Source organism: Astyanax mexicanus, unplaced genomic scaffold (assembly GCF_023375975.1).
Source record: "Astyanax mexicanus isolate ESR-SI-001 unplaced genomic scaffold, AstMex3_surface scaffold_43, whole genome shotgun sequence".
NCBI lineage: Eukaryota > Metazoa > Chordata > Actinopteri > Characiformes > Acestrorhamphidae > Astyanax > Astyanax mexicanus.
This window is the reverse complement of record NW_026040053.1, coordinates 585,407-646,354: the sequence shown is the minus strand read 5'-3', so window position 1 is coordinate 646,354 and position 60,948 is coordinate 585,407. Positions and strand designations below refer to the sequence as shown.

Here is a 60,948-nt window from a genome sequence, read left to right as displayed (position 1 = left end):
CACACACACCTCTAAACTGGTGGGATGGTGTAAAGAGAAACGATCATTTCCTGCAGGATTACAGCCCCAAATTAATGACAGCGATTCAGCATTTTTAAATGGGCCACTTAATAAAGAGCCGCTATAATTAAATTTCCAGCCCCGTGACCTTCAGATCACTACTGATATAATAAATGATACCATCTGATCATCAGCGTACACCACTACTACCACCATCAACACACACACACACACACACATATACAGTGTCAAGGTCATGAAAACCACACACACTTCAACCAGTCGTTAAACATCACCTCAACACGATCACATGACCAAACAATAAACACAAATGAAGAGGTCACTTCAGTTTCTGAATCAGTTTCTCTGATTTTGCTATTTATAGGTTTATGTTTGAGTAAAATGAACATTGTTGTTTTATTCTATAAACTACAGACAACATTTCTCCCAAATTACAAATAAAAATATTCTCATTTAGAGCATTTATTTACAGAAAATGAGAAATGACTGAAATAACAAAAAAGATGCAGAGCTTTCAGACCTCAAATAATGCAAAGAAAACAAGTTCATATTTATAAAGTTTTAAGAGTTCAGAAATAATCAATATTTGGTGGAATAACCCTGGTGGTTTTTAATCAGTTTTTTATGCATCTTGGCATCATGTTCTCCTCCACCAGTCTTACACACTGTATTATAATAATGCTGAATTAATTGTACAACATTTGGAAAAAAAATAGTTTGATTACATTTTAATGAGAATTAAGCATAATTTTATAAATCTGTAGGAAAATCTCTTAACATTTTTATATAATTTGTGTAGAGTAAAGTGTAGAGAATTTATCTGGAGGGATCTGTGGGTAAAATCCGTTTTTTTCTTGATTTAATCTGATGAGTAATTCTGTAATAATATTAGAGTTGGTGTCTCTCTCTGCGCTGCTGAACTCAAACGCAGGGTAGATTAAACGTCGTGTACGAGGAGCGGAGCGATCAGTTCTCCGGGTTAAATAACGCTAATGAAACTGTTCACTGATCAGCTCAGTCTGATCCTGCAGGAAGAGACTTTAATCTGCGTCCTGTAACACGCTTTACAGTACTCACATTACTCACTTATTCACTTACTCAGGGTTTAATGTAGAATCTGTTCTGGATTGTTGAATTTAGTTTGGAATGATGAACTCAGAGAATAAACCCTGAACTGGAGCTCCGTTCAGTTTACTGAGAGACGCTACAGGAAACACTGGTGTAGATACTCTCACACACTCTTCAGAAGTATCTCTATTCATTACTCTGTTGGTAGAAGTATAGATACTAGTGTTTAATAAAATAAAATACTTTCACATACTTTAATCTTTAAGTAGTTTTGAAACCTGTACTTTTTAAAACACGTTTACTTAAAGTATAAAAGTAATGTAAGCAGAAAAAATAAAGAAATTAACAACAAAAGACTCCAATAGTGCACTACCACAGCCCCCCCCAAAAGGATATTGCAGAAATCTTTTATTTAGAATACGTGCCAATATCTGCACCCCCGCCAGAAAAAGCACCCTCTCTCGAGAGCACGTTTCTAATTATGCTGCTCGTAATAAATAAGGAAAAATAAACGTAACTTGTAGCCTCTCCCGAGAGAGGGTGCTTTTCCTGGCGGGGGTGCAGATTTAAACACTATTCAGCAACCCTGCCAGGAAAAGCCCCCCCTCTCTCAGGAGAGGCTGCAGGTGACGTTTCTTGTTCCTTATTTCTTAGAACAGTTGGGTTTTTCCATTTATTAAGTAATGTTAAAGGCAACAAGACATGGATGTGTGCTCTCTTGAGAGAGGGTGCTTTTCCTGGCGGGGTGCTGAATTCAGCACAACACCAGCTTTAAAAGCGAGATCAGTGACGAGAACAATGAACCACAACAATAAATCACAAAATACTGCAATAAAATCAACTTCTGAGTAATTAATGTCTTGTTCTGAGGGTTTGGGTAAATAACGTTTATATTAACTGCTGCCAAAAACACTATCAGTGTCATATCTCCAGTGTTAATCCATTAAAAGATAATAATTTACAGTAATATGTACTCACTGTGTGTGTGTATAGTGTGTGTGAGTGTGTATAGTGTGTGTGAGTGTTTATAGTGTGTGTGTGTGTGTGTAGTGTGTGTATAGTGTGTGTGAGTATAGTGTGTGTGAGTGTGTATAGTGTGTTGTATTGTGCGTGCGTGCGTGTGTGTGTATAGTGTGTGTATAGTGTGTGTGTGTGTATAGTGTGTGTGTGTATAGTGTGTGTGTGTGTAGTGTGTGTGTGTGTAGTGTGTGTGTAGTGTGTGTGTGTAGTGTGTGTGTGTAGTGTGTGTGTGTAGTGTGTGTGTGTAGTGTGTGTGTGTGTGTTAGATTTATGGTGGGCAGGATGGTAAATGATTGGTTTACAGGACAGTAAACAGGACTCTCCTCTGTTTAACTGAAATGCCAATACTGCATCGACCAAACACCAACACCCCCATTCATCACACACACACACACACACACACACACACACACTACACACTCACACTATACACACTACACACACACACACACACTATACACACTACACACACTATCCACACACACACTATACACACACACACTATACACACACACACTATACACACACACACACACACACACTATACACACACACACACTATACACACACACACACTATACACACTACACACACTATACACACACACACACACACTATACACACACACACTATACACACACACACACACACACTATACACACACACACACACACACTATACACACACACACACACACACACACTATACACACACACACACACACTACACACACACACACTATACACACACACACTATACACACACACACTATACACACACACACACACACACTATACACACTACACACACTATCCACACACACACACACACACACACACACACACACTATACACACTACACTATACACACACACACTATACACACTACACACCCACTATACACACTACACACACACACACACACACACTATACACACACACACACACTATATACACACATAATACACACACACAATCTATACACACACTATATACACAAAGTATACACACACACTATACACACACACTCCTGCAGTTTGGACCTGCTACCCTTGTAACAACAAAGCATCATTAACAGCATTAAAAGTATGTTAAAATTAGGTAAAGAATACTAAAAGTACACTTTCTCTTTAAACAAATTAATGAAAATACACATTAAATATACTCAAAGTGCAATATAGTGAAGTTTATTTCCCCTTTAGCTTTAGCAGGTGCACAATATGTGCATCAATACACAAAGCAGTACATTTGCAATATATTTCAAGTGTATTAAAATAAACTAAAATAAAATAAATGCTGATAGGCCGGTCACAAAAACTATTTTTGAGTGTACGATATATTGTCCCAAAATTTATTGTGATAATCAGTTGTTGTTATTATTATTGTTATTATTATTATTATTGTTATTATTATTATTGTCATAAAATTTTATACTTTTATTCTGCTGAAATAACGATTTAAAATGAATGTACAATTACACAATTTAACAAAGCATAGAGTAGGGAACTTTTACCTTATTTCTTTTTGAAAGAATATTGCAACATTCAAATTTAAATACTACAATTATGAAACATCATAATAGTAATAATATAAAAAAAAAAACGCTGCGTTTTTAAACAAAGCTGATATTCTGGCCAAGGTCACCAAACGTTTCTCCATATATTGTACGATTTGTCATTTATATAATTTTTATGACAGGCAGGCCTAAATATTGTAAAAATAAAATCAAGTAGAATAAATATTGCATTTTAAAACTAAGCTGATGTACAGATTCAACATTAATGGACTCTCCTCGATGAGTAAAATTATTGAGGGTGTTTATTTATTGTATGATAAGTTGATAATGTAATTCTGGACCTGATTTACTCCCCGACCAAAATTCTACATGTTTTAAGTTTATGTGCAGGAGAAGTTGTTAATGTGGTGAGGAGCTACCCAATCAGCTTAGTTTACTGTATTTAAAATTCACGTGTTCGTACATGCGTGCGTGAGGGCGTCCGTGCGTGTGGGTACCTTTTTGTTGTGTAGTGAAAACTTGTAAATAAAGTTTTTTTTTTTTTTTTTTTTTTGAAATAAATGAATAAATAAAGAAATATCCCGTAGTTTAATTCCAGCCCTCCTTACAGGCTTTACTGAACTGTATCTGTCCAGGTAAATAGAGTGGGCACATCATCCTTCTTCAACCTTCACATTCCAACCAGTGTCTTAATGAAACTCTTTTATAAAGTGCTCTGAACTCACTTTAGTCTCTAGTTAATTAAGCAATAGAACACGAGAGGGAGTGTGTTATCACGAATAACATTATTCGTGATAACACACGACCTCGAGTGTTCTATTGCTTTTATACAACAGTTTCTTTTTACAGAATGAATAAAGAAAATAAATTAAAGAACTTTAAGTAATTCAGTTTGAATATGCTTTAATATGGACTGAGCCTTCCGCCAAAAAGTAGTTCCAACACAACTGTAACAGAACTGAAACTTAACTACAAAACGGTGTATGGTTCATACAGACTAACACCACAAACAATAGCTTGAAATCTAAATTGGGAATAAGTGAAGATGGTAACGTTAGGAGGGTGAAATAACGCTAATACTCTCCTCTCCTGCTCCGTGGAGTCGTCTTCAGGTGAAAGCTGCGCATTTTTGAGCATTTCTGCTTGTTTTGCTGGGTGGTGTTGGTTTTAGCTAGCTGGCTGGACTGTGGTTAGGTTAGCGTAGCTTGCTTTAGCTCAGCATTAGCTTAGCCTAGCATAGCCTGGCTGGTTAGCGTTCTGGCTGTCAGACAGCATTAGCCGAGCGATTTTCTTTCCCTTTTTTCCACGAAAGACGAGCCAGCGCTGCGGGTGAGCGTGCCGCGGCTGAGCGCTAGCCTGTGCTAAGCTAACACTGCTGCGGGTGTTCTGTGTGTATAAATACGCCGTTACTCGGCAACGCATCGGCGGAGTGATACAGGTTTAGTGTGAGAAGGCAGTGATGTTATCACAAATATCATCACGGCTAGAACACTTCTCAACCAATCAGATTGTGAGGTCGGAATTCACTGTTGTATAATCTGTAATAGCAAATCATAAGTTAATGTTAGCACTACTGTTAAATGTTAAATACAGTCCAGTGTAAGTGTACACACCAGGCTCCCTATGGTAGTATATTAACTAGCGTTAGCTAGCTAGCTAAGCTAAGCAGGCTAATCTACAGAGCTACAGCTTGACTAACATTAACGTTAAACCAAGAAAATACCCAGTTTAAGATTAATCAGGTCATAGGTGGAGAACGTAGTTAGCTAGCTAGCTAGTTTAGTTAGCTAGCTGTATCTCTGTTAACGTTTATGTGGTTAAATTGGCTGGCTGGGTAGTATTAACATGGCTAGCCTTAGCTTAGCTTTAGCTAACACAGTATCATACCTCTTAAACTGAAATAATGATCTCTATTGATTTAGTGAATTTGTTCACAGAGAAGTTCCAGATCTTTGGAGAAACTATGGAAGGTTTGACCTTTAGAATATGTCTTTCTTTTTGGAAAAAGTGTAATTTGAGAACGTAGCATTGCTACTAGTAAGCAGTGGTCTAAAGCTACTTCCGTACCCCACAGCCTCGCTCTGGTGCACGATAGTGATGTAGGTGAATAAAGCCTATAGTGATAGGCCTACTGATAGAAGATGGAAATTAATCTCTTGTACAGTAAAATACAGCAGAACTGGTAGCAGTTTACAATTGGATGGAAGACTATGGGGGACCAAACTGACAAAAGTAAAAATAAATAAATACATAAAAAAAGTAAGTAAAACACTCAAGTAAAAGTAGTATGGTGATTTAAAAAAAAGTTATCAATCATTATAATTCATATAAAAATAAATAACTTAATCATTTGTTATTTGAGTTTCTTTATTAACATTGTTTAATTTTTCTTTTGATTAATTTGTTAATTCATTTAGATAACTATTTATTTCTGTATTCATTTACTGCCCAAAATCTGATACCGAACTTCATCCCCCGATATTTCAGCTCCTAAACTCTTCTACTCAGATCAGCTCCTCTCTCTCTCTCTGAGCTCCATTACTAAACCTGCACCTGAAAAACACGCCTCCTCATTAGCATATAAGGACAAGGAAAAACAGAAATAAATAAATCGGGAAATAAATGAATGCAGATATAAGAAGTTATGTAAATAAATGAGTCAAAGAAAAATTAAATTAAATTAATTAATTAAATTAATTAATTAAATCTTAATAAAGAAACCCATAAATAACAAATTATTAAAATATTTATTTGTATGTATATGTATTTATTTTTATGTTAATTATAGTTATTCTTTACCGTTTGAATTACCATACTACTTTTAGTAAGTGATTTACTTACGTTTTTATTTATTTATTTATTTTATTTTTGGTCCTCCATAGATAACAACTCAAAACATACAATGAAAACAACCTGAGTTCTTTGGTTGGCCTCCAACATCTTAAGACCTCTCTACACACACACACACACACAGACACACACACACACACACACAGCAGTGTGATGAGCTTAACCACCCTGGAGCTGGACAGTGTGAGGGTGAAAAATGGCAGTGATTATTAAGAGAAGGTTACTTTTAAACATGATTCCCCGGCAATGAAAGAGCCGAGCAGCTGCTAAATCACTGTCAGAGAAACTAATGATCAGATATCATACGACACGCAGCACGCCGCCAAGATAGAGTGAAGCGTCACTCCGCCTTAATCAGCCTCCATCTCCTCCCCACCACGTCTCTATCCTCCCCAGAGCCCGGCTCTCCACGCAGACCCTTCACTCCCGCTGTACGGCTGTCGCTCAGGCTGATGAGCGTTCACTATGATGGTGATTAATGCGGCTCGCGGCGCTGTGTGTGCTTATACCGCCTTTTGTTTCCAAACTGTTCCATTAACGCTCTGCTGAGTAATGTAGCGTTAGCACTGTTTACTGAACCAGAGAAACAATATTTACCAGCCATCTCCAGAACCGAGCTACCACCCTACAGACCTGCACATCCACCCACCATCAGTCCTCACTACAACTCCCATAATTCACCTACACCCACTATTATTATTAGCCCTCACTCCCAACTCCCATAATTCACCTGCACCCACTGTTATCAGCCCTCACTACAGCTCCCATAATTCACCTGCACATCCACCCACTATCAGCCCTTACTACAACTCCCATAATTCACCTGCACCAACTATTATCAGACCTTACTACAACTCCCATAATTCACCTGCACCAACTATTATCAGACCTCACTACAACTCCCATAATTCACCTGCACCCACTATTATCAGCCCTCACTACAACTCCCATAATTCACCTGCACCCACTATTATCAGCCCTCACTACAACTCCCATAATTCACCTGCACCCACTATCAACCCTCACTACAACTCCCATAATTCACCTGCACCCACTATCAGCCCTCACTCCAACTCCCATAATTCACCTGCACCCACTATCAACCCTCACTACAACTCCCATAATTCACCTGCACCCACTATTATCAGCCCTCACTACAACTCCCATAATTCACCTGCACCCACTATCAACCCTCACTACAACTCCCATAATTCACCTGCACCCACTATCAGCCCTCACTCCAACTCCCATAATTCACCTGCACCCAATATTATTATTATTATTAGCCCTCACTACAACTCCCATAATTCACCTGCACCCACTATCATCAGCCCTCACTCCAACTCCCATAATTCACCTTTCCCCCCCCCCTTTATCAGCCCTCACTCCAGCTCCCATAATTCACCTGCACCCACTATTATCAGACCTCACTACAACTCCCATAATTCACCTGCACATCCACCCACTATCAGCCCTTACTACAACTCCCATAATTCACCTGCACCCACTATTATCAGACCTCACTCCAACTCCCATAATTCACCTGCACCCACTATCATCAGCCCTCACTCCAACTCCCATAATTCACCTTTCCCCCCCCCCTTTATCAGCCCTCACTCCAGCTCCCATAATTCACCTGCACCCACTATTATCAGACCTCACTACAACTCCCATAATTCACCTGCACATCCACCCACTATCAGCCCTTACTACAACTCCCATAATTCACCTGCACCCACTATTATCAGACCTCACTACAACTCCCATAATTCACCTGCACCCACTATTATCAGCCCTCACTACAACTCCCATAATTCACCTGCACCCACTATTATCAGCCCTCACTACAACTCCCATAATTCACCTGCACCCACTGATGAACTTATCCTGTACATTAGAGGAAACTCTTACTCTTCCTTTCCTGGAGCGGTCCTGGTGAGTGCCAGTTTCATCATTATAATATTTCTGATGGTGTTTGCAGGGACTGCGCTTGACTATACTTTCAAAGTTCTTGAAAATCATCTTTTCGGATTGATTGATCTTAATTCTTTCTTTATTTAGTTGAGTAGTTGTTTCTTCTCATCTGGATTCGAACATTACTCAAATATTCACTATTCACTGTATACCTGTAACTCTACCTCTTCACTACTTTACTTTAACTGATGCTCTCAAACACTTTATTAAGAGACAAGAAATTCAAGTAATTAACTCTTGATGAGATCAGCACAGCTGTTAACTGAAAGCCTGAATTCCAGGAGACTCTACCTCATAAAACTGACTGAGAAAATCCAGCAGAGATGTTCAAAACTGATCAGCTAAACAAGAGGAGATAGTATTTAGTTTTTCAGAGTTCAGGTTGTGTTTAGCTGATGAAGGTGTTTGAGCTGGTGTTTGGTGAGTGAATGATGTGAGTAACAGACAGTGTATTAATCTAATTAATAAAAGTCCTGCTCTGTCCAACATCTCTAATACTTTAACCTAACCACATCATAAATCCTCACCGCTAATACAGGTATGTGTGTATAGTGTGTGTGTATAGTGTGTGTGTATAGTGTGTGTATATAGTGTGTGTGTATATAGTGTGTGTGTATATAGTGTGTGTGTATATAGTGTGTGTGTATAGTGTGTGTGTATAGTGTGTGTGTATAGTGTGTGTGTATAGTGTGTGTGTATAGTGTGTGTGTGTAGTGTGTGTGTGTGTAGTGTGGGTGTAGTGTGGGTGTAGTGTGGGGTGTGTGTGGTGTGTGTGGTGTGTGTGGGGTGTGTGTGGGGTGTGTGTGTGGGGTGTGTGTGTGGGGTGTGTGTGTGGGGTGTGTGTGTGGGGTGTGTGTGGGGTGTGTGTGGGGTGTGTGTGGGGTGTGTGGTGGGGTGTGTGGTGGGGTGTGTGGTGGGGTGTGTGGTGGGGTGTGTGGTGGGGTGTGGGGTGGGGTGTGGGGTGTGTGTGGTGTGTGTAGTGTGTGGGGTGTGTGTGGGGTGTGTGTGGGGTGTGTGGGGTGTGTGGGGTGTGTGTGGTGTGTGGGGTGTGTGGGGTGTGTGTGGGGTGTGTGTGGGGTGTGTGTGGGGTGTGTGGGGTGTGTGGGGTGTGTGGGGTGTGTGGGGTGTGTGTAGTGTGTGGGGTGTGTGTAGTGTGTGGGGTGTGTGTAGTGTGTGGGGTGTGTGTAGTGTGTGTGTGGGGTGTGTGTAGTGTGTGTGGGGTGTGTGTGGGGTGTGTGGTGTGTGTGGTGTGTGTAGTGTGTGTGGGGTGTGTGTGGTGTGTGTAGTGTGTGTGGGGTGTGTGTGGTGTGTGTAGTGTGTGTGGGGTGTGTGTAGTGTGTGTGGGGTGTGTGTGTGGGGTGTGTGTGTAGTGTGTGGGGTGTGTAGTGTGTGTGGGGTGTGTGTGGGGTGTGTGTGGTGTGTGTGTGGTGTGTGTGTAGTGTGTGTGGTGTGTGTAGTGTGTGTGGGGTGTGGTGTGAGTGTCGGTTCCTCCTCACTGCTTTTAGATGTATTTCACACTTCTACTCAGAGCTGGGTGATTTCATCGATTTTATCGATTAATTAATTTGAACTTTCAGTTAAGGACAATGGATTTTTATGAAAATTGTTTTTCCTCTGAGTTTTATTTTCCCATTTTCCAACTGTGTACCAGGTTCTGTCTGCACTACAGTTTATTTTTTTTTGCATATTCAGTGGAAAAGATTCTCATTTTTATGTAACACTGGCACTTTATTCAAAAGCTTTGTTTCAAGCCCAACGGGGAAACGTATTTACTTTATAGCACATTTCAATTGTACATGTTCTCCAAAAAGGGCACAATTTATTTATTTATTTTATTTTAGTTTTTTTTTGTTTTTTTATTTTAGTTTGAGAATTAATTGTGTCAGTAGCTAAACTACTGGAGAAAGCACTTGCACTTCCCCAAAGTTTGGCTGAGGTTCTCAAACTATAAAAAGCTGTTTTTTTGTATAATAAATCAATTCAGTATCTCCAGCAGTTGTAAAATGTACAAAATACAGCTCTAGAAAAAAATAAGAGAGCACTTAAAAATTAGGATTTTTCTTTGATTTTACCAAATTAAAAACCTCTGGAATATAATCAAGAGGAAGATGGATGATCACAAACCATCAAACCACCAAACTGAACTGCTTGAATTTTTACACCAGGAGTAAAGCAGCATAAAGTTATCCAAAAGCAGTGTGTAAGACTGGTGGAGAAGAACATGATGCCAAGATGCATGAAATAAACTGTGATTAAAAACCAGGGTTATTCCACCAAATATTGATTATTTCTGAACTCTTAAAACTTTATGAATATGAACTTGTTTTCTTTGCATTATTTGAGGTCTGAAAGTTCTGCATCTTTTTTGTTATTTCAGTCATTTCTCATTTTCTGTAAATAAATGCTCTAAATGAGAATATTTTTATTTGGAATTTGGGAGAAATGTCTGTAGTTTATAGAATAAAAAAAATGTTCATTTTACTCAAACATAAACCTATAAATAGGTCAGAGAATCAGAGAAACTGATTCAGAAACTGGAGTGATTTCTTTATTTTATACAGAGCTGTTTATGAATAAATGAATGTTGTATTACAGGATGTGGGTTTATATTTACAGAGTTAAATAATAAATATGTAAGAGTGAGCGGATCCTCTTCGTAGCTCCGCCCAGTTCATTTACTGGGAGTGGAAGATCTCATTAGCATATCACAGGGCAGAGACTCTCCTCCTAATTAGCATAGCTTTTAATCTTTAATAGTGTTACTGTAACAGACAGTGCATTAATACAGTCAGCAGATGCTCCGCCCATCATTAATCTCTCTGAATAATTAGCAGTTAAATATTCAGGTTATCTCAGGGGGAGGGAGGAGCTTGTAAACTGATGCAGTTTAATTCAGCAGGGTTATAACTGTCATGATAACATTGTTTATGGACGATATCATCGATATATCAATATTATTGTAATTTTAAAACAATTTACATTCCAATAACAAAATGCTAATAGTATAGCATAACAAAGCAATTATACTCTTTTAAATACAACAGCATTTTAAATAATCATAGTTTGGAAACTTTTATATATTTTTTTCACCTAATGCAGACTTCCACACTGTTTGTATGGAGTCACAGTTATTGAAGCATGACTGCATAAAATACTGTTCACTGTTATATATGTGAACAAACATAGAAATAAACACAATAGGCGATATGATGATTATTAAATATTATTAAGGTAGTGTCCATTTATTGTACAATAAATCCATAATGTTGCCTAATTACAACAGAAGGAATACCTGAGGGTACCCAAACTTCTGACTGCATTCTTCTTTATTTTTATGTAGCTGAAAATTTTATTTAATATTTTAAACAGAATTTTTGTAATTTTTGTTTTGTAGATTTTGGTAAATGGGTAATGGGGTTTTCCCTTTCTGAGCTGTTCCCACTGGTGAGGAAGTGAAGTGGATTAATTCAGATTTGGATCTGGTTTTAATAGATCGTGGTTTAGCAGAGCAGTGATTTAGAGTTTAGATCTGTGGGTGCTGTCAGATCAGTGGTGGAAGTTTTGGGGCAGTTTGATATAAAACTGTAATTTTATTGATTAATGATGTGTTTATTAAACAGCTCTGGTTGAGTGATTGAGTACCTGAGCTGAATTAGTCTGAGAAAAAAACGATCCAACAGGAAACGCAATAATTACACTGCACACACTAAGAAAAGGAAGTACAGATTTGTACCTAAAAGGGTAGAAAGCTTGTCTCTGGGGCTGTACCTTTTATTGAGGTACAAAAAAGTACCTTTCAGTGAAAGTCCTTTTTTGTACCCATGGTTTTTGTGCCAGTAAAGATTATACACTTTTTCATCAACTAATTATGGCTCAAAAACTTGATGATCCAAAATTGTCTGGCTTTCAAATAAAAATGTGCAAATAATATAGATATTGTTTATTAGTTCAGTGATACAGAATACTGAATGTACCCTTTGGCTGGTTAAATGGTACAAATCTGTACTTATTGCTGTTAGAAATGACTTTGTACTTCAGAGGGAACAAATCTGACCCTGTAAAGACCAATATTGTACCTTTGAGGGTACAATTATGAAGAGTGTACCTCTGAGTACAAAAAAGTACTCATATCGTACCTCTGTTTTTTAGAGTGCAGGATCCGCCGGCCGCGTCCCAATAACCCACCCTGCGCACTACTGAGTTTACTTCCTCCCTTAAACACTTACCTTTCACACAGGGGCCTCTTCCTCACCTCCCTCATTCTCCTCACCTCCTTCTCTTCTTCCTCACCCCTTTCTCCTCACCTCCTTCTCTTCTTTCTCACCTTCTCCTCTTTCTCACCTTTTTCTGTTCTTCCTTACCTATTCTTTCTCCTCTTCTCCTTTTCCTCACCTCTATCTCTTCTTCCTCTTCATCCTCACCTCTTTCTTTTTCTCCTCACATCCTTCTCTCATCACCACCTCCTCTTCTTCTCCAACTTTTCTCCTCTTTTCACCTCTTCTCCGTTTACTCTGCTCTTCTTCACCTACACTTTTTCATCTCCTCTTCCCTCTCCTTACCTCTTCATCTTCCTTATATTTTCCTCACCGTACTTCTCTTCCTCCTCACCTTCTTTCTTCTTACCTCTGTCTCCTCTTCTTTACTTCTTCCTCCTCTAAATCCTTACCTTCTCTTCTTTCTCCTTACCTCTTCGTCTACCTCATATTTTCCTCACCGTTCTTCTCTTCCTCTTCACCTCTTTCTCTTTATCCTCTTCACATTCTTCTCCTCTTCCTCACCTCTTCCTCCTCTACTTCCTTACCTCCTCTTCCTCCTCACATCCTCCTCTTTCTAGCCTCCTTCTCTTTTTGTTCCTTTCCTCCTCTTTCACCTCTTCTCCTTTTACTTACCTGCTCCTTTTCTTCTTCTTTCACTGCTCCTTTTTATCTCCTCCTCTTCATTCTCATTACCTCTTCATCTTCCTCAGCTTTCCTCACCATCCTCCTCTTCTCTTCCTCTCTGTAAGAACTCCTCCTGTTCTGCATATTTACTCAGTAATGATGTGATTCGCCCTCTAGAGAACTCCGCCTCTCTGGGGCTAATTAGAGATCATCTGTTTAATTGGCGTTAAATTGATTTAAATGATTCACTTTGGGTAATTGGTGGGCAGGTGTTGTGTAAACAGGCGTGCTGAGAAGATACAGGGCAATTATACCAAATACATACACCTGAATATTATTATTAATAATAATAATAATAATAATAATAATAATAATAATATATTATTATTATTATTATTATTATTATTATTATTATTATTATTATTATTATTATTATCATTATTAAAATATTGCCATATATTTTATATACAGTGTTATGTATATGAGAGGAGATATATTTTGTGTGTGTGTGTGTGTGTGTGTGTGTGTGTGTGTGTGTGTGTGTGTGTGTGTGTGTGTGTGTGTGTGTGTGTGTGTGTGTGTGTGTGTGTGTGTGTGTGTGTGTGTGTGTGTGTGTGTGTGTGTGTGTGTGTGTGTGTGTGTGTGTATGGTATGGTGTGTGTATGGTGTGTGTGTGTGTGTATGGTATGGTGTGTGTATGGTGTGTGTGTGTGTGTGTGTGTGTGTGTGTGTGTGTGTGTGTGTGTGTGTGTGTGTGTGTGTGTGTGTGTGTGTGTGTGTGTGTGTGTGTGTGTGTGTGTGTGTGTGTGTGTGTGTGTGTGTGTGTGTGTGTGTGTGTGTGTGTGTGTGCTGATTTGTATTCAGTGGGTTTAATCAGAGTGAATCTGATCAGAACCTGAAGAGCAGAAACACAGTCCTGCATTCAACACGCTTATCATCACACACACACACACACACTACACATACACTATACAAACACACACACACACAATATTACATTTTATCTATATAGTGATTTTCTCAAGGACGCTTTACATACAAAGATAAGACTCAAAGTAAAGGTAAAGTTATAACAACAATAATAAGGGATACAGTTTTTAAATTGAACATAAAAATAAGAATATAGGTGGTTTTACCAATGACTGTAAAAAAAAAAAATCAAATCATAAATATAGTTTTTACAAGTTTCTGAATTACAATGTCAGTTAAAAGCAGATCTGAAGGTGGGTTTTTTTTTCTAGACAAATGTGAACTGTGTCGATAGGAATAAATGTACTAATCAAAACTCATTTAATTAATTAATATAATAAATTATAGGGTTATCAGGGCAAAACCCTTAAGAACAAACAGTGTGTGTAGAGTGTGTGTGTGTTTACGGGTCTCTGTCATCCATCAGACTGAAGATGCTTCATAATCCACCTCCCGCTCACTCCATCACACACACTCCATCCATCACACACACACACACACCTGCTCCCACTCACACCTGCAACCTGCATCAGATACGGGTCACCCACAGCATACACACACACACACACAAACACACACACACACACACACATTTCCCCAGTCTCTCTCTCTGTGGAGTTCAGTAGCATTTGCGCTCGTTTTATTGGTGTTTGAGTAGCAGTGGAGTTGAGTGTCTCTGGGCTGAGTTGCGGAGGGCTGAGTTGCGGAGGGCTGAGTTGCGGAGGGCTGAGTTGCGGAGGGCTGAGTTGCGGAGGGCTGAGTTGCGGAGGGCTGAGTTGCGGAGGGCTGAGTTGCGGAGGGCTGAGTTGCGGAGGGCTGAGTTGCGGAGGGCTGAGTTGCGGAGGGCTGAGTTGCGGAGGGCTGAGTTGCGGAGGGCTGAGTTGCGTGCCTCTTGGCTGAGTGTCTCTGGGCTGGGTTGGTTGCGGAGGGCTGGGTGCCTCTGGGTGAGCTGAGTAACAAAAGAATGGGTAGGACAATTGGCCAGAAAAATTAAGATAAAATGGGGAAAATTTTGAAATAATTGAAAATAGTTGAGGCTCAGAAACTAGAAGTTTGAGTAGTTTTGTTTTGGGATCAGATGTCCTAACTTTACAACTACAAACACACACAATAGAATATATGCATTAATAGGTGCTGTTAGAGATATGTATAATAGTAAGCTGAGAATGTGTATCTATAACGGCTCCATAATTCATAACTGCAGGTATTCCGACCCGTTCTGATATCATTTACACTTATATACTGTATTTACAGCCTCTGCTCAAATGTCATTTTTCTGTCAGCAGAGGGCATCAGTAAATGTCTGTTTAAAAACGCCTCAATATTCATTTTTGTTTTATTCTTGCGTTCTTGTTAAACTTTAACTTTGATGTGTGAGCATAACATTTATTTAACATTCTGTATACTACTTTTACTTTTTTGTGATTATGCTTAAAAACTATTTAACTAAATAAAAACAAATAAAGTAGTGTAACAACAAAAATCTACCACAAAAATATAAAATGTAGCTTGTTTAGAGTAAACAAACAAACTGCAAACAAACAATTAAAAATACATACAGTAAAGAGAAAACGAATACGAATACAAACTGCAGTGTCGCTATTATATACACTATATACAGTTTTACCGATATTATTGCGTGTTCTTAAGGCAGGTTCGCTCATAACATGATCCAGATTACTGACAATATCACTTGTGGAATTTTTTTTTCTTCTGTAGAAGAACTAAAATAAAATTGTGTACTCCAGTAGAGTTTATGTTAAAGAAGAAACGGAGAAATATCGCGACACAAAAAATAAATAATGAAAATGTACGTTCTGGTCTTAAAAACGTAGAATTTTTAGCCTTTTTTTTAAAATCCAGAAATCAGTTTATTAGTGCGGGTCAATTAATTAAAGCACAAATATTAATTAGCTACTTATCGATTGCCGTTCTTAAAATGTAAAATGGAAATTTTAAGTAAAGTTTATAATAAAGTCTTAATTCTTCGCTAAATTCTATTTAAACGTGCAGTATAGGCCCAGCTCGGTGGTTCTCCAATGTTTTAAAGCATTACCACCAACAGTCAAACTATGAAAACCTCGAACTACTACCTTAAAATTAAATATGCATGCGAACTATTTGTCCAAAGGATATGGACAAAACTGCCGTGTGTAATAACGCTGTTGAAAATCCCGATGTCAGTGTTAAAAACAATTAATTCATGTTAAACATTCTAATAGAAATGCAGTTAAATTACTTTTTTTTTAATTCGTGATATTTGGAGAAAATTCTGCTTTTCTTCGACAGATAAAACCAGTTAAATGTTTAGAACCTAGAGATTTAGAAATCCCCTGGTGCCCACGTGCATTTTCCTGTAATTGTATAATCTTTGATGCATTAAAGCTTGTATTTGATGGTGCTTCACCAACCACTGTTTAAGAACCACCGCATTAGAAGAATACAGATATTCCGGAGATAAAAGCAGCAGCTCCGCGCGCGCGGCGGAATTGAACCCCACTCCTCTGCTCCCCCGAGGAGTTTATACATCAGTTTAACAGCGCAGAGTTTATACACCACACCCCCAGACCACAATGCTTCTTTCAAAACAGCCTACACGGAAACGCCCATTTGTACCGCCCACTTCAAACGGAACCGCCTTCGTTTAACCCTTTAAATCAAAGTGTAGTAATGTGTAGTTTTTTTAATGCATACAGTATTGAAGGTTTTTTTTTAATCCTGTGCACAATTATAGTAAGTGTGATAAAAATGTGCGTAAATAAATACATTAATAAATAAAAAACATAATATATTAGGATATGTGCTAATTGATTAATACATTACAAATTGGTCTTCTGTGTTTTGGCGTTCTGTGTTTTAGATATTCTAAATGTTTTCTTATATTGGCCACTCAGTATAAACTGATGCATATTTTACTGTGCATATTTTGCATTAAAGTACAACCTTTGATGAAGATTATTAGCGAAGAAGTTGTAAAAAATAAACGAAGTAAACAAAACTTTACATTTTAATCCGTTTAATTAAGGAACTGTGTATAGTAGCACAGTATTATCTCTTTATCTTTGCATTGCATTTTATTTGAATTTGTTGTTTGGAAAATAAAAAAAAGTCTTTCTTTTGTTAACTGATGAGTAGAAGAACAACAATCAATCACACCCGTTTAATATGTTCGGACTTTAAAGGGTTAAACGGGCGGTCACGTGAGCCCACGTGGACGGGGGTGAGATAGTGTGGGAGATGGTGGTTGGGGGTGTGACTTTAGTGCTGTCAATGTAACTCCAGCCCGCAGCTTCATCACACATGGATATACAAGCTCTTCACCACAGAACCGAACCTGATCCACTCCCGGTTCTGTAGAATTTGCAGATAACTCAACTACCCTCAGCTCCTCTGAACTTATCTGAGCTTCTGTGGGTTTTAATGAGGTGGGCGGCGGATCAGTGCTTTTGAAAGTTTTGAGCTCCACATGGTGAGTGAATCTTCTTCTGAGTGATTATCAGACCGGAACAGTAGCAGCTCGCGCGCGCAGGTCTATAGGAGTGATTTGTGTTGAGTTTAGAGCAACTGGACTTTTGAGTTTTGAGAAGATTGCAAGAAGATTGCAAGAAGATTGACTGGAAATAAACCAAAAACTAAAACTAAAAAAGATGAAAATGAAGATGCTAAAAGCTTCACAAGCTTGAAATCAGAACAAAAACGCAATCTAAACCCAACCAGAGGATGAAGACCCACTGAGCGCTTTAGGGACCTGCGCTCCATAAAAGCTGGAACTACAACAACTTCCAAACTCCCGCAAAAGTTTGGAGATGCCTCGCCCGGGCAGAAACACGTACAGCGAGCAGAAGCCGCCATACTCCTACATCTCGCTCACCGCCATGGCCATCCAGAGCTGCCCGGAGAAGATGCTGCCGCTCAGTGACATCTACAAGTTCATCATGGAGCGCTTCCCGTACTACCGCGAGAACACGCAGCGCTGGCAGAACTCCCTGCGCCACAACCTCTCCTTCAACGACTGCTTCATCAAGATCCCGCGGCGGCCCGACCAGCCCGGGAAGGGCAGCTTCTGGGCGCTGCACCCGCGCTGCGGGGACATGTTCGAGAACGGGAGCTTCCTGCGGCGCCGCAAGCGCTTCAAGGTGGCGCCCGCCGCGGACCCGCTGATACGGAGCAAGGCTGCGGCGGAGGCGGCGCACTACCTGCAGCAACAACAGCGGCAACAACAGCAACAGGAGGCCAAGCTGAGATTAAGCGCGTTGGCCGCTACCGCCGCCGCAGCCGCTGCAGCCGCCGCAGCCGCCACCACGCACCTGCCGACCCCCATCGGCGGATACCACCACCACCACTTCACCACCTCCCCTCCCCATCATCCTTCTCTTCATCATCCTCCTCCTACTACTACTCTTCTTCATCCCCCCGCTGTGTTTAAACATCCTTTCGCCATCGAGAACATCATCGCCCGGGAGTTCAAAGCGCCCGGAGGAGGGTTGCCCTTCCCGCCCGCGCAGCACGCGACCCCGGCCTACCCTCTGCACGCATGGCCGCACGTGTACGGAAGCAGTGCCGGTACCGGCGACGGAGGCGGTATGGATATTACCGCTGCTGAGTGCCCGACTTACGGAGGAGGGGTTCCTATTAGAGCAGTGCCCGCCGTTCCCGCTGTGCCCGTGCCCATCAAACCCGCCCATCTCCCGGCGTTCCTGTCGGTCTCGAGCGCCGCGCTGAGCCCCGTCGGACTTCAGGGCACTGGAGGCGCGAGCGGAGCTTCTCCCCAACAGAGCGCGGCGGCGGCAGCACTGCGGTCTGTCGCTGTTCACTGATTCACTGAGAGACCCAGAACTTTCTTTCCAGAACTGAGAACTGAACAATCCGAACCGAACCGTTTTAAACCTGAAGCCACAAACCTAAAAAAACCAACTGTTTTCTTTTTTCAACTCAAATAGACACTGTTTAATAAGAATAATTAGAATTAGTGTAATAATTCAAAGCGTATACTTGAGTTGAATAAACCAAATCCAGCTTTTTTCCCGGTTTAAGGAACTAAACAACATATTTTACAGTGTTGGACCCTCTGATATGGGATTCTACAACTTTGTAACACGTGCACAAAAAAAATCCAGTTTAATTTACTTACAGTATATGTGCTGTAAAAAATATATAAATAAAATATTTAGAAACATGAACTGGCAACTGAACTGAACTTTAGCTCAAACTGATGGGTAGTTTAAATCACTTTTCATTTAAAGTAATTATTTATTTAAGTTGATTGCAGACCACTTTTTGACAGTATATTCAGAAACATTTTGTGTATTTTCTGGATCTGATTTTTTTTTTTTTTATATAAATCAAGCTTCCAGAATTCCAGCGTTTGTGTAAATTCAGTAAATCCAGTTTCCAGCCCAGATCGTCTGAAATAGCACACTTTTAAAATATCCAATGTGTAAATAATTTGTATTAAAGTTTGTCAGGCCTTGTTGATACAGTTGTGATCAAATTTATTCAACCCCCAATGCTGTGAAGGGTTTTATGGAATTCAGTGCACATTTGTAATTGTGTTCATAATGAAATCTTACAAGGACTTGTTAAAGAACTAAATGCAACTAAGATAGCATCACTTGTTTTTGTCATAAAGTATTAAATGGCCTTTTTGTGATTTCTTCATTGACACAATTATTCAACCCCTTTACGACTACCACTCCTAAGAACAGAGGTTCATTCCAGTGTTTTCAATCAGGTATTGAAAACACCTGTGGATGTCAACGAGCAGCAATCAAGCATGATAAGCACCAATTAGGCAGATTTAAAAGGACTGTGATACTCAGCTCCTTCTAGACATCTACTGGTGTGTTTACAAGCATGGTGAAGGCAAGAGAATGGTCCCAGAAGACAAGAGAAGAGGTTATTGCTCTTCACAAGAATGGCAATGGATATAAAAAGATTGCGAAGTTGTTAAATATTCCAAGAGACACTATCGGAAGTATCATTCGCAAGTTCAAGTTAAAGGGCACAGTGGAAACGTTACCTGGTCGTGGCAGAAAGAAGATCCTGACCGCGACTGCTGTGCGCTACCTGAAGCGTAATGTGGAGAAAAATCCCCGCATGACTGCTAAGGAACTGAAAAAAGACCTGTCAGATGTGGGCACTGAAGTTTCAGCTCAGACAATAAGGTGCGCACTGCATAACGAAGACCTCCATGCCAGAACTCCCAGGCGCACCCCCTTGCTGACTCCAAAGAACAAGAAAAGTCGACTGCAGTATGCCAAAAGTCATGTGGACAAGCCACAAAGGTTTTGGGACAGTGTACTGTGGTCAGATGAAACTAAATTAGAACTGTTTGGGACAATGGACCAGCGCTATGTTTGGAGGAGGAAGAACCAGGCTTATGAACAAAAGAACACCTTGCCTACTGTGAAGCATGGCGGGGGGTCAATTATGCTTTGGGGCTGTTTTGCTTCTAATGGTACAGGAAAGCTTCAACGTGTGCAGGGTACCATGAATTCCCTTCAGTACCAGGAGATCTTGGAGGAAAATGTGATGGAGTCAGTCACAAACCTGCGGCTTGGGAGACGTTGGACCTTCCAACAGGACAATGATCCGAAGCACACATCCAAGTCCACTAGAGCATGGTTGAACATGAAAGGCTGGAACATTCTAGAGTGGCCATCGCAATCACCAGACTTAAATCCAATTGAGAACCTCTGGTGGGACCTAAAGAAGGCAGTTGCAGTGCGCAAGCCTAAGAATGTGACTGAACTGGAGGCTTTTGCCCATGAAGAATTGGCTAAGATACCCATAGGTCGCTGCAAGACACTTGTGTCAAGCTATGCTTCACGCTTGAAAGCTGTCATAACTGGAAAAGGATGTTGTACTAAGTACTAAAAAAATAATGTCACTAGGGGGTTGAATAAAACTGATAATGATGTGAGCACAGAAAAGACATTTGTGGTTATTCCATCATAAATATTATGTTATATTTGTCTAATTTATAAGTGCCTCTTTGATATAATTGTAAATAAGATGACTGAAATGATCAAAATCAATGTCAAACTGGCCAAAATACTTTATTTCAGTGGGGGTTGAATAAATTTGATCACAACTGTATATAATCATGCAGATCCGAGCGCGCGCGGAGAGAAATCTGCCGAACTCTAAAAGTTCTAGATGCACTTTTTTCCTTGATCTCCACAGAGAAGAGCACCCGAATCATCTGCTTTGTTAAATGTGTATATTTGTAAGTTTTGTAAACACTGGCATGGTGTGTTGTGTTTGCTGCTATAGCATGCTGCTTTTAAGTGTGCGATATTCCTGCAATAAATTATAAACTTTTTCAACAAAATATGCTCTCTTTATATTTTTCATTAATCAGAGTCAATCAGTTGTTTAGGGTGTAAGTGTTTTAATGTCTGATATTTATTGGCTAAAAACAAACCGAACAAGCGCCGAAATTATTGTTATGTCTTAAAATATATTAATCGATATTTAGGATGAATAAAAAAAGGAAGTACATTTTTATCCACTCAGTAAGAGCTGAAAACTATTACCGATTGTTTTTTTTTGTTTGTTTTTTGTTTTTTTTTTCTAGCTGAAAAAAATCTTTGGTCCCCGTTGTTTTAAAGCGCTCTACAGTCAGCTGTCAAACATTCACTTAAAACTCTTCCGTTTGTGTTTTTCATTTGTCTAAAGCTTCACAGGACTGATAAACAAATATGTATATCTACTATTAACAAATATTACTAATTATGAAGCCTATTTATTACAATCCTTTTCTTATACAGTACTGTGCAAAAGTTTTAGGCACCAAAGAAAATGACACTAAATCTCAGCAATGAGTGTTTTTACCTGAAAAAAAGCACCACATATGATTTACACAGATGCAAATAATACATACATACAGTTAAATGTTACAAGGAATTTTCATTTTTAACTATAAGTATGTTTTATATCCTGTGAGCCGAGTTGAAGAACAAAGTGTAGAGATTCCAGATTTCTCCTGGATGCTCCTCAGTCAGCATGTGTTTATTATGTTCAGTTCCGTCAGCAGCTCACCTGATTTACCATATTTACCAATTTATCAATTTACCAAACCAGGTGTTGATTAAAATGTTGGAAGAAAATAAGAAACAACTCTGTTAAACTCAGATGAGGAGGAGATATTAGGAGATGTTTTAAGAAAATCAGGGCTGTAGAAGCTCTGCTTTTTGTAAAATTGCTGTTTGTATTTATTGTAATGCTGTAATTTGTTTTACTGAGCTAATAAACACTTACTGCACAGATAAGAAGCTCTTTCTTTACTGAAATTTCCACAGGTGCCTAAAACTTTCGTACAAAACTGTAGTTAATTAAATAACTGTATTTATTTGAAATACTGAGTGATGAGCTTTTACATTTGTGTCTTAAATGTGTTGTAAATATACCAAGCTGCATTTGTATTTCTACAATTGTAAATCAATTTAAATTATATTCTATAAAAAATATTAATTATTTTCCAGGATCTCTCAACTTTAAAAGAAAATTCACAAACTCAAAAAAATAAGATGCGCTAAAAGATAATGTCCAACCTTTAGTTTTACAAATCGCGCAGCAGATGATTTAATGATTTGTCGGTTAATTTTATAAAATAAAATAACTTTTTTTCAGGTCCATGTAAAATTTCTGGTGTTTGTTGGTAAATCCTTAGTTACTTTTATACACAGCAGGTGATCAGTTAATACTCGAGCTGGGATATATTTTATAAATATATATATATTTAGAATTGGTCATGGTGGTCATGTTTTTCTTCTTCCCGTCGGGTTCGGGTTCTGTTGGACAGGGTGAAGGTGAGGAGAGACAGCGCGAGACATATAGATCTAAACGCTCTGCTTTAATTAAAGAAATTAATTAGAGTAAAGGGACACCCGGGGTAATTAGCATGCATAATTTATGCACACTTTAATGCACGTGGTCAGTGGGCTGAGTGATGAGGCAGCTTTAACCCGGAGCAGCCGGGACCGGAAACCAGCGGAACCGGTTAATGATAAAGAGCTCGCGACTGATCCGGTGCTTCTGCACGAGCTTAACGGCCTTATTTATTTTTCCCAGTGTGACATTATTAATAAGAGGCGTGCATATTTATGAGCGGAGTACCTGCGCGTGCCCGGACAGGAGCTGGCAGGTGTTTATAAGGCTGTAAATCAGCGCGCGCGGTGGAGCCTTGAGTCTCGAGCCTGAAAGAGGACGGGAATAAACAGCAGATTTTACCCGCCAAATCATTCCGATCTACTCCAAACACCGACAGTATTACGACCTTTAAATCCCATAATACTCTTGTATAAGTTTTAGAACAAATTGGGGAAAAATCGTAAAGTTACATCCCGTATTACACTGTATAAAACCCAAGCAGGCGGTGAATTACAGCAGAGTTTAGGATTATTTAGGCCGAATTACTCTGAGTTCAGTAGTTTGGGAGTTAAGTAGCTGCATCAGGAACTTCTGTTTTTATATTTTTATATTATATAAACTCTTATAAACTATAAATCCCCACCTGTTACTATAGTGTAAATAACCGCGCGCCAATCACCCGCCGTCACGAACCGTCTTCATTTACTCCTCAGGGGCTTTTCTTCAAACAGCACTTTAGCATTTAATTAAACAATAAACAACATAAACAATGATCAAACTAATCAATCAATTCATATTATTGCGGCTGTACTGTTGTTACTACTGTAATTATTACTAATAGTTATTGCTGCTTTATTACTGCTGTGAGTATAAATGCTGTAGTTTTTGCACCAGTAGTTATTGCGGCTCTACTACTTTTGTTTTAACAACACTAGTAATTACTGATAGTTATTGCTCTAGTTATTAATTCTGTAAAGCTGCTGTGAGGTTTCCTGCTGTATTCATTACTGCTATATTCCTACTATATACTACCGCTGTAGTATTACTGCTGCAGTTATGACTGTTGCATAGCTACTGTAGTACTGGAGTTATTGTGGCTGTATCACTGCTGGAGTTATTACTGTTGTACTGCTGTAGTAATTAATGCTATAGTTATAACTCCTTTTATATCAACTGTACTAATTCTGTATAGCTGATGTAGTATTGCTTGCCGTAGTTATTAATGCTGTATTACGATAAGATAATAATCTTTATTAATTCCATAATGTGGAAATTTACAATGTTACAGCAGCACAGAGGCAAGGACAGAGAAACAAGTAAGGAAAACAAATTACATATGTAGTATTGGTGCTGTGGTGAGTACTGCTGTAGTTATTACTGTTGTAGTTATTACTTCAGTGTAAGTAATATGCTGTAGTTATTAATGCTGGAGTATTGGTGCTGTAGGTTTTAATGCTGTATTACCGCTGTAGTATTGGGGCTGTAGTTATTAATGCTGTATTACTGCTGTAGGCATTACTGTGGTGTAGCTGTTGTATTAGTGTGGTGTTGCTGGTGTATTAGTGCGGTATAGCTGGTGTATTAGTGCGGTATAGCTGGTGTATTAGTGCGGTATAGCTGGTGTATAAGTGCGGTATAGCTGGTGTATAAGTGCGGTATAGCTGGTGTATAGCTGGTGTATTACTGGGGTGTAGCTGGTGTATTAGTGCGGTATAGCTGGTGTATAGCTGGTGTATTACTGGGGTGTAGCTGGTGTATTACTGGGGTGTAGCTGGTGTATTAGTGCGGTATAGCTGGTGTATTACTGGGGTGTAGCTGGTGTATTAGTGCGGTATAGCTGGTGTATTACTGGGGTGTAGCTGGTGTATTAGTGCGGTATAGCTGGTGTATTAGTGTGGTATAGCTGGTGTATTAGTGCGGTATAGCTGGTGTATTAGTGCGGTATAGCTGGTGTATTAGTGTGGTATAGCTGGTGTATTAGTGCGGTATAGCTGGTGTATTAGTGCGGTATAGCTGGTGTATTAGTGCGGTATAGCTGGTGTATTAGTGCGGTATAGCTGGTGTATTAGTGTGGTATAGCTGGTGTATTAGTGTGGTATAGCTGGTGTATAGCTGGTGTATTAGTGCGGTATAGCTGGTGTATAGCTGGTGTATTAGTGCGGTGTAGCTGGTGTATTAGTGTGGTGTAGCTGGTGTATTAGTGTGGTGTAGCTGGTGTATTAGTGTGGTGTAGCTGGTGTATTAGTGCGGTGTAGCTGGTGTATTAGTGCGGTATAGCTGGTGTATTAGTGCGGTATAGCTGGTGTATTAGTGCGGTATAGCTGGTGTATTAGTGCGGTGTAGCTGGTGTATTAGTGCGGTGTAGCTGGTGTATTAGTGCGGTGTAGCTGGTGTATTAGTGCGGTATAGCTGGTGTATTAGTGCGGTATAGCTGGTGTATTAGTGCGGTATAGCTGGTGTATTAGTGCGGTATAGCTGGTGTATTAGTGCGGTATAGCTGGTGTATTAGTGCGGTATAGCTGGTGTATTAGTGCGGTATAGCTGGTGTATTAGTGCGGTATAGCTGGTGTATAGCTGGTGTATTAGTGCGGTATAGCTGGTGTATAGCTGGTGTATTAGTGTGGTGTAGCTGGTGTATTAGTGCGGTGTAGCTGGTGTATTAGTGCGGTGTAGCTGGTGTATTAGTGCGGTGTAGCTGGTGTATTAGTGCGGTATAGCTGGTGTATTAGTGCGGTATAGCTGGTGTATTAGTGCGGTATAGCTGGTGTATTAGTGCGGTATAGCTGGTGTATTAGTGCGGTATAGCTGGTGTATTAGTGCGGTATAGCTGGTGTATTAGTGCGGTATAGCTGGTGTATTAGTGCGGTGTAGCTGGTGTATTAGTGCGGTGTAGCTGGTGTATTAGTGCGGTATAGCTGGTGTATTAGTGCGGTATAGCTGGTGTATTAGTGCGGTGTAGCTGGTGTATTAGTGCGGTATAGCTGGTGTATTAGTGCGGTGTAGCTGGTGTATTAGTGCGGTGTAGCTGGTGTATTAGTGCGGTATAGCTGGTGTATTAGTGCGGTATAGCTGGTGTATTAGTGCGGTATAGCTGGTGTATTAGTGCGGTATAGCTGGTGTATTAGTGCGGTGTAGCTGGTGTATTAGTGCGGTATAGCTGGTGAATCAGGTGCACAGCAGTGCTGAGAGTGTTGGAATGTGGGGTCTGTGTTGTGGAATCGGGGTGGTCTCTGAGAGGACGGGCAGGCCGAGGTGTTTTGGGGTGGAGGGGGTAATGGGGGGGGTCTGGGGGTATCGGAGGGGGGTGATGGGATAAGAGCACGGGGCCTCAGCTGACCCTCACCCCCCCGGATTGTCCTGTAGGTCTCAGTATAAATAAAGTGCGAGGCTGTCGGGGGAGATTATCACGACTGAGTGTGACACCAGCAGCAGCAGAGCCTGACATCACTTCCTCCTCCACTATACCAATATTACACAGTAACTACACACACAGGGGGCGCTATACCAACATTAGCCTAACAGCACCTTTACATCAAAGGTTATGGAACACTGTCTTACAGCTACTGCTACTCCTACTGCTACTCCTGCTGCTAATCCTACTGTTCCCACTGGTAGTATTATTGCAACTGTTACAACTTGCTACTATTATAATTACTTATTCTACCTCTAACATTACTACTGTTACTACTACAATTACTGCTTTTTACTACCACTACTACTGTTAGTAATAGTACTGCTTGTTACAACAACTACCACAACTAGTACTACATTTACTACTATTTGTATTGCGGTTACTACTATTACTGTTTCTACTACTTCTCATTACCTCTACTATTTGTACCACTACTTTTTGTTACTACCACTACTATTGCTACTCTGCTGCTAATTCTACTGTTACTACTGCTAGTATTATTGTTACTGTTACAACTTGCTGATATTCTAGTTTTGCATTTACTTCTAATATTACTACTGTTACTACTACAATTACTGCTTGTTACTACTATTACTATGACTTATTTATACTACTGCTTGTTAGTACAACTATTTACTACTATTGCTGCTCATCAATACTACTGTTACTGCTCCTACTACTACTACTAGTCCTTGTTACCACTTTGACTTTTACCTCTACTACTACTACTACTACTACTCTGCTGCTAATCATGCTGTTACTATTGCTAGTATTGTTACTGTTACTGCTACTCTGATTATTACTTCTACATTTAATATAAATTATTTCTATCTAATATTAATTACTACTGTACTGTTACTAGTACTGCAGCTTGTTACTGCTACTATTACCAGTATTACTGCTCGTTACTATTACTAGGACTATTGTTACTGTTGTGAATAAGATTACATTAGGATAATGTAATGGAATGTGTGTTTTTATTACAGTGTAAACTGTAGTGTATATGAAATAAAGCTGCAGTCATACGCTATGTGTATTATTTGTGTATTATTTGTGTAATATTTGTATAGTAAGTGAGTAATTACATGTGAGTAGTGAGTAATCACATGCTGTGAGTATAGTGTACGGTGAGCGTGGTGGTGAAGGGGGGGTGCGGTTTGGGTGTAAAGGATCAGGAGACTATTGTATTCAGTCACTTCAGCTCTTTCACTGAGTTGCCAGGAGACCCGGTCTGTTGACACAGCGATGCAGGGTCTGATCCTCGAGGTGTGTGTGTGTGTGTGTGTCTTATTAACAGACCCTCAGTGAGAGATACAGCATCCTATTAGACAGGAGGTATGGTGTGTGTGTGTATGGTGTGTGTGTGTGTGTGTGTGTGTATGGTATGGTGTGTGTATGGTGTGTGTGTGTGTGTATGGTGTGTGTGTGTGTGTATGGTGTGTGTGTATGGTGTGTGTGTGTGTGTGTATGGTGTGTGTGTGTGTGTGTATGGTGTGTGTGTGTATGGTATGGTGTGTGTGTGTGTGTGTATGGTATGGTGTGTGTGTGTGTGTGTGTGTGTGTGTGTGTGTGTGTGTGTGTGTGTGTGTGTGTGTGTGTGTGTGTGTGTGTGTGTGTATGGTGTGTGTGTGTGTGTGTGTGTGTATGGTGTGTGTGTGTGTGTGTGTGTGTGTATGGTGTGTGTGTGTGGTGCAGTACACAGTGGGACAGTAAAACACGTTTGGGCTTTAAACACTGAAACAGAACAAAAGACAAATAAGATCATGATGTGTAGAGTACTGAGTAGAGTACTGAGTAATTTGCAGAGTTATGAGTAAAGTGCAATGTGTAGGGTAATGTTTATAGTAATGTGTAGAATAATGAGTAATGTTTATAGTAATGTTTTGAGTAAGGAGTAATGTTTATAGTAATGTGTAGAGTAATGAGTAATGTGTAGAGTAAGGAGTAATGTTTATAGTAATGTGTAGAGTAATGAGTAATGTGTAGAATAATGAGTAATGTTTATAGTAATGTTTTGAGTAAGGAGTAATGTTTATAGTAATGTGTAGAGTAATGAGTAATGTGTAGAGTAAGGAGTAATGTTTATAGTAATGTGTTGAGTAATGAGTAGAGTAAGGAATAATGTTTATAGTAATGTGTTGAGTAATGAGTAAAGTAATGAGTAGATTAACGAGTAATGTTTATAGTAATGTGTAGAGTATTGAGTAATGTGTTGAGATACATAATCAAACAGATAAGCTGATAAATATGTAATCATGTCAGCACAGTAATAAACATTACTAACTGGTTAAGTAACGTCTGAACTAAGTATTAACTCACACTAGTTTAGACTTTATTAAACATTACTAAACTTTAATCTGTAATTATTATTAATACTAATTAGTAGAGACTTTCTGTAATTCTGTAATGCTCTTAATGTTTATCACAGTTTAGTATTATCTCAGGTTATCATTGTTAGTGATATACAGAGTTTAGTAATATTTAGTTTATCCAAACAGCACTAATTTAAAGATGTGCTAATATATAGAAATAATAATTAACTGTATATTAATATTGCTTTATTATTGTGAGTTTTTTCCTGTTTATTCCCAGTATGATCTGGGAGTTGTGAGAGTTGTGAGAGTTGTGAGAGTTGTGAGAGTTGTGAGAGTTGTGAGAGTTGTGAGAGTTGTGAGAGTTGTGAGAGTTGTGGGAGTTGTGGGAGTTGTGGGAGTTGTGGGAGTTGTGGGAGTTGTGGGAGTTGTGGGAGTTGTGGGAGTTGTGGGAGTTGTGGGAGTTGTGGGAGTTGTGGGAGTTGTGGGAGTTGTGAGAGTTGTGAGAGTTGTGAGAGTTGTGAGAGTTGTGAGAGTTGTGAGAGTTGTGAGAGTTGTGAGAGTTGTGAGAGTTGTGAGAGTTGTGAGAGTTGTGAGAGTTGTGAGAGTTGTGAGAGTTGTGAGAGTTGTGAGAGTTGTGAGAGTTGTGAGAGTTGTGAGAGTTGTGAGAGTTGTGAGAGTTGTGAGAGTTGTGAGAGTTGTGAGAGTTGTGGGAGTTGTGGGAGTTGTGGGAGTTGTGGGAGTTGTGAGAGTTGTGAGAGTTGTGGGAGTTGTGGGAGTTGTGGGAGTTGTGGGAGTTGTGGGAGTTGTGAGAGTTGTGAGAGTTGTGAGAGTTGTGAGAGTTGTGAGAGTTGTGAGAGTTGTGAGAGTTGTGAGAGTTGTGAGAGTTGTGGGAGTTGTGGGAGTTGTGAGAGCTGTGAGAGCTGTGAGAGCTGTGAGAGCTGTGAGAGCTGTGGGAGCTGTGGGAGCTGTGGGAGCTGTGGGAGCTGTGAGAGCTGTGGGAGCTGTGAGAGCTGTGAGAGCTGTGAGAGCTGTGAGAGCTGTGAGAGCTGTGAGAGCTGTGAGAGCTGTGGGAGCTGTGGGAGCTGTGAGAGCTGTGGGAGCTGTGGGAGCTGTGGGAGCTGTGGGAGTTGTGGGAGTTGTGGGAGTTGTGGGAGTTGTGGGAGCTGTGGGAGCTGTGGGAGCTGTGGGAGCTGTGGGAGCTGTGGGAGCTGTGGGAGCTGTGGGAGCTGTGGGAGCTGTGGGCGTTGTGGGCGTTGTGGGAGCTGTGGGAGCTGTGGGAGCTGTTGGAGCTGTGGGCGTTGTGGGAGCTGTGGGAGCTGTGGGAGCTGTGGGAGCTGTGGGAGCTGTTGGAGCTGTGGGCGTTGTGGGAGCTGTGGGAGCTGTGGGAGCTGTGGGCGTTGTGGGAGCTGTGGGAGCTGTGGGAGCTGTGGGAGCTGTTGGAGCTGTGGGAGCTGTGGGAGCTGTTGGAGCTGTGGGCGTTGTGGGAGCTGTGGGAGCTGTTGGAGCTGTGGGAGCTGTGGGAGCTGTTGGAGCTGTGGGCGTTGTGGGAGCTGTGGGAGCTGTGGGAGTTGTTGGAGCTGTTGGAGCTGTTGGAGCTGTGGGCGTTGTGGGAGCTGTGGGAGCTGTTGGAGCTGTTGGAGCTGTGGGCGTTGTGGGAGCTGTGGGAGCTGTGAGAGTTGTGAGAGTTGTGAGAGTTGTGGTTTGGTTCCAGTATAAATGTTCTGCTGTATGGCGCAGTGTTGGTGATGCAGCGGGTTTTATGGGGGTCTGTAAGTAGTGATGATAGCAGCAGGGTGATGGTGGTGATAATCTATTGGTGATTAGAAGCCCCGGGGGGGGTTGTTGTGTTTAATGGTGGTGCTCCCGCGGTGCTCTGGGTGGTTTCTGTGGTTCAGGTGTTGTTTTGCGACGTGTGAAACGCTGCTGATAATCACAGGCTGGGATTCAGAGCTCTGTGTTTCTGCCCTCGGCCGCCGACTGACAGCGTGATTTAGGACGAGCTGGAATCTCATAAAGTAACACCTCAGCAACACTTCAAAGAGCCCGCCACACCTGAGGTGACGGGGGGCGGGGCTTCTCTCTCTGGAGATGATCAGATAGTGGGAGAGGAATGGAGGAGTGGAGCTGAAAGAATGCTGTCCGTATTAAACCTGTTTAAAGATCTAAAAAATAGTTAAAAGTATTTTTTTTCAGTATAAAACTTCTTCTGCTTGCCTTGATTAATTAGTTTAATTACCATATAATATAAAATGGTTCATCTCACATATTTGCAACAATCACTCCCTGCAAAAACTAAAATTAAAACTAAAACATAAAATTGCAATGTGATGTTTTAATGTTACATAAAACTACTGTTTTATATGTTTGTCTTTTAAAAGTAATGAAACATAAAAAAAAGTTTTAACATGTATTTTTTCATGAAAAACGAGTAAATTATCAATTGAACAGCATTGCACTAAATATTAATAGAATAATTAGTAGTGGAGTTAATAAAATAAATATGTACACTGCTTTTAAGGATTTGTTTTGAGTTTTAGATTATCTTTTGGATAGTTAAACATGACCCTGGAACACCATTACTGTTCCCGACGAATGAACATAACAGGAGGGTTAAAACACATTAATGTACATTAATACACTTTCAGCTTTTATTCTCAGTTTATTCAGCAGTACTAAATCAATATTAAAAATAAATAAGACTCCAAGTGATTCAAAATGCAGCTCCTGACTGTAAACTAGAAACTAGACAAAAAAGCACATTAGCCCAGCGCTAGCCTCTCTACACTGGCTGCCAGTGAAATTTAGGATTGATTTTAAGTTAGTATTAGTTTTTACGGTAACGCTTTATAATACAGCCCTCATTTTAGAGGGTAATCAATCAATCAATCAATCAACCTTTATTTTGACTCTGATGTACATTAAGGGCAACACTCATTTTTAATGTAGCCGAGCATTTATTTTACAAAAACAGAGATTGACACGACAAAGAAAAAATGGGTACAATATAAAATAGAATTAGAATAAAATAAAAAACATTTGTTATAATAAAGCTTGGTTTATTATCGGTAAGAAATTTAGAACAAAAGAGAAGATAAGATTAATACAACAAAAATGAGTTAAAATTAAGCTAAAACTAATTTTTACTTAATACAATAAAAACGCAAAAGAAAGTTTCCATTTTTACTTATAAGGCTCTACATGGCGATGCACTAGAATACATTAGTGAACTGCTACTTCCTCTTATGACCAACAGTTATCAAATATCAGACTCGCTGAATCTACAGCATCCTTTAAAAAACGTTTAGAAACCCATTTTTTATGGGAAATGTGCCTAATTTTTGTGGTTTGAATATGCCGTTTTATTTATTTAACATGTATTATGTATTATGTTTTAATTATTTTATTGTGAAGCACTTTGTGGCTCTATCTTAGAAAAGTGCTGTATAAATAAATATTACTCACTATTTCAAGTGTGTTTTAATAATGGAACAGTAGAAATAATATTATTAATAATGGTTAAGAAGTCTGATGAATAGTGGAAAGAAGACGTTCCTCGACCTACAGTTAATATAAAATCTGCTCTCAGGATCAGAGAGACAGGAAGGAAGGAAGAGGGAATCTTCTGCTGCTCGTCACAATAGATGCACTTTTCTTTGATCTGTGATCAGTGGTGTCGTGAGAAGGCTGTAATTGACCTTTTGTTATTGGGATTAACTCTTCAGGGCTTTTTGTCCAAGTTCACTTTGTTCTATTGTTGGAGTTTTGGTGAACTCACTGTGAATTACAGCTGAATGAGTTTCAAGTCACGACGAAAGAGCTCTGAGTAAATTTATATAAATACAGCTCTGTAAAAAAAAAAAAAAATTGTCTTAAAAATGATGATTTTCTTTGATTTTACCAAATTAAAAATCTCTGGAACATAATCAAGAGGAAGATGGATGATCACAAACCATCAAACCACCAAACTGAACTGCTTGAATTTTTACACCAGGAGTAAAGCAGCATAAAGTTATCCAAAAGCAGTGTGTAAGACTGGTGGAGGAGAACATGATGCCAAGATGCATGAAATTAAAAACTGTGATTAAAAAACAGGGTTATTCCACCAAATATTGATTTCTGAACTATTTAATTTCAGTAATTTCTCACTTTCTGTAAATAAATTGTCCTGGGTTAGAATTGTCCCAGGTTATTATTTTTTAGCTTTAGCGTTGTCCCGGGTTGGAGTTGTCCCGGGTTGGAGTTGTCCCGGGTTGGAGTTGTCCCGGGTTGGAGTTGTCCCGGGTTGGAGTTGTCCCGGGTTGGAGTTGTCCCGGGTTAGTAGTCTCAGGTTAAAGTTGTCCCGGGTTAAAGTTGTCCCGGGTTAAAGTTGTCCCTGGTTAAAGTTGACCCGGGTTAGAGTTGTCCCAGGTTAGTAGTCTCGGGTTAAAGTTGTCCCGGGTCAGCATTGTCCCAGGTTATATGAACCTCAATGTAAATAAAACAATATTAAATACCAGATCTTTATATTTCAGTGAGTGTTCATGTAAAAAAATTGACTCCAGACACTGTTGATCGCTCTGATTGGTCCGTTCATCATGAAATTCTGCTAAATTATAGAGAACATCTGCCAATTAAAAAAGTAAAACAAAAATAAAGCTCCAAGCAGAACAGTATATACTGTAAACTGTATTAAAATATTAAACATATAATTACATTTTAATTGTATGATAAATGAACCAATAGAAATCCTCAGGTAACACAATTTACAATAAGCGCTCATCAAATAACGATATTAATAATACTTACGACAGTAATAAACAATATTATATGGTAAAGTAACGTGTCAACTAATTATTAATCTACCCTAGTTCAGACATTCATATCACACTTTACTAAACGTTAGTGCTTCTGAGTTATTATAAATAAATAAAGTAAGTAATGATTCATAGAGTCATTAGGTAAAATGTTGTAATGGTTAAAATGTCTTAAGTAGTTAATTGACATTTTTGAAACAACAAAAATGAAACTCCAATCAAAAGAGTTTATACTGTAAACTGTATCAAAATATTAAACACAATAAAAAAAAATACATTTTAAATTGTATGATAATGGACCAATAGAAATATTGTACAGTACTTACTACAGTAAGAAACAGTGTTAAATGGTTAAATAATGTCTAATTATAATGGCTAATTATTAATCTACCCGTATTCAGACATTATTACACATTAATAAATGTTAATGTTGACTAAAGTGGGGCATCTCTGTGGTGCTGCTGATAAGAGGCGTAGAGCTGGTGTTTTTCTCTGTAAAGCTGCTCTGTGACGACTTCTGTTATAAAAAGCGCTATATAAATAAAATTGAATTGAGTTGAATTGAATTAAATGCTTAAGAATGATGAGAGTAAATAATGATACATAAAGTCATTAGTTAAAAAGTTGTAATGGTTAATATTGTCTTAAGTTGTGTCTGTTAATAGATGGTTTAGATATTCTTTAGTAAGCAGTAGGGGTGGGCAATATTATATCGTATACAATATATCGTGACACAGAAATATCATGATATTAAAAATCCATATCGTGATAATAGGGCTGTTCTGTCTTAAAAGTAGTCTATTATTTACTGTGAAGCTTTAGGTGTATTTATTGTATAATTGTTTTAGTTTGCAGTTTATATGCATGCACTAAATATTCTGCAGTATTTTTTGCTGCATTATATTATTTTATGCTATATTATTTATTTTGCCACATTATGATTATACTGTTATACTATTATACTATATTCCTGAAATTAATTAATTATTTTAGTTTTCCTATATCGCCAAGTATATCGTTATCACAAAAATACCCTGAAATATCGTGATATTATTTTAGTCATATCGTCCACCCCTAGTAAGCACTGTAAATTAATATTAATTAATATTCCTTTATTGTAAAGTGATACCAGTGCTTAGAAACGGCGGGATGATTCCTGCTGTCCGTACTCATATTTCTCATATTTCTCATATTTCTCAGTGTGATGGAAAGAGTTACAGTAAAAATGATGTAAAAATGTGAATTTTACAGGAGCAGTAACTGTTTCTACTCGCCTGTGTTACGCATTCTTACACAACGCTGCATTCTTCTGTAATAATACGGTTCCTCTCGCTCAGGTACAGGTGCACGGCCTGCAGAGCTGCGGGGGGGTGATGGGTAGTAATAGGGGGGTGATATGGGGTGGGGGTGATATGGGGTGGGGGTGATATAGGGTGGGGGTGATATAGGGGAGTGATGGGGTTAATTACTTAACTCTCCATAAAGCTACTGTTCCTAAACAGCAGCCAATTTATCTAACAGCTCCACTGTAAAAACAGCCCCAGTTAATTACCATACATCAAAAGGAGGAAACTCCTCAGGCCGGGGGGCGGGGCAGGGTGTGGGGGTGTGGCCCACAGTGGGAGGGGGAGGGGTCTCGAATGTTTATTCCACAGAAGAATCAATATCAATATAAGGTGTAACAATATATATATTTAAATTTGACATGCAAACGTGATTGTTACATACACAGCTCTGTATAAAATAAAAAGAGCACTTCAGTTTCTGAATCAGTTTCTCTGATTTTACTATTTATAGGTTTATATTTGAGTAAAATGAACATTGTTGTTTTATTCTATAAACTACAGACAACATTTCTCCCAAATTCCAAATAAAAATATTCTCATTTAGAGCATTTATTTACAGAAAATGAGAAATGACTGAAATAACAAAAAAGATGCAGAACTTTCAGACCCCAAATAATGCAAAGAAAACAAGTTCATATTCATAAAGTTTTAAGAGTTCAGAAATAATCAATATTTGGTGGAATAATCCTGGTTGGTTTTTAATCACAGTTTTGTTTTCATGCATCTTGGCATCATGTTCTCCTCCACCAGTCTTACACACTGCTTTTGGATAACTTTATGCTGCTTTACTCCTGGTGCAGAAATTCAAGCAGTTCAGTTTGGTGGTTTGATGGTTTGTGATCATCCATCTTCCTCTTGATTATATTCCAGAGGTTTTTAATTTGGTAAAATCAAAGAAAATCATCATTTTTAAGTGATCTCTTATTTTTTTTACAGAGCTGTATATCGTATTTTCCAGCTTAATCACTTTTTATTTGTAATTTTATTTTCGGTCATGCATCTGTCCACTCTGTTATGGTTAGCTGCGTCACAGGTCTGAATGCGGAGTTGAGCTGAGAGTGAGTGAGGGATTGTGTACTGTCGACAGTGACAAAGAAAATAATAACTACATTTATTCATTTTAAAATAACAGTGAATAAAAAATAATAATAGATCAAATTAAATAAGAACAAAAATAACAAGAAGGAATATAATAATAAAACAAAATTTAATTGATAAGAAATTAAGCTTAAAAGAGATATTAATAGAACAAAAATGGTTAAAATTAAGCTAAAACAAATTTTTACATAGTACAATAGAAATGCATTAAAAATAATAAAAACTAATAAAATAAGATAAAAAGCAAGAATACAGAACTAATTAAAAATATAAAATAAAATATGTAAAAAAATAACAAAAACAGCTAAGAGAAGAACTAAAATTATAAATAAAAGTTAAGCATAAATAAGATTAAGTAAACAGGATTTCAGCAGTGTGGTTTTGTGTAATGTGAACAGTTGTTTCTTTTCTTTTTTGTGATCACATGACCTCGACAATCTCGACCCTGAAGTTCAAACAGCGACGGGACAAAAAAGGACGAATGAGAGACAGCAGTCTCATATAATCTGATGTTTTACAGACAGATTTCTTAATGCTGGTTAGAGTGGGGAGGATCTGTGTTTTGATATTAGATGTGGATTATGGCTGTAATTCACTTTAGTTAGTTACTTATTACATTCACAATACCGCAGTCCAGCTGACGGCCCGATGCTAGCTAGGCTAACAGACTGCAGATATTAATGGAGATGCTAACGGCTAACTGGAGATGCTAACTGTATTTCTGAACTAAATTAATCTCTGTGTTTAATAACAGATGTGTGTGTTAGTGCTGGTTAATGTTTGTAGATGCTGTGGTTTTATAGGATATGTGGATTATGATTATAGTTTACTCCAGTCTGTAGTTTAATACCTTTACAACACCAGAATACAGCTGTTGGTGCTAATGCTAATGCTAGCTAGGCTAACAGACTTCTGGTGTTAATGGAGATGGCTAGCGGCTAGCAGCTAACTGGCCATGCTAACTGTATATCCAAGCTAAATGAATTGCTATTTTCTTAATTATGTTGAAAACATGCCTCGATTGAATTGTGAGTGATGATGAAATATATATATATATATATATATATATATATATATATATAACACAATGGATGATATCAAGATTATTGAACTAATTGAGGTCATGTCTATTTATTTAATGATAAGTCAATAATGTAGTTATTGTCACCGGCCTATTCACACTATTGAAAAATTAGGTTGCACTGTAGAGCAATGTTATGAAAAACAACAACTACTAAACTTAATAAAGAAAAAATCAGTCTGTCTGTCCAAGTAGAAGAATTTCGAGACCTTTTGAAACTATCCTCAAGTGCAGTCACCGCAAAGACCTTCAAAAACATGATGAATGATAGTGATAAAACTGGCACTCATCAGGAAAGGATAGAAGAGCGAGAGTTGTACAGGATAAGTTTCCAGCCCAGAAACCACAAGTTAACAGCTCCCCGGATAAGAGTATCTAAATACTTCAGAGTATTTTGGTTTATTTAACACTTTTACTATCAAGTTACTACATGATTCACCATGTGTTCCTTCATAATCTGATAGTAGTAAAGCAACAAGCAACAGTATCAGAGATCATGTTAATTATCCTCCCTCTCTCTCAGACTGTTAAACACTGACTCCACCAACATCTCCTAAACCCCCCCGCCAACCAACTCAACCCCATCCAGCTCTTCAAAGAGAAGCGAGATCCTCCCAGAGCTCCTTTCAGATGCAAACTGGGGAAAATTAAAAGTTCTTCAGAAGAGCATTAGACCACCGGGCTCTGAATCACCACTCCAATACACAATGAGATAATGGCCCCGCCCCCTCTTCAGCCCCGCCCCCTCTTCAGACCTCGCAGCCTCCACCGCCTCCCTCACCCCACCCGCACCACCCTCACACTCCCAGTATCTCTCTGGGAGTTCTAGTGGGTCCGGCGTGACGATGTAAAGCTGTAACTGCTGTTTTGTTCTGGTGGGTTGTTTGGGTTGTGGGGGGATTAGGGGGATGCTGTGGTGTTCTGGTGGGTTGTGGATGGGGGATGCTGTGGTGTTCTGGTGAATTGTGGATAGGGGATGCTGTGGTGTTCTGGTGGGTTGTGGATGGGGGATGCTGTGGTGTTCTGGTGGGTTGTGGATGGGGGATGCTGTGGTGTTCTGGTGGGTTGTGGATGGGGGATGCTGTGGTGTTCTGGTGGGTTGTGGATGGGGGATGCTGTGGTGTTCTGGTGGGTTGTGGATGGGGGATGCTGTGGTGTTCTGGTGAATTGTGGATAGGGGATGCTGTGGTGTTCTGGTGGGTTGTGGATGGGGGATGCTGTGGTGTTCTGGTGGGTTGCGGATGGGGGATGCTGTGGTGGTCTGGTGGGTTGTCGGGGGATGCTGTGGTGTTCTGGTGGGTCGATAGGTCCATATAGTTGTATTCCTTAAAACTAATATTTTTTTTATTAGTTTAAAGATAAGCTGTAAAATAAAATAAAAAAATCTTGTGAGGGGAAGAGTTTGGATCATCTATGATGTAATAGCTGTGATTTCCCTCTTTGGCAAAAATAACCTTGATTAACCTCAACTATAACTATATCTTGTGTTTAGGTAGACAATTTCAAGATCTGTCCAGGGACAACGGATGAAAAATAGCCTTTAGGCTAATTCTGGTGCATTTACAGTAATGTTAATTAATGTACACTGTCCCTGTTAAAAAAACTATTAAATACATTTAAGAAATCTACTGGGCGTTTCCTACTCCTCCATGCAGAATTCTCTCAGCTGTGTGACGCATCATCTTCAGTTATTTGTTTTTAACTCACAATAATGTTTAAATAAATATCAATGTCTTTATGATTTAAACATTTTCAGAAAGATCGAGGCACTGAATACTTTTCACAGAGAAACAAATAACAAAATAGTAGTATATAGAGTATAGAATATTCACAGACCCTAATATAGGCCACAGTATAGGACCAAGTTAGAGAGTGGGGACGGGTAACTAATGCTGTTTTTTCAGTGTTGTAAGTAGTCTTAATTAATATTTTAATTTTATATCTTACTTTTACAATTAGGTCAATGTACAAAACACTATGCTTAATAATAAAATGTATTTAAAGTAATTTTTTTTTATACATGTAATTTCCTTTAGACAGAAATGTATTTGCTGGTTTGTAGTGTTTTCTTCTCTCGGGCGATGGAGAGGTTCTGTCAGGGTTCTGGTGATGGGGTAATAAATGGGGAGTGTTCTCTACATCCCATAATTCTTTAAAGTTAAACAACCATAAAGGCTAAGAACTCTGACCTTCACCATCAAACTAAGCAAGAAAAGCCAATGATGTGTGAAGGCCCCGCCGCCGGCGCCGCGTCCTGATTATGATAAAATATGTCTCGACTTCAGACTAAAATAACGCTATATCATCTGAGCCCGTTCCTCCCGCATTAAAACCCAGCAATAAAACACGGAGAAAAACATGCCGCCCAGACACAACCGAGACACAACCGAGACACAACCGAGACACAACCGAGGCAGAACCGGTACTGTACGGGTTTTAATCCACAATCCTGTTTATATTTCAGTGACTCAGAGTAGTAAACTGGGGCTCAGAGTAGTAAATCAGAGATGAGCTCAGAGTGAAATATTTGTTTTTATTGGATGATTTTGATTCTTTAATTCTTATTTTTGCTGATAAACTGATTAAATTGTCTATATCAATCAATAAATCAATCAACCAACCTTTATATAAAAACTCTGAATACACCAAGGGTTACCCTTATTTATAGTGCAGTAGAATATAAAATTAATATAACAGGAAAATTAAATAAAGGATAAATAAAAAGGATAAATAAAAAAATGAAAGAAAAAATTAAAGGAGTAAAGCAATATATTAAGATATACATTATGACAAAAAGGGAACTTAACAGGGATATTACAAGAAAAAAAGTATTTAAAAAAAAATAAGTAAGTAGATTGTGATTTATGAACAGAATTACAAACAAGAAAATAAATTCTAGTGAGTAAATTAAAACAGGTTTAAATGAGTTTTAGCGTTAGTTCATTTAAGATCACTGGTGCATCTGCAACTAAAAGAAGATTTTCCCCAGTTCACAAACTCTAATTAAATAAATAATTAAATAATTAAACTCTATGAATATACCATGCTAGGGCAGGGCGATATGGTAAAACAAAATACTGCATCGTGACTCAATTTACACAATAAACAATATTTACTGTATCATGTTTTAGCGTGCAGACATATTGCAAAAAAAGGAGTGTCAGATTCTTAAAAGCTGCTGAATAAATGCTCCAGTATAGAACTGCACAAATTGTAAAATGTAAAAATTTTACATTGCGATATTAAACACTGTAGGGCGCATGATGTCACCAGCCCCGCCTGCACGCTGTCTTGCATCCGGACCAATCAAGAGCTGAGTCAGCGCCGAGCTCTCAAAACCAGAGGAAAACAGTAAAACATCAGTAATCAGCCCTTTAATTTAGATGCTTTTTTAAGGTAAATAAGAGCGTTTGTTTTTCTGGGATTAAAAGTGTGAATTCAGCTGTAACTGGAAATATCTGCGCTGCTAAACTGTGCTGGACTGAGGAGCACAGCTTTACACACGCACTCACGTTTACAAGCACGTGCCCAACCATGTGGATGGAGGCCATGCGGTTACCTCCTGTTTACTCCACTGTCCTCCCCCTCACTATTCTCAGGCAGCAGCATCCTGTCACTCACACAGACACAGAGGCTGTGTCTCAATTCAGGGGCTGCATCCTTCGAAGGACGCGGCCTACGAAGGTGTCCTTTAAAGGATGGGTAGGCTGCAGCGGCTTTACTGAAATGGGACAGTCTACCCTACGAAGTATTTCCTGTTTCCTGTTTGAGATTCTACCCGCCACAACTAAAGTCAGAGCTGAGAAACGAGCCAGAGATTTTGATTCTCGTTTTGCTTCAGACACAAAATACCAAATTAATTAAATCCAGGTTAATTAACTGTGCAAATACTTAAATATTTTAAATGTGAACGGGTGGAACTGAACAGAAACAAATAAAAGGGCGTTTAAAATGATGTTGGAAAAAGAGAATAAATTTGAAGTATTATGTTATTATTTATTATATATGTATATTATATAGTATTATGTATTTTATATATATATATGATTTAGTTTATGTTAATAAATATATAAGTATATATATATATACCTATAAACTATTAACAAATAACAACATAAACATGATACTACATATATAAACTAAATAATATAAATGATATAATATATAAATAATATCTATAATATCTACAAGTATTTATATATCTATAAACTACATATACTACATAATACAGCCGACTCCTCTGCTGACTCCGCCCTTTTCGCGCTGAAATAAGCCGGCACGCAATGAATCTTGGGATACTGTAGGCTGTGAAGGATACACCCGGTGGATCCTTTGCTTCCGAGGAAAAGTAGGCTGCATTCGTCGGCCGCATTCAAAGGAGTTTTTGAAATGGGACAGTCTAGTCGCTCCGCGGTGACGTAATCAGACTTCAGAGGATACAGCCCCTGAATTGAGACACAGCAAGAGACTGCGCTGTGTCTCTACTTCTTGTGTCATGAATCAAAACATAAAACATTACAACATGACGACGTGTTTGATTTAACTGCCTTAAGTGACACTCACTATGCTTAAATAAGATATCGTGTAGCCCTAGTACAGTTTATTAAATACAATATTTTTTATTCAGAATAATGCAATTTCTTGCCTTTTATTGTCTCTTAATGTAAAGTTTGAGAGCATCAGTTAAAGTAAAGTAGTGAAGAGGTAGAGTTACAGGTATACAGTGAATAGTGAATATTTGATTATATATGTTCTAATATATGATATATATAAAATATAAAAACATTAAATAAGAAATTGTGTCCAGACTATGTTTAGAGTTTATATCTGTATTTATTTTCTCTGCTGGATGAATATATTACAGCGTAACTGAGGACAGCAGATACTGAAGCCCCGCCCCCTCTCTCAGTGCCAGGCTAAAGCCCCGCCCCCTCTCTCAGTGCCAGGCTAAAGCCCCGCCCCCTCTCTCAGTGCCAGGCTTGATATTTGGCGATGTTTCTAACATTGTTAATTTAATGGATGGTCTTTGTAGTGAAGCCACAGAAACCGCTCTCAGTGCCCGTAATGACCACCCTCAGGCCCCGCCCCCACGGCCAGCTCCACCATATGTCTGCATACTTAAGAAAATCCATGAGCCCACCAGCCGTCCCAGCATACGCTCCCACTGATCTCAGCCCTGCTGTCCCACTTCTACACCTCACACTAACTTATTACCACCTCTTACTACACTTACTCATATCAATACTGTTATAACCTCACACTAACTTATTACCACCACTTATTACACTTACTCATATAAGAGAGCACTTCAGTTTCTGAATCAGTTTCTCTGATTTAGCTATTTATAGGTTTATGTTTGAGTGAAATGAACATTGTTGTTTTATTCTATAAACTACAGACAACATTTCTCCCAAATTCCAAATAAAAATATTCTCATTTAGAGCATTTATTTACAGAAAATGAGAAATGACTGAAATAACAAAAAAGATGCAGAGCTTTCAGACCTCAAATAATGCAAAGAAAACAAGTTCATATTCATAAAGTTTTAAGAGTTCAGAAATAATCAATATTTGGTGGAATAATCCTGGTGGTTATTGTTGGCATCATTGGCATCATGTTCTCCTCCACCAGTCTTACACACTGCTTTTGGATAGCTTTATGCTGCTTTACTCCTGGTGCAGAAATTCAAGCAGTTCAGTTTGGTGGTTTGATGGTTTGTGATCATCCATCTTCCTCTTGATTATATTCCAGAGGTTTTTAATTTGGTAAAATCAAAGAAACTCATCATTTTTAAGTGGACTCTTATACAGTGGCATAAAACAATGTAGTTATGTGTAATTATGAGTAATTATTCATGTAATTATGAGTAATAAGTAATTGAGTATTTGCTGTGTTAGGTATATGTGTGTGTTGATTATAGGTGTTTGTTTGGTGTGTGTGTTTGTTTGGTGTGTGTGTGTTTGTTTGGTGTGTGTGTTTGTTTGGTGTGTGTGTGTTTGTTTGGTGTGTGTGTGTTTGTTTGGGGTGTGTGTGTGTGTTTGGTGTGTGTGTGGTTTAAGATGAGCTGGGATTTGAAGTGCTGTCTGTTTTACTGACTCTGAGTGGTGTGTGTGTGTGTGTGTGTGTGTGGAGACGGGGGATCTTCTTTCATTATCAGGGGTCGTTTACAATCCCATAATGCAGCGGGACTTGAGGGGAAGCGTCTCGGTGTCCTTCACAGTTGTCTTGCAGCACCATAAACAGCATTTATAATAATCTGGAGCAGAGCTGATTAGCATACAGGAGACGGGAGGATCTGCTGATATAGATCTTCATCTCAGATCATCAATAATCACCACAAACCACACAAACACACCGCACACCACACTCTCATTAGCATAAATATCTCTATATGTCCTTTAGGATCAGGAGGAGATGAGTTTATATAACAAGATAGACGGGTGTATCTCACTTCACTCTAACGGTGCGCTGCTCTTAATCCTGTAATTAATCGCAATTAATATAAACCATATATCAATAACTCACCAGCTTCAGATTACACCTCCTACACTCCTTACCTCACCTTCCACACCTTCCCTCACAACCCACACCCTCACCTCTACACCTTCCACACCTTCCCTCACAACTCACACCCACACCTTCCACACCTTCTCTCACTGTTCCACACCCTCACCTTCTACACCTTCCCTCACAACCCACACCCTCACCTCTACACCTTCCACACCTTCCCTCACAACTCACACCCACACCTTCCACACCTTCTCTCACTGTTCCACACCCTCACCTTCTACACCTTCCCTCACAACCCACACCCTCACCTCTACACCTTCCACACCTTCCTTAAAACCCCTTACCTTTCCTTACCGTCCACACCTTCCCTCACCTTCCAATTTGTCCCTCAGCAGCAACATCAATACCCTCTTCCCCACGTTCCTCACGATCTAAAACATTGATTACCTCACACACCTTCCTCACTTTCCTCACTTCCCTTTACCTTCCTCACCTCCCACACCTTCCTCACCTCCCTTTACCTTCCTCACCTTCCACACCTTCCCTCACCTTCTACACATCCCTCACCTTCCTCACCTTCTACACATCCCTCACCTTCCTCCCCTTCTACACCACATGTATTTTTGCTGTAATAATAAATGTATCAGTATTAAAGTAGCTTTTGTTTTTAGATCGTTTTCTCTTTATTTATTTATTATAAGGAGAAAATGTTGCAAAGAAAACAAAGGTCAAAAATGAAATTACGCTTCTGCAATTAAAGCTCAACTACCATAAAACGCAACATTAAATCACCATTTAACTCAATTAATTACTCACACTCCCCTCATACCCCCACACTCCCCCACACTCCACACTCCCCTCATTCCTTTACACTTCCTCACACTCCCCTCATACCCCCACACTGCCCCACACTCCTCACACTCCCCTCATTCCTTTACACTTCCTCACACTCCCCTCATACCCCCACACTCCCCTCATACCCCCACACTCCTCACACTCCCCTCATTCCTTTACACTTCCTCACACTCCCCTCATACCCTCACACTCCCCTCATACCCCCACACTGCCCCACACTCCTCACACTCCCCTCATTCCTTTACACTTCCTCACACTCCCCTCATACCCCCACACTCCCCTCATACCCCCACACTCCCCCACACTCCCCTCATACCCCCACACTCCCCACACTCCCCCACACTCCCCTCACACCCCACATTCCCCTCACACCCCACATTCCCCTCACACCCCACACTCCCCTCTCACACCACACTCCTCACACTCCCCTAATACCCCCACACTCCTCACACTCCCCTCATTCCCTCTCACCCCATACTCCACTCCTCACACCCCACACTCCTCACACTCTTCACACTCCCGCACACCCTACACTCCTCACACTCCCCTCACACCCCACACTCCCCTCACACCCCACACTCCCCTCACACCCCACACTCCTCACACTCCCCTAATACCCCCACACTCCACACTCCTCACACTCCCCTCATTCCCTCACACCCCACATTCCCTCACACTCTTCATTCTCCCTCACACCCTACACTCTTTACACTCCCCTCACACCCCACACTCCCCTCACACCCCACACTCCTCACACTCCCCTAATACCCCCACACTCCACACTCCTCACACTCCCCTCATTCCCTCACACCCCACATTCCCTCACACTCTTCATTCTCCCTCACACCCTACACTCTTTACACTCCCTCACACCCCACACTGTACACTCCCGCACACCCTACACCCCTCACACCCTTCACACTGTTTACACTCCCTCACTCTCCTCACAATTTCCTCATTCCCTCACATTCCCCGCACTGTTTACACCCCCTCACACCCCTCTCACCATTTACACACATACTCCCCACACTCCTCACTTTCCAAACACTTCTTGCACCCCTCGCACACCTCACACTCCACCCACTCCACACACACCTCACACTCCACAAACACCTCACTTTTTTTTCAAAGGTGTTTTTCACAAACACCTTTGCTATGTCCTGCATCACAGCGCCACTCTTAACTAAATAAACACAACAGGGCTTATTAATATAACAAACAATAACAATAAAACACACCGAGATAAACTCAGTACTTTAAAAGAGATTAATCTCCTATTTTAATCAATACAATAATCTGAGGACTGTGGTGATCTGTAGCTGTGTTGTTTATGTAGTGTGTTTATTTAGCGTGTTTAGTGAGTATAGTGAGTATAGTGTGTATAGTGTGCGTGTGTAGTGTGTGTAGTGTGTGTAGTGAGTGTGTAGTGAGTGTGTACAGTGAGCGTGTGTAGTGTTTATAGTGAGTGTGTGTAGTGTGTATATTGTGTATAGTAAGTGTGTTTATTTAGTGAGTAGAGTGTGTATACTGAGTGTGTTTAGTTAGTGTGTGTAGTGAGTGTGTGTGTAGTGAGTGTGTAGTTAGTGTGTGTAGTGAGTGTGTACAGTGAGCGTGTGTAGTGTTTATAGTGAGTGTGTGTAGTGAGAGTGTGTGTAGTGAGTGTGTGTAGTGTGTATATTGTGTATAGTGAGTGTGTATAGTGTGTGTGTAGTGAGTATAGTGTGTGTAGTGTGTGTAGTAAGTGTGTGTAGTGAGTGTGTATAGTGTGTGTGTAGTGAGTGTAGTGAGTATAGTGTGTGTGTAGTGAGTGTAGTGAGTGTAGTGAGTATAGTGTGTGTGTGTGTAGTGTGTGTAGTATGTGTAGTGTGTGTGTGGTGAGTGTGTATAGTGTGTGTGTGGTGAGTGTGTAAAGTGAGTGTGTATAGTGTGTGTGTAGTGGGTATAGTGTGTGTGTAGTGAGTGTAGTGTGTGTAGTGTGTGTGTGGTGAGTGTGTAGTGTGTGTAGTGTGTATAGTGTGTGTGTAGTGTGTGTAGTGAGTATAGTGTGTGTAGTGTGTGTGTGGTGAGTGTGTGGTGTGTGTGTAGTGAGTATAGTGTGTGTGTGTGGTGAGTGTGTGTGGTGTGTATATTGGTGAATGTGTTTAGAGTGGATCTCTTGTCTCTGATTCATCAAAGCCGCCCCACATAACAAACATCCCGCTCTGTTTGATTTTCATAAATAATTGGCGTCACCGGGGACTGACATTGTTTTAGGCCTAAATCTGTTGTTTACTGATAGAGTGTGTGTGTGTGTGTGTGTGTGTGTGTGTGTGTGTGTGTATAATGTGTGTGTGTGTTTGTGTGTTTGAAGAGTGGGACAGGGAGAGTGTTTGGCACGGAAACCAGTGTGTCTCTGTTTACTGTGTAACACACACACACACACGCACATACACACATACACACATACACACATACACACACACACACTATACACACACAAACACACACACTACACACACACACTATACACACACAAACACACACATCGCTTCAGGACCACAGCGACCTGACTCAACAGTCAATCACACACACACTGCAGACAGACAGAGAGACATACTGAGACAGATAAACTGACAAACAAGCAGACAAAGAAACAGACCAATACACAGACAGACTGACCAGAGACAGATCCAGACAGAGGCAGGTAGACAGACAGACAGACAGACAGACAGATACAAAGATAGACTGACCGAAATAGCCAGAGAGACAAACAAGCAGACAGACAGATAAACAGACAGGCAAATACACAGACAGTCTGACTGAGAGATGGATGGGGAGACAGACTGATGGGGAGATAGACAGACTGGTGGTGAGACTGACACTGAGACAGACAGACAATAAGGAGAAGAACAGATTGAGGGAGAGCAGACAGACAGACAGACAGACAGACTGAAATGTAGATGCACAGACTGATTGGGAGACAGACAATAAGCCGGACAGACAGACAGACAGACAGACAGGAAGACTGACTGGGATACAAACAGGCAGATACACAGACAGTCTGACTGAGAGATGGATGGGGTGACAGACAGACAGACTGACATACAGGGAGATTGATGGGGAGACAAACAGACAGACAGACTGAGGGAGAGACGGAAAGACTAACTTGGAGACGATAAGATGAACACACCGATGAGGGGGACAGACACAGAGATAGACAGACAGACTCACAGGGAGACTGACAGGGAGATGAGTAGACAGTCTGGGACCCAGACAGGCAGAATTGCACATAGACAAACAAGTAGACAGACAGAGAAACAGACAGGCAGATACACAGACAGTTTGATCGAGAGGCGGATGGGGAGACGGACAGACAGACAGACTGCCGGGGAGATGGACAGACTGGTGGTGAGACTGACACTTAGACAGACAGACGGGAGATGAACAGATTGAGGGAGACAGACAGACAGACTGAAACAGACAGACTAGATGCACAGACTGACTGGGAGACAGACAATAAGACGGACAGACTGGGAGACATACAGACTGATGGACGGACAGACTAAGGGGGAAACAGACAGACTAACTTGGAGACAGACACTAAGATGAACACGCTGACAGAGAGGCAAACAGTTTGAGGAAAAGACAGACAGACAGACTGATGGAGAGACAGAGGTGTATACAGAACCTTCAATATCAGCTTTAAGTTTTTAATGTTTCTGAAAAAACTGCTTTGTGAAAATAATTACTGTAAAATAAAAGTATAATATATTTTTATTAAAGTTTTCTCAGTTTATGGTTTATTTGTATTATTAACTGCAGGTAAATTATTAGAAATGTAGATGTGTATATTATATATGATCCTGGTATAGTAGTAGTAGTAATAATAATAATAATAATAATAATAATAATAATAATAATAATTATTATTATTATTATTATTATTATTATTATTATTATTATTATTATTATTATTATTATTATTATTATTATTATTATTATTATTATTATTATAATAGTGTTAACGTGTGTGTGTGTGTGTGTGTGTGTGTGTGTGTGTATGATGCTAGCTAGTATAATAATAAGTGGTGTGTGTGTGTGGTGTTTTAGTGCTGGTGTATAAGTGCAGTGATACATGGCGCTGGTGGATGGGTGAACAGGTGAAGAGTGTGTATAAATTATGCAGGTAATCCGGCTGAGTGTGATCAGCACCGCCGAGCCACAGCATCTATATGTAAAACAGCTCCACACCCATCACTCTGTATTATACACCATAACCATCATCACCACACGCATCACCATTACCACACACTACCACACACTTCACTATTATACTCCTTATACAATATTATATAAACATAAGAAGAGAGCACTTCAGTTTCTGAATCAGTTTCTCTGATTTTACTATTTATAGGTTTATGTTTGAGTACAGACAACATATTCTCATTTAGAGCATTTATTATTTGTGTTTGCAGAAAATGAGAAATGTCTGAAATAACAAAAAAGATGCAGAACTTTCAGACCTCAAATAATGCAAAGAAAACAAGTTCATATTCATAAAGTTTTAAGAGTTCAGAAATAATCAATATTTGGTGTAATAATCCTCATGTTCTCCTCCACCAGTCTTACACACTGCTTTTGGATAACTTTATGCTGCTTTACTCCTGGTGTAAAAATTCAAGTAGTTCAGCAGTGATGGCTTACCTATAGATCATTAAAGTAGGACTCTTTGTGTTGTTATTGATTTTTTTAAATAATTTTATTGGACATTATTTTTGTCAGTACTCCTGACTTGGATAAAGATCAGATCAAATTTTATGACCCATTTATGCAAAAAATCATGAAATTCTAAAGGATTCACATACTTGTTCTTGCAACTGATGGGGCTCATTTGGACACATTATCTGTGGTTCTGGTTCTGATTGTGGTTCTGATTGTGATGAGTGTAGTAGGAGTGTCAGGTTGGGCCGTGCCGGGCCGGGGGTAACAGACGGGGGGAGTGCTGGGCTGGTAGTGGGGGGGTAGTTGGGGGGTGGAGTCAGTCTCCGGCTGTCTTCACTCTAATTACTCGGATGAATAATTGAAATTAAAATGGTCCTGCATCCAGAACCGGGCCGGGCCGTTCACCTCGGACAGCGGCACTCATCAATAATCAGGTGATCAGCGGGGCGTGGATAAACAGAAAGAGCTGGCCTTAGCATATTTAAGCGGCGCTTTAGCGGCTCGCTGTTAACTCATCTCTCGTTATTTATCTCTGCGCTCGTTAATACGCTCCCCCTGATATTATTCTAATTAGATCACAGCAATCAGCAGTATTGCAGATCTGGCCTCATTTGCATTAGGCGGAGCTTCGTCTTTCACACTGTGATCCTCATTTAATCAGATATATCGTTCACGCCCACGCCGCCCGCAGAGGTCAGCCCGCTATACCCTTCCAGCCAATTACATTTGAGTGTGTGTTAGTGTGTGTGTTAGTGTGTGTGTTAGTGTGTGTGTTAGTGTGTGTGTTAGTGTGTGTGTTAGTGTGTGTAGAAAGAGTAGCTGATGGATGTGTTGTGTTTACACTGTATTATATATGTGTTTAGTGGCCAGTGGGCTGGTCAGTGCAGAGTGTCAGTTATTGTCAGTGAGCTGATCAGTGGTCTGAATGGTGAGTTTTTCAGTGTAGTGTCAGTGGACTCGTCAGTGAGCTGATCAGTGGGCTAATTAGTGGGTTTTCAGTGTAGTGTTTGCACTGAAAAAGTCACCATTTAGTCCACTGAGAGACCAGTGTCAGTGGACTGGGGAGTGAGCTAAGTAGTGGGCTCTTCAGTGGTCTGTCAGTGGGCAAAATCCTACCATTTAGCCCACTGACACACAAACTGTAGTGTGTCAGTGGGCTAAATGGTGGGTTTTATTGTTGTCAGTGATTGGACTGGTCAGTGAGCTGTTCAGTGGTTTGTCAGTGGGTTTAATGGTTGTTTTTTAAGTGCAGTGTCAGTAGACTGGTCAGTGGGCTAAATGGTGGGCTTTTCATTTTTGTGTCAGTGGATGGGTCAGTGAGCTGGTCAGTGGTCTGTCAGTGAGCTGAATGGTGGGTTTGTAGGTGTAGTGTCAGTGGACTGGTCAGTGTGGTTTGTAGCGTGGGGACAGGACTCTGCCCTATAGGAAAATGATTAGATTTGTAGTGGTTATAGAAATAAAGAGGTGGTCATAATGTTATTCTTGATTAGTGTTTGTTACCGTAGTTTAGCAGTACTGATTCCGATTCCGATATAAGACTAATATAAAACTGCCGATATCGATACAAATATCAATAAAAGGGCTCTTTTAGTTTATTAGTACTATGATTAAGGTTATATAAAGAGGCTGAAACAGACCACACAGCTATTTACAGAGTAAACACAAGTGCATTTAATGTAAATGCATTCCAAAGTCTTTTATTTGACACACTTTATATACAAACACACAATGGTTTTCTTTCAAATAAAATATTTAAATTTGTATTAAATATAAAAAAAAGTTAAATATTAAATACAGGGCTCTAGACTAATCTTTTTGCACTGGTTGCACAGGAGACTTTTATTTTGACACATAGCGTAGTGCATTAGCTGCAATGGCTAGCAGATAGCTGGCGATGCTAACTGTATTTCTGAACTAAATTAATCAGTGTTTTGTGTTTTTTAATAACAGATTGATTTATTAGTGCTGGTTAGAGTGGGGAGGATCTGTGGTTTGATAATAGATGTGGATTATGACTTTAGTTCACTTAAACTAGATATTTATTACCTTCACAACACCAGAATGCAGCTGTCGGCCCGATGCTAGCTAGGCTAACAGACTGCAGATATTAATGGAGATGCTAACGGCTAACTGGCGATGCTAACTGTATTTCTGAACTAAATTAATCTCTGTGTTTAATAACAGATGTGTGAGTTAGTGCTGGTTAGTGTTTGTAGATCCTGTGGTTTTATAGGATATGTGGATTATGATTATAGTTTACTCCAGTCTGTAGTTTAATACCTTTACAACACCAGAATGCAGCTGTTGGTGCTAATGCTAATGCTAGCTAGGCTAACAGACTGCAGATATTAATGGAGATGCTAACGGCTAACTGGTGATGCTAACTGTATTTCCGAACTAAATTAATCTCTGTGTTTAATAACAGATGTGAGTGTTAGTGCTGGTTAGTGTTTGTAGATCCTGTGGTTTTATAGGATATGTGGATTATGATTATAGTTTACTCCAGTCTGTAGTTTAATACCTTTACAACACAAGAATACAGCACTGGGTGCTAATGCTAGCTAGGCTAACAGACTGCTGGTGTTAATCTGTTCACCCCTCAAACGCTGAATTTATAAATATTACATGAAGCCGTTCTGCTGTTCGGAGTTTCCAAAGGGAGAAATCTCCAGATAATTGATATTTTTCTGTAGATAATCAGATAAAGTTTAATCAGTCAGGAGGTTCAGGGTAAACTGTGGAACTGGAATCCGGATCAGTGATGAGTTTAGTGGTTAAACCATACCTGTCAAATCTCCCGTTTTGGCTGGGAAACTACCATATTTTACCCCTCTTTCCCGCCGTCCTCCCGTATTAGTATTTTCCCGTAAATTTCCCGTATTGTAAAAAAAATAACAAAACGATATTTCTAAAAGAAAGGTAACGGAGCTAACCATGTAAACTATGATTACACTGTTTACTGGAGCTGTTTCTGCAGGTTAAAAACACTCGTCTCCCAATCAAAACACACAGATCAATTTAGGATTACTAATTTAGGATTGCAGGATTTACTGTAAGTTATAATAAACGAAAATTAATCTAGCTAACTAGTTTGCTAAAAGCTGGATGTAGAAGATATTTGGAATTTAGTACAGTACTTTATGTTTGTAGTTAAAGCAGTTTTTGCCTCTAAACTGTGTGTTTTTCACCGGATCCAACTGATCAGCTAATAAACAATCCTTTACTGAAATTACCTGTTAAAATCCCTTAGCCCACTGTGGACCATAACTCAATCATTATATAAATCCAGCAGTGCATTAGACACCTCATACCACCACTTACTTTATTATCCAGAAGTACTCCCGAGCTGTTTTTGTTGCCTTCTAGAGGAATATTAAATAAAGATTAATAATTGTGTAGGCCCCTTATAACTGATATTTATGGATATTTCTTTTAAAATTGTTTACATTATTACATTGCTACATTAAATCCATTGTTGATGTACTGTTTTGCATACTTTATTGAGGAATAGATTCACTGATGAAATATATCTGGTCCATGTATTTTAGTAAAAGCACATTTTGCAGAATTTGTGCACCCTTTGTTCAATTTTACATCCATTGAATAAAAAATAAAACATAAGAGAGTGCATTCCTGACGAAAAGTAAAGACTTCATGTAAATATCTAGAAAAGTGTTTTATTTAAGCTGTATTATAAGAATTACATATGTAGGAATGTCCACAACATTTCAGTGTTAACAAAGTTAGGCCTTTTAGATTCTGATTATATAATTGTAGTGTGTAGTTTGTGGTTCACAGGTGGTTATTTCAGTTTTCTTGTAAACCTGTATTAAAATGTAAGAGATACTGAACCTCAGGTGGGCTGGTGGGACGGCTCAAACCGGGCGGCTGAAAATTTCCCTTATTTTTTAAATTAAAAACTTGACAGGTATGGGTTAATCTTACAGAGCGTTTATTGTACAGCTCAAACTGTGGACTGGAATATGGATCAGAAGTGGATCGGAAGCGGGCGCCCCGATATCCGATACATTAAATTACCTTGATATCGGCCCCGTTACCGATACTGTATCAGATCGATCCCATCTCTAATGAGTAACTGGTGAATAAAGGTACTGGTGTTATTACAGTCCTGTACAGTGAGGAGGGTTAGAGCTGGTGTTTTCAGATGTTAAGCAGGTTGATGCTGATTGGGTACCGGTTCCGGGTCCCGCAGGACCTGCCGGTCCCGCCGGTTCTGCCGGTTCCGCTGGTCTCCTGTTTCCTCCAGAGAGATGAAATATTGATGTGAAGCTAAAGATTAGCGCCTGGAGATAAACAAAACTGAGATGAGACGATGTCACAACAAATCAAAGCCTCTCAGAGATAGACACGCCCCCCGCGGGCGCCGCGGTGATGGAGGGTATCTGGAGGATGCCAACCGGCATTACCATTCACCCCATCCATAATACAGCAGCCTGGCACCTGCCACTGCCGCCTGCCACTGCCTGCTGCCAATCACCCCCCATTACTGTTACCTGCTCTATATACCATATACAACAATACTGAACTCAGTACATCCATTAATATACTGTTTATTATATTCATAATATTAATTTACTGATTTTACAGCTTTATCACTTTATTTTATACTTTACTCTTTATTTCCCGTCGTCTTCCGTCCGCTCTGTTTCAGCAGCTGTGAGACAGGGTGGAGAATTTTATAAAAATATACTAGAATTTGATTAAAACGATGATGATCTCGTTCTTCTTCTGTTTTATAGATTCACTTATTTACTAAAATTATTTTAGTAATAATTAGCAGTATTTTACAGCGACAGGGTGGACTTAAAACTTAAAACTGCTTCACATCATTTACTAAAAGTTAGTTTTAGCTTAATTTTAAGTTTTTTTGTTGTATTAATCATATCATCTTTTGATCTTAATTTCTTATCAATTTAACCAAGTTTTACTATAAATATTATTATTGTTTTTATTCTAATTTTTATTTGTTTACATTTACATTTTACATTTACATTATTATATTTACTGTTATTTTAAAATGATTAAATGTAGTTATTATTTTATTTGTTAAATCAATCCCTGTTTTTGTATAAAATGCTCGACTATATTGAAAATGAGGTTTGCCCTTAATGTACTTTAAAGTAAAAATAAAAGTTGATTGATTAATTGATCGATCTTTAAGCTCAGTGTAACGATAATATAAGAAATGTTAGTGTTAATGTAAATATAAATATTATAAATTTAGGTTAACATAATTTCATATTATTAATTAATCTTTAGTTCTTTGACAATAAAACAGTGTGACGGTTGTGATGTCACTGTGGATATATTTTAACAGCATTATATACAGCTCTGTAAAAAATAAGAGAGCACTTAAAAATGCTGATTTTCTTTGATTTTATCAAATTAAAATCCTCTGGAATATAATCAAGAGGAAGATGGATGATCACAAACCATCAAACCACCAAACTGAACTGCTTGAATTTTTACACCAGGAGTAAAGCAGCATAAAGTTATCCAAAAGCAGTGTATAAGACTGGTGGAGGAGAACATGATGCCAAGATGCATGAAAAAAAAACTGTGATTAAAAACCAGGATTATTCCACCAAATATTGATTATTTCTGAACTCTTAAAACTTTATGAATATGAACTTGTTTTCTTTGCATTATTTGAGGTCTGAAAGCTCTGCATCTTTTTGTTATTTCAGTCATTTCTCATTTTCTGTAAATAAATGCTCTAAATGAGAATATTTTTATTTGTAATTTGGGAGAAATGTTGTCTGTAGTTTATAGAATAAAACAACAATGTTCATTTTACTCAAACATAAACATATAAATAGTAAAATCAGAGAAACTCAATCAGTTTTTTCCAGAGCTGTGTATTTTTTAAATAGTTAACTGATTAATGGAAATGCCTAAATATATTTTTTTATTCTTCAAAACTTAATAAATATAAAATATATATAAAAAATGTTATTTGACTACTAAAAACTGTGGACATGGCTAAAATGGATCACTCTCACATCAAAGAAAAAAGTTATAAAGTGAAGTTTAACATTATTTCTCTATATATGTGTAATAATGTGTTCTTGTAGAGTAAATGTTGACTAAAATATATTTTTCTACAGTGTTTTATAGAATTTAAAAACTATGCTGTACATCTGAGTTCAGGGTAATTCCACTCTATTTTTATTACGTTAGATTATGTATAAATCACAGGTTAAAGTATTGCTAATTCAGGGAATTAAACTTTCATCTAATGAAAAACACTAGATAAACGTTTAATTCTCCAATTTGTTGGAGTTATGAGATGGCAAAATTAGAATTAGATTAGATTTGGTTGTATATAAACCAAAATTTAGACTCATATAAAATAGAAAATCAAAGGATTATCACACAACTCCACCAGGAAATGTAACTATTTTGGTTTTATATATTTCATATATATATATATATATATATTGATTTTACTGTAGCAGTTTGGAGTAATGGGAAGGCATAATCTGATTGTACTGTAGGATTTTATTATTATAAATAATTCAGCTTGTGTTCCTGTATAGCACTAATATATTCTTCATTATTAAATAAAAAAAAAATCATAAAATAGAAAAAACATTGAATGAGGAGATTGTCTGAACTGGTGGCATTTTAAATAGTGTGTTTTTGTAAAAATGTAATAATATAATGTAATGTTTAATAATAATAATAATAATAATAATACATATGTTACTGAATGTTGTTGTTGTTATGTAATGTTTATGGCCCAAACTGTTAAAATAACAGAAGGAAATATTCTGGATTTCTGGAAATATACTAAATATTATGGATTTATGAATAATTTTGTATTGAATTAATATATTTTATGAAAGCCCAGTGATTAAACCTCAGTGTAAGCTAATTAAAGTTGATTAAAGATCAGTACAGGTGAATGTGATGAGTACAGGTGAATGTGATGAGTACAGGTGAATGTGATGAGTACAGGTGAATGTGATGAGTACAGGTGAATGTGATGAGTTCAGGTGAATTTGATGAGTACAGGTGAATTTTCAGGTGAATTTGATGAGTACAGGTGAATTTGATGAGTTCAGGTGAATTTGATGAGTTCAGGTGAATTTGATGAGTTCAGGTGTTTACAGGTGAGCTTCAGTTCCTCTCTCTCAGTTTCAGTATTTAAACAGTACTGCTCCCCTCTAGCGGCAGTATCTGGTACTGCAGAACTGCTTATTAATATAAACAGGATTTATAGTTTATTTTACATTTAATTCATTTTTTATTGTTGTTTTACAATACATTTCTTTGAAGTTAAAAAAAAGTTTTTTTTTATTTAGTTAAGTTTAATCTTAATTAAACTTCAATTTTCATAGATATTATAACTCAAATGACTTTAAAATTAGCTGGATATGGTGTTTTGCATCCGGTTCCATCCATATAAGTATATAAAAACATTTAATTGTTGACTAAAATTGCCTAATTATATAAGGCTATAGTCTTACTGTTTTGTGTAATTTTTGACCAATTTTCAAACGTTTATTTTTCATGATATTATAACTCAAATGAGTTTTAAATTGCCTCACTATTGTGCATTGAGTCCAGTTTCATTCAGATAAGTATCTAAAAACAGTTTTGACTTTTCACCAAAATCCTTAAATTATGTAAGGCTATAGTCTTACCTTTTGGTGTAATTTTTAAACGCTTGTATTAATTGATATTGTAACTCGAATGAGTTGGAAATTGTCTGAGCAGGGTTGTCTGCAGTTTCATTAAGAAAAGCAATTAAAACTATAAAACTTAAATTACATAAGGCTATAATCTTACCTTTTGGTGTAATTTTTGGCCAATTTTCAAACGTTTATTTTTATGGTATTATAACTTAAATGAGTTGGAAATTGCCTCACTATTGTGCATTGAGCCCAGTTTCATTCAGATAAGTATTTAAAAACTATTTTTCACCAAAATCCTCAAATTACGTAAGGCTATAGTCTTACCTCTTTGCATATATATATATATTTTTTTTTTACAATTTTTCAAACATTTGTTTTTATAGATATTATAACTCAAATGAGTTGGAAATTGCCTGGAGATGGTGTTTTGCATCCGGTTTCATTCAGATAAGTATATAAAAACGTTTAAAATTTTTGACTAAAATTGCCAAATTACATAAGGCTATAATTTTTGACCAATTTTTCAAACATTTGTTTTTATTGATATTACAACTCAAATTACTTTAAAATTTGCTGGATATGGTGTTTTGTTTCTGTTGTCATCCAGATAAGTATCTAAAATCATTTAAAATTTTAGACTAAAATTGGCAAATTATATAAGGCTATATATAGTCTTACTGTTTTGTGTAATTTTTGACCAAACGTTTATTTTTCATGGTATTATAACTTATATGAATTGGAAATTGCCTGGATATGGTGTTTTGCTTCCAGTTTCATTCAGATAAGTATATAAAAACTATTTTAATTTTTGACCAAAATTGTCAAATTAGGTAAGGCTATAGTCTTACTGTTTTGTGTTATTTTTTGACAATTTTTCCAACCTTTGTTTTTATTGATATTATAACTCAAATGAGTTGGAAGTTGCCTCACTAATGTGCATTGAGACCAGTTTTATTCAGATAAGTATCTAAAAACTGTTTTGATTTTTCACCAAAATCCTTAAATTATGTAAGTCTTACCTCTTTGCATATATATATATATATTTTTTTACAATTTTTCAAACATTTGTTTTTATAGATATTATAACTCAAATAACTTTTAAATTCGCTGGATATGGTGTTTTGGATCCAGTTTCATTCAGGTAAGTATATAAAAACATTTTTATTTTTTTACCAAAACGGCCAAATTACATAAGGCTATAGTCTTACCTCTTTTACAAATTTTGGACCAATTTTTCAAACGTTTATTTTTTCATAATATAACTCAGTTGAGTTGGAAATTGCCTGGATATGGTGTTTTGCTTCCCTTTTAATTCAGATAAGTAAATAAAAACGGTTTTAATTTTTGACCAAAATCGCCAAATGACGTAAAGCTATAGTCTTACCTTTTAACTGTAATTTTGCATCATTTTTCTAAAGTTTGTTTTGGTTGAGTGGTGTGTGTGTGTGTTTAGTGTGTTTTGTGTGCAGAGGAACAGTCTGTATTTATTATATATGTATAAAAGTTTTATTGTTATAGAATCAGAGAGGTTTTTATAATGTTATGGTGTGTGTGTGTGTGTGTGTGTGTGTGTGTGTGTGTGTATATATATGTGTGTTTCAGCACAAACATAATCAGACGAATTATTTTAATAACAGAATATATAATACATAACTCCTCTCAGGGTTACAGTGAACTACAGTAGAAATATAAACTGCTGCAGGGGATTGTGGGAATTGTAGTTCAGCAGTGTTCAGTCGTCTCCTCCACACAGATTTAGCAGAGCCCTCTGATAATCTCCTTTAGTCTGCTCCTGTAACACACACACACACACACGAGAGAGAGAGAGTGAGTTTGTGAAAGTGGCTCTCATTCGCTCTCTAATACTCTTGCACAGTGTGTAAGAGTGTGTGTGAGAGAGAGAGAGAGTGTGTGTGTGTGTGTGTTACTGACGGAGATGGTCTGGTAGAGGGATTTGGAGTGTGTGTGTGTGTGTGTGTGTGTGTGTTACTGACGGAGATGGTCTGGTAGAGGGATTTGTAGTGTGTGTGTAGTGTGTGTGTAGTGTGTGTGTAGTGTGTGTGTAGTGTGTGTGTAGTGTGTGTGTAGTGTGTGTGTAGTGTGTGTGTAGTGTGTGTGTGTGTGTTACTGACGGAGATGGTCTGGTAGAGGGATTTGGAGTGTGTGTGTGTGTGTGTGTGTGTGTGTTACTGACGGAGATGGTCTGGTAGAGGGATTTGTAGTGTGTGTGTAGTGTGTGTGTAGTGTGTGTGTAGTGTGTGTGTAGTGTGTGTGTAGTGTGTGTGTAGTGTGTGTGTAGTGTGTGTGTAGTGTGTGTGTAGTGTGTTACTGACGGAGATGGTCTGGTAGAGGGATTTGGAGTGTGTGTGTGTGTGTGTGTGTTACTGACGGAGATGGTCTGGTAGAGGGATTTGTAGTGTGTGTGTAGTGTGTGTGTAGTGTGTGTGTAGTGTGTGTGTAGTGTGTGTGTAGTGTGTGTGTAGTGTGTGTGTAGTGTGTGTGTAGTGTGTGTGTGTGTGTTACTGACGGAGATGGTCTGGTAGAGGGATTTGGAGTGTGTGTGTGTGTGTGTGTGTGTGTGTTACTGACGGAGATGGTCTGGTAGAGGGATTTGGAGTGTGTGTGTGTGTGTGTGTGTGTGTGTTACTGACGGAGATGGTCTGGTAGAGGGATTTAGAGAAGTGTCTCTTGAACTCTGAGCGGATCTTCATCAGGTCCACTTCACAGCGGGAGACGAGGATCCGGGTCAGAACTTTCTCCTTCACTGATTTACCCTGAACACAGATCACATCCAATCACATCCGCTCGCACACTCGCATCCGTCCAATCACACGCCAGCGTTCACTTCAGCTAAAAACATTCTACAAGTTAGAACATCATCCAGACCAGAGACTGTATATAAACACCAGCAGTGTATCCACCACAGGTCAGTATAAACCAAGAGGGAGTGAGAATGGATCCAATCAGATTCTCTCTATCTGGATGGAGAGATTTATCTGGATAGGGGTTTTATTGAACGATGAGAAGCCGGAATGAAAACCAGCTGAAATGAAACAGGAGTAACGAGACTGATTTTATTTAAAGGTAAGGAGGAGAAAGTTCAGATAATAATAATAATAATAATAATAATAATTACTGCAGTAATGTGGAGATAAACTACATTAATACTGAAGAATAAAAGAGGATAAGAATCTGGATCAGAACTCTACCTTCATCGCCTCGTTCAGCCGGCTCGCAAAATACAGCTGCTTATTCTCAAAGCTCTCAACTGCAGAGAAAGAAAGAGAGAGAGGGATGAGAGAGGGATGAGAGAGATGGAGGGATGTCAGTGAGGAGGAGTGTTAGTTGGCTCTGTGCCAATCAGATCTTCCTCCAGGCCGTCCCACAAAATCAAACAGACCGGCCTTCAATAAGATATGAAGCTCTACTTACAACTGTGTGTGTTACTGACGGAGATTATCTGGTATAGGGGTTGTTGTGTGTGTGTGTTTTGTGTGTGTTTTGTGTGTGTGTGTGTGTGTGTGTGTGTGTGTGTGTTTTAGGTACCTAATGTAAGGAAGGATTTCTCCAGATCTCCCTTCACTTCTTTTCGGATGCTCTCCTTTATATCATACGGACTGTAGCTGTTATACCTCTCAAACACTGAGAGAGAGAGAGAGCAAGAGAAGAGGATAGGAAGCAAGAGCGTGAGAACGAATTAGAAAACAGAACAAGAGAAAGATGGATAGAGAACGAGATAAAAGAATAGAAAGTGAGAACAAGAATGAGAGAAACAGAGTTAGTGTGAATGAGAGCGAGAGAGAACAAGAGAAAGTGAGTGAGAAGAAGAGCGAGAGAAAATAGACCACAAGAGAAAGACAGACAGAACGAGATAAAAAAAAAAGTATAGCCAGAGAGTGAAAGAAAAAAAAGTGAGAGTGAGAGCAAGAGAGAACAAGAGTGAGAGGATGAGAGAAAAGGATAGAAAGCAAGAGAGAGTGAAAGAGTGTGAACAAGAATGGGAGT

At 38.8% G+C, this 60,948-nt stretch overlaps 2 protein-coding genes across 2 annotated transcripts in view; one reads left to right on the top strand and one right to left on the bottom strand.

Moving 5' to 3' along the window:
• The first annotated feature begins 17,580 nt into the window (after window positions 1-17,580).
• On the top strand, window positions 17,581-21,624 carry LOC103042664 (forkhead box protein B1-like). The gene is made up of 2 exons (XM_049473699.1): window positions 17,581-19,767; window positions 21,409-21,624. The coding sequence occupies exon 1, from the start codon at window positions 18,104-18,106 to the stop codon at window positions 19,112-19,114; it is 1,011 nt and encodes a 336-aa protein (XP_049329656.1). The 5' UTR covers window positions 17,581-18,103; the 3' UTR covers window positions 19,115-19,767; window positions 21,409-21,624.
• A 36,929-nt stretch (window positions 21,625-58,553) lies between these two features.
• Window positions 58,554-60,948, bottom strand: part of anxa2b (annexin A2b) — a 15,781-nt gene continuing 13,386 nt past the window's right edge. The window contains exons 10-13 of the mRNA XM_049473698.1: window positions 60,490-60,585; window positions 60,153-60,211; window positions 59,595-59,717; window positions 58,554-58,735 (exon numbers count right to left, since the gene is read on the bottom strand). Of these exons, the coding sequence (XP_049329655.1) occupies window positions 58,676-58,735; window positions 59,595-59,717; window positions 60,153-60,211; window positions 60,490-60,585 (338 nt within the window). The 3' untranslated portion in view covers window positions 58,554-58,675. The remainder of the gene's footprint in view (window positions 58,736-59,594; window positions 59,718-60,152; window positions 60,212-60,489; window positions 60,586-60,948) is intronic.

What these genes read in the sequence shown, in the direction of transcription:
- LOC103042664 (XM_049473699.1), top strand. Translation starts at nt 18,104, where the DNA reads ATGCCTCGCCCGGGCAGAAACACGTACAGCGAGCAGAAGCCGCCATAC.